Source organism: Syzygium oleosum, unplaced genomic scaffold (genome assembly GCF_021117445.2).
Source record: "Syzygium oleosum isolate NSW1041296 unplaced genomic scaffold, Sole_v2.1 Sole_v2.02, whole genome shotgun sequence".
Taxonomy (NCBI): domain Eukaryota; kingdom Viridiplantae; phylum Streptophyta; class Magnoliopsida; order Myrtales; family Myrtaceae; genus Syzygium; species Syzygium oleosum.
In genome coordinates, this window is record NW_026607486.1 from 6,787,775 (window position 1) to 6,859,863 (window position 72,089).

Consider the following 72,089-nt stretch of genomic DNA (forward strand, 5'->3'; position numbering starts at 1 on the left):
AAGCCTTTTTAGTACATACCACTTTTAGGCATCAAACCTCACATGTACATGCGCATGTCTTTGTGTTTTGCTAGCCTCTGTTGTCACTATAACTGTTATATACTCTTTGTCCCTTTTATTTATTACATCATGTTTCCCAATCATTCCGTCCCGATCGATTATATGCCCTCCATGATCGAGGGGAAAAGTGTTAAAAAAGTCATAAACCTATTGTATTAATGCCAATTTAGTCGTAAACCTTTTTTTAGTGCCAATTTAGTCCTAAGCCTTTTGTCTTTGTGCCAATTCAATCCTTCCAGCTAATTTTGCCCTGATATTGCTGACGTGGATGCCGGCCGGCCTAAGTGGCACTGTCGGCACTGACGTGGACACTTTTTAAATAATATTTTAATATTTTCAATTTTTTAAATAAATTTTTTTGGATTTTTTTTTCTTTTTTTCTTTTTTTTCCCTGTCGCGACCTAAAATTTCTCAGGCTAATGGATTATTAAGATTAAGCCTAACTCGGGCCCTCCCAAGTCCTACCAATTCGCGACTTAGGGTTTAAGTTTTTAACATGCAAAAATATTCATGCTTGGAGTCGCCACTAATCTATTTGTGGTAGGTCGATTAGAAACCTAAATAAAACATAGGGAGATATGTTTTATTTCTACGAACCAGAGATTCTAAGCTCGGGGACTTGATTACGCTGGATCTAGTCTAACGCCCTTTCGGTACCTTTTCTTTTCAAAAAATGTTTATGCATGCAGTCTGGATCCATTTTAACTTAGTCACTAGTATGTGAGGTAATCATGCGGGTGCGCAAACCACCAAAGTAACACCCAATAATCAAAACATTAAATAAATTGCAAGATTGGGAGAATTACTTACCTCGAAGCAACGTAAGCATCTGCATTGTTAGCTAGAAAATCACATCAACAATCCTAATATGATTTCTAATTAACAAGCAGTTCACTCAATATTTTTTAGGATTTTCACTTATTTAAATGAAAACTAACCTATATGTAATGACGTGCAAAAATTAACATGCGATTAATGCAGCCTAACATGCAAACTATATGTCATGCGACGACGTGACCTAATTCTAATGACGGACAAATGATTTATTTTTGGTATTTTCAAATGAAATTCGGAATTAAAAAAATGCCTAAATTAACATGCAACCTATTCTAAAAAAAAAAAAATTTTAATCTATCCTAAAGTGTCTTTTTTTGGTATTAAAATTCGAAATTAAAAATTACTCAAATTAAGAATGCAATCTATCCTAATCTATCCTAAAGCAACTCATTCTTTTTGGGATTTTTTTTTGTTGAGAAAAACAAGATCAATTCAAATCAAACAAAGATAGAAATCGAATCAACACGACACCATCTCACACAAGAAATATTACCCATATCCGTTTAAATTTAGAAACAATAGATTGATGAATCGTATCTCGGGCATGAGGATCGGATTAACCAATTTTTCACACAATCACGAACCATATCTCGGGCGGGAGATCGGATTGACGATTTTTCGTGCGATCGCGAGTCATATTTCGGGCATGAAATCGGACTGTCAATCATATGCACGTTGTGAAATTAGGAAATAATTCTTAATTTAAAGTTTACTCGGGAATTTCATGGATACGGCACTATCGCTAAAAGATTCACAGAAGATTGTAATATTTTAAAAAAAGAAACAACATACTCGAAAACAAATTAGATGAGACTTTTACCTAATTCGAATATTTGCTTTCCAAGTTTGGACCAGCGGACGGTGGCGGCAGTTCGACGGGGAGCGGCTCAGCTCGTGGTGGTGGTGTGTCGGACAAGCACGTCGGGGATGCGCGAACTTCACCACGTTGGTATGGCTTCACGGATCACCAATGTCGCCATCCTCCTCCCGTGAAGAAATGCATGCGATGATGATGCCAGATGTGTCATCCAGAGAGCACAGTTGTGCATGCGATAGCTTTTTGCATGAATCTTGGTGGATGTCAGAAAGAAAAAATGTGAATTGGACCAACACTTGACTTTTCTGGACTTGGTGGTGACTGGGAACCCACTAATGCTTCACTGCAGAGACACCACCGAGAATCAGTTAGAGGGTACAGCAACGTTATCGTCGATGGAAACAAGGACGGCGGTTCACGGCCACAGATCTGGCCGTGAGCAGAGGGCGCGGCAACGGGCAGCAAGAGGAGCTACGGCAAGGGCGACAGCAGCACGGGCGGTGACTCGAGCGTGACGTGGCGGCGCGGCGAGGCATGGGACAGTGGGCGGTCGGCTCGGCACAGGCACAGCGTGGCAGAAACTGGGACTAAGGGAAGCTCGGCCAAGGGGCCGACGGCCAAGGGGCCGACGGCCGCGGGCTCGGACAAGCGTGCGGATGCGGGTGGCCAGGCGTGGGAGGCACCGTCGGGCACACGCGCGAACAACTCTCTTTCTCACTCTCGCTGTTTCTCTTGTGCTCTCAAAAGTGTCTTCTAAAAAAAATCCCCCCTTTTTTGTCTCTGATAAGTCGTCTTTTATAAGCAGGGACGACTTGGGCCTTCAGAATAAGGGAGTCAATATTCTTTCCTCTTAAAAATATATTATAATTTTGCTCTTTCCCATTCTTCTTCCACTTATGGACGCGAAGCTCCTTGACAGTATACTCTTTCTTGTTTTGAGAAAGATATATTGCTCAAATAATATATGCCCGCACGTGAATATTTCTTTCCAAGCTGCTCTTCTTCTTTTCCATCAAACGACTGAAAAGTAATGCCCAAGGAATTATGGGTATCTCCAGCAGATCAAGGAGGATATTTTCGGACACGTGCCTAAACGCCCATCACGGTGAAGAATGAATTGTGGGTACTTTGTTCTTCTATTATTGACCAAGTGCACCGAATTATAAATATAGGCTTTCTTAAAGATCGTTCCTTCGTATCGAGCCTATCACAATTTCCTTTCTGTTTATTCCAAAGATAAAGATCCGCATGTTTTATATTTTGCCCTTGCCAATATCGTGAACTTCTATGTATATATATTTTAAAATTCCCCCACATGCAAAAAATTCAGCCATAATAATGAACGGGCTTGGCCGAGTTCCCAATCCATGCGGGCTCAATTAAGTTCAGAACTATCCGCCACTGGTCCGATGCAAATGCAGCTACCTAATAAACGTTCTTAAAACTAAATGCCATGCAATTTAACTTTAATATTTTTGTCAGGGGCTAGAGTTTAGTCCCTAATTTTGTGTAATTATTTCTAAATAGTGAGCCAAAATTTAAGTGTCAACATTCCCCTTTTTTCTACCTTTGGTCGGTGATTGGCCATCGGCCATAGGCAATGGCTGGCCACTGGCCAGGTGGGTTGGCCTTGCCTGGGCGAGGTAGCCATCACTCGCCACAGGCAAGGCCAGGCGACCCTCACCTGGGTAAGGACGAACTAGTTGAGCATCGCTTGCGCTAAGGTGATGCTCAGCGAGGCTGTCTTAGCCTGGGCAAGGTTGACCCTCCCCAGGCATTGTCTAGGAGAGGGCGAGCCCCGATGAGGGCTCCCCTTGCTAAATCTGGTGAGGCCGGCCCTTGCCAGGACTTGCCCTCGCCCATGCGAGGGTCGGTTGGGCCTCGCTTATGGCAGGCGACGATGATCTCGCTTAGGCGGGGCCAGCCTGCCTGGCCATGGCCGGTGGCCGGCCATCGCATGTAGCACCGGCCACCAGCCAAAGGTAGAAGAAAGAAAAAAGAAACGAAAAGAAAGAAACAAAAGAAAAAAAATCAGAAAAAATGATTTAAAAAATCGAAAAAAATATTAAAATATCATTAAAAATTATCTACGTCAGCGCCGGCGATGCCACGTAGGCCAAGCGACGTCCACGTCAGCAATCTTCGGCCAAAATTAACCGGAATGACTGAATTGGCACAAAGACAAAATGTTTAGGACTAAATTGGCACAAATGCAATAAGTTTATGACTTTTTTGATACTTTTCCCCATGATCGATTACAAACATTTTCAAATCAATGGGGCATATGTTTGATTGGCACATAATACCCTTCAGTGATACTTTCTCTTGCAATGAAATCCTAACACAAGACCTCATCCTCGTTTGATTCGAAGATAAGTTGGTTGCTTGTTTTCATTGGCAAAAGTACACTATAAGTGCCATAACTTATGTACGGCGATCACTTTGGTGCCATAACTTTTTTTCGGATCACTTTGGTGCCAAGTCGGAGGAAAATAGATTACTTTAGTGACTTCGGCCAAAATTCCGGCCAAAAAGCTGACCTGGCATTTATATTAAAAAAAAATGGTCTGACTTGTACACGTGGAAATTATGTGGCTTTTTTTCGAATTTTTTAATTTTTAGAAAAATAATAATAATTAAAAAAAAAAAGTTGCAGCAGCGGCGAGGGAGCCCTCGCCGCTACTGCCGCCAACCCACCACTGCCAGGAAGGGCCGGCGGTGGTGGGCGCAGTGGTCGGCGAGGGTTGCCGGCCCCTGGCCGGGGCCCGGTGACCCTCGCCTCCCCCAGCGAGGGCCAGATCCGGCGAGGAGAGAACTCGCTGTCGAGACCCAAGCGACAGTGAGGTTTGGCCTCGCCTTCGCTGGGCGAGGCGAGACCTCGCTGTCGCCTGGGTCGCGACGGCAAGGTCGGCCTCGCCTTCGCTGGGCGAGGCGAGACCTCGTCGTCACGACCCAGGCGACGGCGAGGTCTCACCTCGCCGGATCCGGCCCTTGCTGGGTGAGGCGAGGGTCGCCTGGCCTCGACCAGGGGCCGGCGACCCTCGCCGACCACTGCGCCCACCACCGTCGGCCCTTTCCGGTTGTAGCCTTTTTTTTTTTAATATAACATAATTTTTTTTAAAAAGTACACGTCAGCGGGCTAAACGGCGTCGTTTTGGATTTTTAATGCTGACTAGACCTCTCCGGAGAGCCGTGGACCTCTCCGGCGAGCCGTGTCAGCGCCACATCGGATTTCCGGCGAGCCACGTCAGCATTGGCACTAAAATGATCGTTTTTCAAAAAAGTTGGCACCAAAGTGATCCGAAAAAAAGTTATGGCACTAAAGTGATCGCCGTACACAAGTTATGGCACTTATAGTGTACTTTTACCTGTTTTCATTCCTATTGACGGTCTCCCTGAAGTCCTCGATTCCCTTTTCTTTTTATTATGGCACTTATTTTCGTCTTTATGTCCTAGGAAAATGACCCTCAAGGAAGAAATGAGAAAGAAGTTGGCACTCAAAGGAAAGAGTGATGTAATGGCACAGCTCCAACGTCGAGCGGATGAGTTGCACAATTGTGTAAACCCAGCTGTAGGTCATTGCATTGACCTTCAGCCGATATATCTTTTGGACCCCGGACGTTCTCCTCCACAAATAACCCATCCGTAGTTGCTTCTGTTTTTCTTAGGGGGTAGCTGTCTCGTCTAGGGAATTGTCCTGGCGACAACTACCTTCCGGCGTCCCTCTCCCCAATTCCTCCCAATCATCGCGTCGTTGTGTTTCGTTGCCGTGTTCGGCTGGTTGCAAGGGTGGAGCAAGTACGTAAATATTTTTGTCGTGATACTTATTGAGTTACAGGACAATTGCAAGGTGAAGTTCAAATTGTTTTGGGATGATCAAACACGGTTGTTATTGTCATTGTTTTCCATTGTTAAAGCACTCGACTAGACCTTTCTAAGGAGAAAGAAAAATAAACAAAATTGCAAAACGGTCTTAGAGAGCAACGACATTCGGAAGTGGTGCGAGAGTTAAGACTGAAGAATGTGTCAGTTTGTAGAGTTAAAACGGTCTTAGTGACCTTTCCATTGGTCACTGACTGATCGGCGATCAGATCAATGATTGTGGGGTCACTGAACCGTGATACTTATCCTTTTGGAGAAGATTATTTTCTACAATTACTCTTCGTGGAAATTGTAGGGACTTCACTGATGTGAATAGACAATGGGGACTGACATCTGCTTTCCGTTAAATTGGTCAGAACGGCTGAACGGCGAAGAGGACGACACTGTGCACAATCAAGCTGTGAGAGAGAGAGAGAGACAGAGAGAGAGAATGGTGAACACAGTCAAGCTCTACAAGCCCCTGTTGCGAGCGATCATGAAGCTCGCCGGATTGAGACCCCAAAAGATCGAGGTCGAACCAGGGACCGTCATGAACATCTGGGCTCCGATTCGATCCAGGAAGAACGCCAACAGCGGCGAAAAACCCGCCGTCGTCTTCCTCCACGGCTTCGTTGGCGACGGCATCCTGACGTGGCAGTTCCAAGTCCTCGCCCTTGCGAGGGACTACGCAGTCTACGTGCCGGACCTCCTCTTCTTCGGCGGTTCCTCCACCCGCCACGGCCGCCGGACGGTGGGATTCCAGGCGGAGTGCCTGGGGAGGGGGCTGGCGAAGCTCGGGGTGCGGCGGTGCACGGTGGTCGGGTTCAGCTACGGCGCGATGGTGGCGTTCAGGTTGGCCGAGTCGCGGCCTGAGCTGGTTTTGTCGGTGGTGGCGACGTGCTCCGGCCCGGCGCTGACGGAGTCGTTGAGCCGGGAGTGCTTGGAGAGGATGGGGTTTCCGACGTGGTCGGAGTTTCTGTTGCCTGATTCGGCGGATGCACTAAAGAAGTTGCTTGACATTGGCAGCTTCCGCTTCCCTAGACTCCCCAAGTGCGTTTTCAAGCACGCCCTAGAGGTACGTACCAAACCAACTTTTCTATGATCATGCACGCTTTTTTGCTCTATCGAGAAAGGTTCTTAGTCCATAATCTGAATAATTGATCGATTCTCAGTATTGGTTTTTTAAAATTTTCAGTCTCTGAATAGTTTTAAGATTTTTAAAATTCTTACTATCGACCGTTTGCCTCGGCATTGCCTGGCAAACCACCGTTCGTGGTGTCGAATCTCTGGGTCTTGGCATCGTCGGCGAAGTCCTGGCTCCGGCAACGGCGGCGAAGGACGGGGAGGGCGGCCACCAGGAGGACGAGGGCAGAGAGAGTGACGGCGATGGCGACCGAGGAGCAGATGGGTTCGGTTTTGTGGGGGAACTGTAGAGAGAGAGAGAGAGAGAGAGAGAGAGAGAGAGAGAGAGAGAGAGAGAGAGAGAGAGAGAGAGAGAGAGAGAGAGTGGGTGAGGTCACACCAGAGAGGAGGAAGGTGAAGAGAGGGTGGAGGGATGAATAATTGAGGGGTAGCTGGGTCCAGCTAGCAGCTAAGATTCTGCCTAACCAAATAAAAAAGCAAAAAAAAGAATAAAGAGGAAGAAACCAAAAATCGAGACGAACAAAATTGGAACCGAAATTTTGTATTCGATTCAAGCAAGATTCGGTTCGGTTCGGTTCAAGAATGCACTCCCGTCGGTTCGGTTCGGTTCGATTTTTAAAATTGAACCGAACCAAACCGTTGACACCCCTAACTAGGTGTACTCTTAGGGCTCGTTTGGCAAGTTGCCAAACAGTGATAATTTCTGTTTTTTTGTTCCCAAAATCAGTTTTGGAACATAAATCCGTGTGGTAAATTTTTTGTTCCCGGGCATAAATTTTTTAAAAATTTGTTTCCAGAATCAGTTTTGGAACAGAATCAAGAAGCAAAAAAAGTAGCTTCTTGATTCTGGGAACAATTTTTCCATTATAATTCTTTTTGGTTTTCTTCTTTCTTCTTGGTTTGTTCTTCTTCCTTCTTGGTTTGTTCTTTTTCTTCTTCCTGGCCGGCCGCCGGCCACCAGCGACCAGCCACAGGCCAAAGTTGGCGAGGGCGTCGCGGCCCTTGCCCAGCCATGGTGAGGCCGACCTCGCCGTCGCGACCCAGGCGAGGGAGATGGGTCGCGGCGGCGAGGGCTGGCGGCCCTGGCTTGTGGCCAGCGCTGGCGACCTAGCCATGGGCCAAGAAGGGGAAGATGAAGAAAAAAAAGAGAAAAAAAAGGAAAAATGAAAAAAATTGAAAAAAATTATTAATAAAAAGAATTTTTGGACAGTTACCAAATGTATTTCTGTTCTTTTTCTATTCTAAGAATATAAATTTTGGGCAGTTACCAAACGCCTTCAAATGCTTAAAAATTGTTCCCGAGTACGGAATAAAAAAGAATAATTTCTGAGCAAAATCAGTTCCCAGGCACAAAATGGTTGCCAAACGCACCCTTAGCTACCAAATAAAAAAAAAAAAACATTGATTCGCTAATGAGTCTTCGATTTATTATGTATCTAGTCGGAACCTATTGTTTTTGCTTCTTTTGTCCGTTTTTAGCACGAATATCCTATTTTGATCGTTTGAGAATAATTAAACGTGTTTTTTTGTTCTTTACAATGCTTTAATAACCACAACGGCATAATAAAACCTATATTTCTCGAAATGAATTGGCTTGGTAAGGAAAGTTGCAGGCGTGCCTCTTTTGCTAATTTTGATAGATTTTGTATTTTTCTCCCTTTACTCTTTCACAAGCTATAGTACAAGGAATGGTGGTTGAGGATTTCAACACACACGGGGTTCGACAAAAAAAGTACTAGAGTTGAAAAAATATCGTAAGAAAGTGGATTTCAACATAGTATGTTCCACCGATCATCAACTTACCGTGGATAATGCGATGTAGTTTAGTTGATTTATGCTTTAAATTCTAATCACCAATATATCTATCGTTGATCATTTAATCACATTTGCTTTCCATTTTTATAGCAGAACTGTAGTGTTGTCTCTTTCTATTTCTTTCCCACGAAAAGCGTTTTCAACTATAGTTGAGCTCTAGGTTTAAGATTGGTGAAATGTTTCATTGTTTGTAACTTGTGTACAAGTATGTTTTAGATAGTTTAATGCATTTTAGTGTAAGTATATGATGTTTCTAATTTTGGTGCTAATGACTAATTGCTTGGTTGTGCTTTTATTATTTTAAGTAAATTATTTTTTTCCTAACTTTTTCAATAAGATGGTGCTTTTATTTCTTATTTTACATGGTCCGTTGCTTGATCCTACTTTTGTTTTCTAATATTAACTGTCCCATCTCTTTTAAATTTTTATTATCTTGATTAATTTTGTGCTTTTCTATTTTCATTTCCCTGTTTTATTATATTCTGATGATTATCTTATTTGCCTGATCCATGTGTTCGGGAAGAAACTTTCAACCAAAAGAAGACATTATGTGTTTTAACATCATTTAGTGAATTTATCCTAATAAATGCGTACCCAGGAAGATTATGTTTTCCAGTGGGCCAGGTGGTGTCTGGGATGGTTTTCACGCACCTCAATTGGTCCACGCTCTCGGACGAAATCCTGCTTTTAATCTTCTAATTTGTGTCCTAATGCAATCGAGTCATTTAATCTGTAGTTTGTGTGGTTAACATGATTCCAATCGAGTCCTTTCGTCATTAACCCCCCTTAATCATATTGAATTATGTTGTTGGCTTCATAAATTCTAATTTATGAGCATAACAAGAATTTTAAAATTCTGCAAATTCAGCTTTATATTGTTTGGCCAATCTAAAAATTAGTGTAATAAAGAAGAAAATCAATAAGAAATGAGAAACATTGAAAGGTGAGAGAAACTGTCTGGCGTCACTCTCTATGTCTACCCTAGAGAAAATATTCAGTGGTTCGTAATCACCACGTCACCGGCCTATATGGTGTGACTGAGCCTGCGTGGCTCACTAACCTACCCTAGCCTTAGTCATTGGCACCCTAACCTGTCCCAGCATCACCATTCACCATCACAGATGTTCCTTCTTAATATGTGAGTCGATCAATTATTATTAACATCATCATCATCATTATTATTTCTTTTTGCCTAAGAGCTTATCAAAGTTATGAAGAAATACTCATTCAAATGTTTGGTTGTTTTCTCTGTAATATTAAAATCTTTAAATATCCACGGCGACAACATTACAACCAAGTGTGTTCATGACAAAAGGATTTGATCGCACAAACCATTGAAATTAGAGTATTTCATCTGTTGAATCGAATGTTTCAGAACGTCATATACGAAGTACACAAATTAGAGGATCAAAGATAGCATTAATTTAGAAACTTTGTATTTGAAAAATTCTTTGAAGGAAAGTTTTTATATAGGTTGTCCAGTGCTGCTTTTGGACCGTAATCTGAAAAATGCTATACTTTTTTCCATTCACAGAGGATATGTACATGAAGGACTATATTTGGATTGGACTATGATCCTTTTTTTGAGGTGAATTTATATGTATTTTTCAACACGTACCATTCCCATTTTGGAATGTTATGGTGCGCATGCTTTTCAAATAAATTTTCGATTGACGATTTTCTTTTACAAATGAAGTTGATAGCACAAATTTTAAATTCTGTTCATCTCAAACGATGTATTCGGTGAGTTTTTCATATACATTGAAGTAAAATTTGAAAATCGTTCAATTTGACAAGCCTCGTGGGGTTCTCACGAGGTATCAAATTTGACGATCCACATACATTTCAGTATATATAGGTCTTGGAGCATCTTTCTATTTCAACGCGAGGACTTGATTCTTTGCTTCAAAATGATGATGACATTTAGTATTCGTAATGTCGGTAAAAAGAAGAATTTTCACGAGTCTTAAACATGTTGATGGCATATTGGACTAAGTACTCTTCATAGGTGCACTTTGTATCGATCCATTACGTGAAAACAAGTTTTTTGCTGAAGTTTTTTTTAGCAAAATGTTAAAGAATCCCACATTGTGTATCAACGAGGTTTATATGCTCTTTATATATATACAACGGTCTACTTCCACCTATTTATTTACGCCTTTGGGTTGGCAATTTTAACAAAGAATCATAGCTAGGTTCTGCCTCTGTTTATTTTTAGCGCGCGGCCCCTCATTTGTCAAATTCCACGCATCATCCGTAATCCTGCTTGCAGGTAAGAGTTGGACTTGCTAATACAGAATGCTAAAATATTTCTTGGGATAGACTAACAATGAAGACGACAGGTAGTTACCAACTCTCTCTAATGTACATCCATCATGAACATACTAACATTACAAGATCTGTGATTCAATAACTTGTGGTCTCTATCACTTGCTTCTGTCTATCGAGCAGTCGGTCGCTGTCACTTGCCTCTATCAATCGAGCAGCCACACAGTTTGTTGTCGTCCTACTATCTTACCTTCTATTGTCTATGTTCCCTTCACTTGGGGAGATCGCATAGAGAAAGCCAAGTCTGAGTCTGTTAGCATATTTAGTTGGGCCCACATTTACTCAAAAATCTAAGCAAATGAGTAATGGGGCCAATTAAGATATATTAATTATATATCTAAACTAAGATATATTAACTATTCTATACCACATCAATTATCCAATATGAGACTTTTCTAACATAACTCATATATTCATCTCAATAATCTCCTTTTCACATTGAGCACAATGTTAAGTCTGCTTCCCATTTATTCAAGTATCTTTCTGTATCAAAATGTCTCAACTTGAATCTTCAACACCCAGTTTCATCTTTTTCTTCGGACCGAACCATGAAGGTTGCTAGCGGGACTGCCTTCCTTTATTCAAGTGTCATTTTGCATCAACATGTCTGAACTTGAATCTTCACCGCCCACTTTCATCTTTTTCTTTGGATCGAACCATAAATGTGACATTCTGAAATCCGGCCCACTTGGGATTTATTAAATAAATGGTTTATGGACGTGCTTGTAGTTAGATCTCGCCCGGAACTGATCATTCCTGGGATACTAACCGTTAGGGAAAGGCTAATTAGGGATTTAAATTCGCGCGACTAAAGAAACTCGATCATGAATCGACTTTCGACCATAGAATTGTCGAGGTGACATTTTGAGTCAATGTAGGTCGATCCGAGGATAGTTAGGGATCGATTCACCACTGTCATATTAGTGTATCGCGAGTGATTCCGCTTGATCATGAGATGAACTGACGAATGACCCTAAACCTATACCAAACGATCGCGCCCGTCGGAACTAGCGATCGATCATCGCGATTAAGTGACAACTGAGGTCGTCACGACCCGAGTGAACTTGAACGTGGCTTGATTCAGTATCGGCCACGGGTCAAATGTGAGAATTTCCCCAAAAGCCACCCGTTAGTCTGAGATATGCTCAAGTTACATTATTTAAAATTTAGTTATTGATTAGAGACCAAGTTGGGCATTGGAAATTGGGAAAGTCACGACAGAACATTTGGACGACGTTGTTATTGGCATGATCAACCTTGGAATTGTCCGAATCCTTCAGAAAAATCGAATTCCGGCGAGAAGTGGCAAATGACCGTTTTACCCCTAGAACTTTGTTAAGGCCAAGTGTAAATGGGGAAGGGCATTTTGGTCATTTCACCCTCCCTTTAGAAATAGAGATTTTTGGACAATATTGCCCTTGGACTTTTTATGAAATTCCCATTTTGCTCTTGGATATTTTGGAAAAGGATTTGATCTCGGCCGTTGATCTCAAGATAAGATCGAATCTTGGCCGTTGATTGGAAATGTGAGAGAGGGGCATGATGGTCATTTAGGCATGGGATTAGACACCAATTATTGGGTTCACCATATTTAATCTCTATTTTCCTCTCTCTCTCCTCACTCTCTCACCTCTCTCGGCCTCACTCTCTCTCTCTCTCTCTCTCTCCTTCCCGACCAAGCCAGCCCCTCCCCACCGTGACCGTGGCCGTCCGGCCTAGCCAGCAGCCGCCGCCGTCCTCCCGCCTAGCCGGATCAGCTGCACCCGGAGCAGCTTGCCGCCGCCGTGGCTGCCCACCTCACCGTTTCTCCCTCCCCTGTTTTCCCTGCACCGAATCACCTCCCCCACCAGCCCCTTCGGTCATGTTCAGCCGTGGAAGCCCAGCCACCGTCCAGCCAGCCGCCGCCGTCCGCTGAGCCGCTTGCCATCGCCGTTCGCCGCCGTGTGGCCACCGGTCAGCCACCCTTTTCCCCTTCAGCCGAGCTAGCCTAGAGTCCAAGTAAGTTGCCCTTAAACCATAATTAGGATATCGGGTATCGATGGACATGATTAGGGGCTGAACGGACTTAATTAGGGGCTGATTTGGTTAAATTAGTGGCTGTTTAGGGTGAAATTTGTGACTGTTTGAGGACTGACTTGAATTGGCTGAATTGAGGGTGAAATGGTGATGTTTCGGGATTGATTTGAGGCTGAATTGGGTGCTGGAAATTGTGGATTGAAATGACGAGCATATGGCTCGATTTAGGGACAAATGGTGTCGGTTTGGTGTGTGGTGAGGTGGCTGGTTTGTAGTGCTTGTTATGACTTGAAATGAGCTTGGAAATGTTGAAATTGTACTCATGATTGTGGCTGTGATTTTGGGCCCGATGGTGGCCTTGTATGTTTGTTGAGTGGTAAATTGATTGATTTAAATGTGGGCCGTTATGTGCACGCATGGGCTGATTTGAATTGACTGGCAATTGGCCGTGATTGGGTGTTTAGTGAGCATGTGAAATGCGTGAAGTTTGATGTGTGCATGAGCCGAATTTGATCGGCTAGTAAATTGGCAATATTGGCGTGTAAATCGAGTGAGTGAATAAATGAGAAATTGTATGTGGTGTGGTATGTGTGGTCACGAAAATCCCTGAGGCGGTATCATTACGTGGGGAATTGAGCTGTCCTGAGGCGGTACTACTACGCGGGATGATACCCGGTATTACCGGAAGACGGTCAACCTGAGGCGGTACCATAACACGGGTTGTACCGTAGGTGGTGGATGTTGAGCCTAAGGCGGTACCATTACGGGGGCAAGATACATAGCCTGAGGCGGTACCATTACGCGGGCTAAGAAGTGTTGTGAATATGAGTTGGTCGCAGTGAACCTGAGGCGGTACTATTACGCTGGTCACTGGCGAGTCGAGTGGAAAATATGAGATGGTCGCAGTGAACCCGAGGCGGTACTATTACGCGGGTCACTGGCGAGTCGAGTGGAAAATATGAGATGGTCGAAGTGAACCTGAGGCGGTACCATTACGCGGGTCACTGGTGAGTCGAGTGATGATAGTGCGTGAAATGTATTTGGAATGTGCATGTGATTGGAAATTGTGTTATTATGGCTAATGTGCAGGTTGCACGCACGAAAAGCCCAGGTAAGTGTAAATTGTGTGCCTGTTATGTGGTGGTTGAGTTTGTTTGTGATTGATGTTGTCTGGAGGTATGTGATAGCCTAGGTAGGGTTTAGGGTGCGTACTTATTGAGACGTGCTCTCATGGTTGTTTCAACCAAACAATTTCAGAACCCCGCCCTGAGCCATGAATCTACCGCCGCCGCCGCAGCGTTTTGGTATCCCGATGCACACCGACCATAATGTTGTAGAGTACCCGGTAGACGATGATAGGACCTAGATCAAACATACTACCGTAGTCTGGGTAGACGTAGGACTACCTCTCTGGCAGGCCCACACCTACACTGCCCGGATGTTTAGGGACGGGATAGATGAGTTTGGCCTCGTCCGAGGCTTCGATGTTCCTTTTGAAGGAGTAGGGGATTGGGATCCGACAGCCGTACCCCCTCCTGACGGTGAGATGACTAGTCTGGAGACTAGCCTAGCACAGTCCGGACATCAAGCCGCACCCGCAGCACCTGAGCCCTCAGGGGCCGAGCATGATCCGGAATCGGAGGAGTCACAGGCAGGGTATGATCCTATGGATGTGGATCTCGATGTGATACCAGAGGAGGAACCAGAAGAAGAAGTCCACGAGGAAGAACCTGAAGAGGCACCGGAAGAAGAAACCAAAGATGAGCCCGAAGAAGACCCAGAGATGGAACCAGAGGACGCACCCGAGGATGAGCCAGAGGATGAGCTGGAAGAGGAGTCTGATGAGGAGGAGCGGGCCGAGGTTCCAATGGAGTCGGGTGATATAGACAACCCGATCGAGATTGACGCTAATTCTGAGTCCTCAGACGATCAGGCAGCTCAGGGAGATTCGGACTCGGGTCCTGAGGAGTCGGACTCGGAGTGGACACCATCCAAGGGGTATATGGGCTAGTGTAGGGGTTGAGTGCAGGTCTTTTGAGGTGCTCCATTTTTGACAGATAGGATACCCAGGCTACTGATCTTTTGATATCGGTGGTATGTAGTTTTGATAGATTGGTGTGCATGTATATGATATGGGTTGTATACGGTGGATATTGTATAAAGTTGGATAAGTAATGGATGTCTATTCTCCCTTGTACCCCTAGCCAATTATTGTCCGGGTATTTGTGGCTTTCGCTGATTGATTTAAATCTCTGATAAGTTGAATTGGGTTGGCGATTTTCTGGGACGTCGCGATATTTGACCAAAGAAGTGTGTCGCGTGCTCGATGGGGTTCGGGGCGTAACATCACGGTTTGATTTGGTATCAGAGCGAGGACAGCTCGATCTAAGTTGATCGAAGTCTGGAGTGATAAGAAGCAGAAACCCTGGGGTAGTAATCTAGGGAGACCTTAACGAGTCATAGGGTGGAATGAGTTACATGTGCCTCCAGATTGTTTGTTGTGATTGCTAAGTGAGTTGATTGTTATAACAATCGAAATGTAGGTGCGTCTGGACCTGAGGTAAGTGCACTGACCTTATTGATTGTGGTCTTGTGCTGTTATGATTGATTACCTGCTGAGTGAATTATTGCGTTAATTCATTACCTAGGATTAGACTAGTATAGTTGGCCTAGGTTTCTAATTCCTGAGTGGAATTATAGCAGGTAGGCGAGTGGTAGAAATCGTGAGGATGAGTTCGCGAGGTAGAGGAACTGGGGGCCTATCCAGCTCACGAGCTCGACCTGCAGGAGATCCGAGAATGGATGCGGTCATGAGAACCCTAGAAGAGATTGGTAATCTGATAGGACGGCAGACTCAGAAAAGAGCTGCCACTATTGCCCAAGCTGCCGAGGCCGCTGTGGCCGCTGCTGCCAATAATAATAATGGGAATCAAGGACAGGGGCAGGTGAATGGGAATAGGCAGATGCACCAATTAGTGGAGCAATTTTTGAAATTAAAGCCCCCTAAGTTTGATGGTAGAGGCGATCTTGAGCTTGCATCGCTTTGGGTAGAGGAGTTGGAAAATGCCTTTGAGGTATTAGGATGCACTGAGGAAGAGAAAGTGACTTTGACGGTGTACCAACTCCAGGGAAATGCGAGTGATTGGTGGAAAGCCACCAGAGGAAGGGTGTTCCCGGCTGGTACCGCCCAGACTTGGGCGATGTTTGTGGAAACCTTTAATGGTAAATATTTTTCTGAGAGTGCCCGGGAACAGAAATTATCTGAGTTTATGAGACTTCGTCAGGGGCAGAGGACAGTGGATCAGTACGAGGCTGAATTTGCTCGGTTATCTAAGTTTGCCCCAAAGATGGTCGAGGACCCGTTGGATAGGGCTCGTAGGTTCCGAGACGGCTTGAAGCCGGACCTTCGCAGTCAAATGATTTCGTTGAATTTAAGAGAGTATAATGAGATCTATGATAGGGCTCAAGCGATTGAGCGGGACTTGGCGGATAGAGCTGCCGCTTCTGGGTCAAGATTTGCCCAGGGTAGGGACAACCGTCACTTAGGGAAGATGCCAAAGATGGGTAATCGACGTTTCGTCCCTCCTGCTAGAAGGAATATAGGGAAACTGACCCGTTTTTAGAATGGTCCATGTCGGGTGTGTGGGGAAAGATATGGAAATGGACCTTGCCTAACCAGGGGCGGAGCATGTTTCGGATGTGGCGGATTTGGTCATCATATAAGGTTTTGCCCCAACCTTAGGCAGAATAGATCGCCTGCGTTGCCGCCACCCCGGAACGGGAACCAAATTGGAGCTGCCCAGACAGCTAATCAGAATAGGCCACAGGCCCAAGGACGGGTGTATGCCATGGCCAGAAGAGAGATTGAGAATGCGCCAGGGGTAGTCACAGGTACGGTTTATCTGTGCGATCATGCTGCATATGCTTTATTTGACCCTGGGGCGTCACATTCATTTATATCTAAGCAATTTGTTGAGTTGACTGGTATAGAACTGCAGTTGCTTGATGTTGTGTTGTGTGTTACAACTCCCTTGAATGATAAGGTGCTAATCTCGTTGGGGTGCCCGAATTGTAAGATTGTGATTGGTGATAGGGAGGAAAGGATAGACTTAGCGGTTCTAGCCATGTATGACTTTGATGTGATAGTAGGTATGGATTGGTTGACTAAGTAGAGGGCCATAATGGATTGTAGTAGCAGGATGATCTAATTTAATCCTGTTGGACATCCGGAATTCAAATTTGTAGGAAATCGAGGGGGGACATCGATCCCATGGATTTCGTCGTTAGAAATGACTAAGTTGTTAAGCGAAGGGTGTCAAGGATTTCTAGCTGCTGTGGTTGATTCGACGGCTGAAGAGCCGAGGCTAGAGGACATAGCCGTGGTGTGCGATTATCCCGATGTCTTTTCTCAGGAATTGCCAGGATTGTCACCAGAAAGAGAAGTAGAGTTTGTAATTGAGTTGGCTCTTGGGACTGAGCCAATCTCGAAGGCACCTTATAGGATGTCGTTGTCAGGATTAAAAGAGTTAAAGGTGCAAATGCAAGAGTTATTGGACAAAGGATTTATTCGTCTAAGTGCGTCTCCATGGGGAGCGCCAGTTTTATTTGTGAGAAAGAAAGATGGATTGTTGAGGTCATGTATCGATTACATGCAGCTAAATCAGGTGACGATCAAAAATAAATATCCCTTGCCGAGGATAGATGATTTATTTGATCAGTTACAAGGGGCTTCGGTATTTTCTAAAATTGATTTGAGAACGGGATATCATCAATTGACGATTAGGAAGGAGGATACACCGAAGATGGCATTTAGGATGAGATATGGACATTATGAATTTACGGTAATGCCGTTCGGATTGACGAACGCCCCTACTGCCTTTATGGACTTAATGAATCGAGTGTTTAAGGAGTTCTTAGATCAATTTGTGATCTGTCACGCCCCGTACCCCACGAAGCATGAGCATCCCGCTTTTAGGTCGAAATAGTAGCGCGACGCTCCCAGGTTACGTCACCGACCCGAAACCCAAATCAGAGAAAACACGCCACATGCGGAAACGACGTATATATAATAAATATATATATACACCCAATTAATTTAAAAGCAACCATGAGTAGCAAGAGATACCAATTACGATCGATTAAACCCCTATATACATTATCCATCTATAAACAAAAAGGTACATCAAAAGGCCACGAACAAAAAGGGATCGGTGACCTAGGGGTGTCAAACTAACTACCGGAGGGGTACGGTCAAAAAGTGTCGGCCCTCACTCCTATACTGATATCTAACCTACGGTACCCAGTCAGGATCAGAACCCGACGACTCCGAAGAACTCTCGAATCGCTCTTGATCCTCCTCAGAACTCATGGCCTCCAACTCTATCTCTGGCTCAGGGTCTTGTTCTTCGTACTCGTCTATGTCCATAGGCTCAGGGGCTTCTGCGTCCACCTGCTCTGGAGCTGGATCGACTATCTCCGGCTCGAAGGCTAATCCACCAAGCTCCTCGTGCTCTTCCTCTTCTTCCACAATCTCGTACTCAACCTCAGAATCAGGATTGCCCTCCATATCAACATCTACTACATCATCGTCTGGACACTGAATATCTAGCTGACCCTCTCCCACAAACGGGACGTCGGCGGACCTGATGGGACCAAATTCTACTCCAAAACGATCCCGGAAACACCAGGCTAGGTACTCGTGAGTCTCAAGGTGAGCTAAGCCTACGTCTACCCATACTAAAGCATAGTGTCTATAGTACTTCTCCCCGTTCCCCACGGGGTGCACGGTCAGCGTACGCTCTATATGGTGGGGAATCCCAAAGCGTAACGGTGCATCGTCGAAGTTCATGGCTGGAGATCTGAAAAGTCGGTTTTACCACAACCGTGAGAAAAACTCAGCAAGTAAAAATCACTAATCCTAAACTAGGCTAATGTGCACCTCCAGAGGGTAAATAAAACACATATATAGATAAACCAGTATAACAATCAATATAAGTTCACTCGGGCCCACAGCCCAATTCACTACTCTGCCCTGCAGGTTAGACTTTTAATATCCTTATAAAACATATTCAATTTCTCCCGACCCGAAGGCCCGACCCAAAGGCCACAATTTCTCCCGACCCGAAGGCCACAATTCCTCCCGACCCGAAGGCCCGACCCGAAGCCCACAATTCCTCCCGACCCGAAGGCCCGACCCGAAGGCCACAATTTAATATAACTCAAGCATGTACATCGTTTCACTCAATTTCAACCAATCACAACTTGATATACAAAACATATGTTCGGGAATTCAAGCCAAATCCTGATATCAAATTTACCAAGCATAATTATGATCAAATTAGACTTATGCCACTCATTCCCGGCATTCCCAAACAATTTCATTCTAGTTCAAGAACTCCACATTTTATCCGCGCAATCCTTTCCAAGGTAATTCAATGCGCCTAAGGCCCGCCTTGGGCACTTTCGTCTCAATAACCATTCTCACCAATTCGGGTCGTTCAATAGGATTATACAAGTCCTAATCAACCCCTAAAATGCCTAAGTTCTTGTCATCAAATAATCATCCATTAAATACTCAACTTGGACAATTTGCACAAATTCGGTACTGAATGAACAGTACCAGGGGAGGACACATTTTGTCCACTAAACCACAATTAAACACCCTCATTAGGCTCTAGTCTCAAATCCTAATCACCAAACAATCAAATATACTTAATTAAGCCTCAATTAAGCCTAATTAGTCCCCAAAATGTCCAATTCAAAGTCCTTAGCAATTGAACCCAATTAGTGAAACACTTAGGCAAATTACACAATTTCGGTACTTGTATGAAAAGTACAGGCGAACACCAATTAGGCCTATAATCCACCTCTAACTCACTTCATTAGGCACTAATTAGGTCCCCTAATCAGCCCACACACATATACACCTAATTAGGCCAAAATTTAGCTTAATTAACCCTAAATTTACCCCTAAATCGCATAAATAGACTAGTTCGGGGTTTAGGGATTTTTACTCGCCTAAAATTGACTCGAGGCGACGGGAGCGGGCAGCCGATTACCGACACGCGGTGAGAATCGACGGCGGCGCTCCGGGGGCAAGCCGGCGGTCACGGCGGCGCCGGCGGTCACGGCGGCGCCGGCGTGGCTCACGGCCACACACACAACCGAAACAGGGGAGCTGCTGGGCGTACGGGCTGAGGATGGTGGAGAGAGAGGCAGTGAGGCGAGGTGGTCGACGAGGGCGGCGCACGGCGGTGGGGACGGCGCGGTGCCGCGAGGTGAGGCCGGCGGTGTTTCTCTCTCTCACTGGAGCAGTGCGTAGGGCGGACAATGCGGAAGGGTGGGGCTAGTCGACGGAGGCTGGGGCGGTGCCAGGGGGTGCTGTGCGGCGGCCTGAGGTCAGCAGCTCCGGCGGCGTGGCTGTTCCGGCGTGAACAGTGGCCGGCGGAGCATACGGGCAGAGAACGGCGTGAACAGGACGATCGTGAGGCTGCTCGGGAGAGAGAACGTGAGCTGAGAGAGACTGAGGAGAGAGAAGAAGCAGGTCAAATGTGGTCAAACTTGGGTGAGTGGAGTCCATGTGTCAACAATCCAAGGGTTTGGACAATTTGCCCTTTAATCCAATGGTCTAGGCTCATTCTCCTCCAATAATGCAAGGGTGAGATGGTCAAATGCCCCTAACCAAGGCTGACCAGGTCTGGTTTGGTCTACTTAACCTTAGTTAGTCCCCAAAATTTATCCAAATTTCGGAATAAATTAAAATGGCCTAGGGGCATTTTCGTAATTTTCCGATCCCGGACCGAAATTTCAATTTTTGTCCATACCGGTCCTATATGTTCATGGGAGACATAATACGGTGTCGGATTCGCGAAATCCACTTTCTAAGCCTTCGAAAATCGCCTGCGAAGTCCCGGGAATAAAATAATATTATTTTTCCAATTTTTGCCGAAATTCCCGTTTTTGTCCAAAACCACTCTAAATGTACGTGGCCACTCCAAAATGACCTTGGCCATGAAAAATAACCTCAAACGGCCTCCGAATCCAGTCCCGGTGCCAACGGGGGCAAAACCGTAATTTTCCCCAATTTTTGTCGAAATTCCTATTTTCAGCTGTTCTTGTCCCAAACTTACTTGGCCACTATAAACTGACGTCCGTCCTACAAAATAGTCGTAATTACCCTTGAAATTTTGATATCGAAGTTCGGCTCAATATCGCGATCAAAATAGCTCGTTTTGAAATCTTAGGATCTCTCACTAACGGGTGGCTATTTAGGTGTTACGCGTATCGACCTAAAACTGTCCGAGTCTCGATAGTCTCAAATCTCGAGAGAAGGTAAGAGATTATCACTAGTACCGGGGGTCGCGATCGTTCGGATAAAATTTGGGATTTGTTTGTCAGGCGTACTTTCGGTCGTGCGGAATCACCCGCGATCCAATCGTACGTTACTAACTATATCAAATCCGTTATCTTCCTAAGATCGGCCCATATTGGATCAAGATATTCTCTCGACGTTTCTCGAAATCAGTGTCCAATCGCGATCGGTTTCTCGATCCACGTACCTGTTCCTATTTAGCCTTTCCCATTTGGTTAGTATCCCGTGATTGATCAAGTCCGGACGAGACTCACTAAAATCACACGAGAATTAATATACGCTTTATTGGTCCCGATAACGGGTCAAAATTCAGGATGTTACAACTCTTCCCTCCTTATAAAAATTTCGTCCCCGAAATTTGTACTCGAAACTTGTTCCTCGAACAACTGGGGGTGTTTACGTCGCATGGCCTCCTCGCTTTCCCATGTAGCGCCTTCCATCCCATGGTGTTCCCAGACTACCTTGACCATCGAAATCGTCTTATTCCGTAGTACTCGATCTTTTCGATCTTCAATTCGTCGGTCTCTCCACGTACGACACCCTGTCGTCCACGTCTATTTCTTCATATCTTAGAACGTGTGTCGGGTCTGGTTCATACTTTCTCAACATCGACACGTGGAAGACATTGTGTACCTGGGACAAGTTAGGTGGCAGGGCAAGCCTGTACGCCATATCGCCAATCTTTTCTAAGATCTCGAACGGTCCGACAAACCTCGGACTCAGCTTCCCTTTCTTGCCAAATCGGGATAACCCTTTCATAGGCGACACCTTGAGGAATACATGGTCTCCAACTTGGAATTCCAAAGGTCGTCGTCTCCGATCGGCATAGCTCTTCGGCGACTTTGAGGTCTTGTCTTGACCTTTCTCGGATAATCTTGACAACTTCCCTTGTCTGTTGGATCAACTCGGGCCGTGTATACTCCGTTCACCTACTTCATCCCAGCACACAGGAGTCCTACATGCTCTGCCGTATAAGGCTTCAAATGGGGCCACTTGGATACTCTGTTGATAGCTGTTATTATATGCAAACTCCACTAAATGCAGCTGTTCTTCCCATTTACCCTGGAAATCCAGTACACAAGCTCTCAACATATCCTCGAGGGTCTGAATCGTCCTTTCTGATTGATCGTCAGTCTGTGGATGGTAAGCAGTACTGAACTGCACTTTTGTTCCCAAGGCCGTCTGCAGACTTTTCCAAAAATTCGCCATAAACCTCGGGTCACGATCTGATGTAATTGTTACCGGCACTCCATGCAGTCTAACGATCTGTCTCACATACAGTTCTGCATACCTTTCCAGCTCGAAATCCTTTCGTACAGCTAAGAAATGTGCCGACTTCGTAAGTCGATCCACAATCACCCAAATGGAATCATGCCCTCTTTGGCTTCTCGGCAATCCGGTTACAAAGTCCATGGTGATGTGTTCCCATTTCCACTCGGGAATTTCCAACGGTCGCAGCAGTCCTCCAGGTTTACAGTGTTGCGCCTTTACCTGCTGACATGTCAAACACTTAGCCACATACCTGGCCACATCCGTCTTCATTCCATTCCACCAATAATATTGTCGTAGATTCTGGTACATTTTCGTACTGCCAGGGTGGATACTGTAATTGCTGCGATGAGCTTCTCTTAGTATCTCTTCCTTAAGCTCAGTATCATCAGGTACACACCATCGTCCTCTAAATTTCAGGATTCCATCCTCTGATACTTGGAAATCTGGCTTCCTTGTAGCGGCATCCATTTCCACGATTTTCGAATTTCACGATCCGTGGGATCAGCGCCTTAATCTTGGTCTCGAATCTCGGCTCGATTCTCAAAGTAGCGCAGATTTGACACATGGCCTAATTCAAATTTAAATTCTGAGTCTCGAAGCTTTTCTAATAACGTCCACTCCTTGATCATCATATGCGCCATACTTGATTTGCGACTTAGCGCATCCGCCACTCGATTCGCCTTTCCAGGGTGGTACATGATGTCGCAATCATAATCTTTCAGAAGTTCCATCCATCTACGCTGCCTCATATTTAGCTCTTTTTGCGAAAACAGATATTTGAGGCTCTGATGATCCGTATAAATCTGGAACTTTTCCCCACATAAATAATGTCTCTAGATTTTAAGTGCAAAAACAATGGCAGCCAACTCTAGGTCATGCGTCGGATAGTTCAACTCGTGTGGTCTCAACTGACGTGACGCATATGCAACTACTTTTCCATGTTGCATTAGTACACAACCGAGTCCTCTGAGCGAAGCATCACTGTAGACCTCAAATCCACCAGGTCCAGATGGAATAGTTAAGACTGGAGCTGTTGTCAGTCTGTGCTTAAGTTCCTGAAAGCTTCGTTCGCACTTGTCATCCCATTCAAACTTAACCTCTTTTTTCAGTAATCGCGTTAATGGCATGGCTATCGATGAGAATCCTTCCACGAAACGTCGATAATAACCGGCCAATCCCAAGAAACTCCTGATTTCCGTCACTGATGTCGGTCTGGGCCACTTGAGCACTGCCTCAATCTTAGTTGGATCCACAGATATTCCTTCTCCCGATACAATATGTCCAAGGAATGCTACCTTGCTAAGCCAGAACTCGCATTTGCTGAACTTCGCATAAAGTGCGTGCTCCCTCAACGTCCGTAATACTTCAGTCAAATGCACTTCATGTTCTTCTGGACTCTTCGAGTATACTAGAATATCGTCGATGAACACAATGACGAACTGGTCCAGGAATTCCTTAAAAACTCTGTTCATCAGATCCATGAAAGCTGCAGGGGCATTCGTCAAACCGAATGGCATGACTGTAAACTCGTAATGCCCATACCTCGTCCTAAATGCAGTCTTGGGTATATCCTCCTTCCGAATTCTTAACTGATGATACCCGGTCCGTAGATCAATCTTGGAGAACACTGACGCTCCTTGCAATTGATCGAATAGGTCGTCAATTCTGGGCAGTGGATACTTATTCTTTATAGTCACCTGATTCAACTGCCGATAGTCTATACATAATCTCAACGTCCCGTCCTTTTTCCTCACAAATAGGACTGGCGCTCTCCATGGAGACGCGCTAGGACGAATGAACCCTTTATCCAGCAGTTCCTGCATTTGGACTTTCAACTCCTTTAACTCCGATAGGGACATCCGATATGGGGCCTTAGAAATCGGTTCAGTACCTGGGGCTAATTCTATTACGAACTCCACTTCCTGTTCTGGCGGTAGGCCTAGCAATTCCTGAGGGAAAATCTCGGGGAAATTGCACACAATAGGGATTTCTTCCAACTTGGGTTCCGCTAAGGTCGGATCCTTAACATTAACCAAATATCCCTCACAACCTTCTTCGAGCATCTCAGTTGCCTCTACTGAGGAGATCCAAGGGATTGAGGTTCCTCATCGGTTTCCCTGAAATTCAAACCTAGGATGTCCAATCGGATTAAATTGGACTGTCCTATTGCCGCAATCCATAACGGCTTTCTGCTTCGTCAGCCAATCCATACCAATGATCACATCGAAATCATACATGGCTAACACAGCCAAATCAATCCTTTCCTCTACATTCCCAATCACGATTTTACAGCCCAAGCACCCCAATGATACTAACACCCTATCATGCAATGGGGTCGTCACACATAACATGCTTGCAAGTAATATAGGCTCCAGACCAACCAATCTAACAAACTGTTCTGAAATAAACGAATGGGTTGCCCCGGGATCAAATAACGCATAGGCAGCATGATCACAGAGAGAGATGGTACCTGTGACCACGCCTGGCGCGTCCTCCGCATCCTTACGCGCCATTGCGTATACCCGTCCTTGTGCAGGTGGTCTGCCTTGAATAGCCGGTGGGGATTTACGGCATGATTTCCTACTCGGGTTCTTGATGTTGTCCGGGGTCCTAAAGGTCGTTCTTGGGGACAATACTTTATCGGTGTCCCAAACTCCCGCAACGAAAACAAGCCCCGAATTTATTTGGCGTCTGGCCGGGTTTCCCTATATTCCTTCTCGGAAGTGGAACAAACCGTCTATTGCTAGCCATCGGCTTCTTGCCGAAGCGACGATTGTCCCGATTCTGATTAAACCTTGAACCCGATGCTGCTGTCCTTTCCATCTGATCTCGCTCCATCGTTTGGGCTCGCTCATACAATTCTCTGTAATCTTTGATATTCAGTAAAAGCATCTGGGTACGAAAATCCGACTTCAGTCCATCCCGGAATCTTCGAGCTTTATCCAGCGGATTCTCAACCATCCTTGGGGCGAATATGGACAGTCTTGTGAACTTTGCTTCGTACTGAACTACTGTCATCGACCCCTGACGAAGTCTCATGAACTCTGCCATCTTCTTCTCCTGGGCACTCTCTGAGAAAAACTGCCCATAGAAATGCTCAACAAAAATTGCCCAGGTCTGTTCCATATTTTCTGGAAATACTCTATCCTTAACTGCCTTCCACCAGTCGTGCGCATTATCTTGTAGCTGGTAAGTCGCCAACGAAATCTTTTCTGCCTCAGTACACCCTAGCAAGTCGAATGCTTTCTCCAACTCCTCCACCCAACGTGGGGCGGTTTCTGGGTCACCTCTGCCCGTGAACTTGGGCGATTTCAGCTTAAGAAACTGCTCCACCAACTGATGTATTGGTCTAGCTGTTACCATTGGTTGAGCTTGAGCTTGCCGGGCTTGGGCTTGATTCCCATTGATGGCAGCGGCTGCTGCAGCCCCAGCAGCCTCAGCAATGACTGTTGCTCTATCTTGGGCCTGTCTGCCCATGACATTCCCTATTTCTCTTAGGGTTTCGATCACTTGTTCCATTCTGGGGTCTACTGCAGCTCCAGCATTGACTTCGGGGTTTCCTACCGCTCTAACACCCGTCTCGAGGTCTTCCACAGCTCTCGCTCGAGCACGACCTCCACCTCTAGTTCCTCTTCCTGTGCCCCTCCTTAGGACTCTTCTCACACGTCCTCCTTCGCTGCTCATCCTTCCAAATCTGAGTGCTCAACTACCTAATATAATTCCGTCCAGGAATTAGAGACCTAAACCAAACAATCCGGTTTAAGCCCTAGACAGGTATCAATACAAAAGCAATGAAACACTCAGCATGCAGCTAGTATAACGGCACATAATTTTCACCCAAGAACTCGCACATTTACCTTGGATCCTGCCGCACCTGCATAATACTGGTTCAAATAATCACCACAACATTCAAACACAAGCAATCTGGAGGTACACTTAGCACACTAGGTCACCCTATGGCTACCCATGGTCACTCCTCCTTATCACTCCAGGGCTCGACCAGAATGGACCGAGCTGTCCATGCTCTGATACCACTTCGCACGGTGATGTCACGCCCCGTACCCCACGAAGCATGAGCATCCCGCTTTTAGGTCGAAATAGTAGCGCGACGCTCCCAGGTTACGTCACCGACCCGAAACCCAAATCAGAGAAAACACGCCACATGCGGAAACGACGTATATATAATAAATATATATATACACCCAATTAATTTAAAAGCAACCATGAGTAGCAAGAGATACCAATTACGATCGATTAAACCCCTATATACATTATCCATCTATAAACAAAAAGGTACATCAAAAGGCCACGAACAAAAAGGGATCGGTGACCTAGGGGTGTCAAACTAAATACCGGAGGGGTACGGTCAAAAAGTGTCGGCCCTCACTCCTATACTGATATCTAACCTACGGTACCCAGTCAGGATCAGAACCCGACGACTCCGAAGAACTCTCGAATCGCTCTTGATCCTCCTCAGAACTCATGGCCTCCAACTCTATCTCTGGCTCAGGGTCTTGTTCTTCGTACTCGTCTATGTCCATAGGCTCAGGGGCTTCTGCGTCCACCTGCTCTGGAGCTGGATCGACTATCTCCAGCTCGAAGGCTAATCCACCAAGCTCCTCGTGCTCTTCCTCTTCTTCCACAATCTCGTACTCAACCTCAGAATCAGGATTGCCCTCCATATCAACATCTACTACATCACCGTCTGGACACTGAATATCTAGCTGACCCTCTCCCACAAACGGGACGTCGGCGGACCTGATGGGACCGAATTCTACTCCAAAACGATCCCGGAAACACCAGGCTAGGTACTCGTGAGTCTCAAGGTGAGCTAAGCCTACGTCTACCCATACTAAAGCATAGTGTCTATAGTACTTCTCCCCGTTCCCCACGGGGTGCACGGTTAGCGTACGCTCTATACGGTGGGGAATCCCAAAGCGTAACGGTGCATCGTCGAAGTTCATGGCTAGAGATCTGAAAAGTCGGTTTTACCACAACCGTGAGAAAAACTCAGCAAGTAAAAATCACTAATCCTAAACTAGGCTAATGTGCACCTCCAGAGGGTAAATAAAACACATAAATAGATAAACCAGTATAACAATCAATATAAGTTCACTCGGGCCCACAGCCCAATTCACTACTCTGCCCTGCAGGTTAGACTTTTAATATCCTTATAAAACATATTCAATTTCTCCCGACCCGAAGGCCCGACCCGAAGGCCACAATTCCTCCCGACCCGAAGGCCACAATTTCTCCCGACCCGAAGGCCCGACCCGAAGGCCACAATTCCTCCCGACCCGAAGGCCCGACCCGAAGGCCACAATTTCTCCCGACCCGAAGGCCACAATTTCTCCCGACCCGAAGGCCACAATTCCTCCCGACCCGAAGGCCCGACCCGAAGCCCACAATTCCTCCCGACCCGAAGGCCCGACCCGAAGGCCACAATTTAATATAACTCAAGCATGTACATCGTTTCACTCAATTTCAACCAATCACAACTTGATATACAAAACATATGTTCGGGAATTCAAGCCAAATCCTGATATCAAATTTACCAAGCATAATTATGATCAAATTAGACTTATGCCACTCATTCCCGGCATTCCCAAACAATTTCATTCTAGTTCAAGAACTCCACATTTTATCCGCGCAATCCTTTCCAAGGTAATTCAATGCGCCTAAGGCCCGCCTTGGGCACTTTCGTCTCAATAACCATTCTCACCAATTCGGGTCGTTCAATAGGATTATACAAGTCCTAATCAACCCCTAAAATGCCTAAGTTCTTGTCATCAAATAATCATCCATTAAATACTCAACTTGGACAATTTGCACAAATTCGGTACTGAATGAACAGTACCAGGGGAGGACACATTTTGTCCACTAAACCACAATTAAACACCCTCATTAGGCTCTAGTCTCAAATCCTAATCACCAAACAATCAAATATACTTAATTAAGCCTCAATTAAGCCTAATTAGTCCCCAAAATGTCCAATTCAAAGTCCTTAGCAATTGAACCCAATTAGTGAAACACTTAGGCAAATTACACAATTTCGGTACTGTATGAACAGTACCAGGGCAGAACACCAATTAGGCCATAATCCACCTCTAACTCACTTCATTAGGCACTAATTAGGTCCCCTAATCAGCCCACACACATATACACCTAATTAGGCCAAAATTTAGCTTAATTAACCCTAAATTTACCCCTAAATCGCATAAATAGACTAGTTCGGGGTTTAGGGATTTTTACTCGCCTAAAATTGACTCGAGGCGACGGGAGCGGGCAGCCGATTACCGACACGCGGTGAGAATCGACGGCGGCGCTCCGGGGGCAAGCCGGCGGTCACGGCGGCGCCGGCGTGGCTCACGGCCACACATACAACCGAAACAGGGGAGCTGCTGGGCGTACGGGCTGAGGATGGTGGAGAGAGACGGTGAGGGCGAGGTGGTCGACGAGGGCGGAGCACGGCGATGGACGGCGGCGCGGTGCCGGCGAGGTGAAGACCGGCGGTGTTTCTCTCTCTCTCGCCTGGAACAGCTACTGTGGGGCGGACAATGCAGAGGGTGGGGCTAGTCGACGGAGGCTGGGGCGGTGCCAGGGGGTGCTGTGCGGCAGCCTGAGGTCAGCAGCTCCGGCGGCGCGGCTGTTCCGGCGTGAACAGTGGCCGGCGGAGCATACGGGCAGAGAACGTCATGAACAGTGGCCGGCGGAGCATACGGGCAGAGAACGGCGTGAAGAGGACGATCGTGAGGCTGCTCGGGAGAGAGAACGTGAGCTGAGAGAGACTGAGGAGAGAGAAGAAGCAGGTCAAATGTGGTCAAACTTGGGTGAGTGGAGTCCATGTGTCAACAATCCAATGGTTTGGACAATTTGCCCTTTAATCCAATGGTCTAGGCTCATTCTCCTCCAATAATGCAAGGGTGAGATGGTCAAATGCCCCTAACCAAGGCTGACCAGGTCTGGTTTGGTCTACTTAACCTTAGTTAGTCCCCAAAATTTATCCAAATTTCGGAATAAATTAAAATGGCCTAGGGGCATTTTCGTAATTTTCCGATCCCGGACCGAAATTTCAATTTTTGTCCATACCGGTCCTATATGTTCATGGGAGACATAATACGGTGTCGGATTCGCGAAATCCACTTTCTAAGCCTTCGAAAATCGCCTGCGAAGTCCCGAGAATAAAATAATATTATTTTTCCAATTTTTGCCGAAATTCCCGTTTTTGTCCAAAACCACTCTAAATGTATGTGGCCACTCCAAAATGACCTTGGCCGTGAAAAATAACCTCAAACGGCCTCCGAATCCAGTCCCGGTGCCCACAGGGGCAAAACCGTAATTTTCCCCAATTTTTGTCGAAATTCCTATTTTCAGCCGTTCTTGTCCCAAACTTACTTGGCCACTATAAACTGACGTCCGTCCTACAAAATAGTCGTAATTACCATTGAAATTTTGATATCGAAGTTCGACTCAATATCGCGATCAAAGTAGCTCGTTTTGAAATCTTAGGATCTCTCACTAACGGGTGGCTATTTAGGTGTTACGCGTATCGACCTAAAACTGTCCGAGTCTCGATAGTCTCAAATCTCGAGAGAAGGTAAGAGATTATCACTAGTACCGGGGGTCGCGATCGTTCGGATAAAATTTGGGATTTGTTTGTCAGGCGTACTTTCGGTCGTGCGGAATCACCCGCGATCCAATCGTACGTTACTAACTATATCAAATCCGTTATCTTCCTAAGATCGGCCCATATTGGATCAAGATATTCTCTCGACGTTTCTCGAAATCAGTGTCCAATCGCGATCGATTTCTCGGTCCACGTACCTGTTCCTATTTAGCCTTTCCCATTTGGTTAGTATTCCGTGATTGATCAAGTCCGGGCGAGACTCACTAAAATCACACGAGAATTAATATACGCTTTATTGGTCCCGATAACGGGTCAAAATTCAGGATGTTACATGATCGCTTTCGTAGACGACATATTGGTGTACTCGAAGAGCTCAGAGGAGCATGAGTTTCATTTGAGTAAAGTTTTGTAGACTTTAAGAAAGAACGCACTGTATGCTAAGTTTAGTAAGTGCGAGTTCTGGCTCAATAGAGTAGCATTTCTTGGACACGTGATCTCTGAGGATGGAATCTCAGTAGATCCAACAAAGATTGATGCGGTAATGAAGTGGCCGAGACCGACGACTGTAACAGAGGTTCGAAGCTTTCTGGGTTTGGCAGGATATTACCGACGCTTTGTGGAAGGGTTTTCGGCAATAGCGACACCGTTGACACATTTGTTGAAAAAGGAAACAAGGTTTGAATGGACCGACAAATGTGAAAGGAGTTTTCAGAAATTAAAGCATAGATTGACAACGGCACAGGTGTTGACTATTCCATCAGGACCCGGAGGATACGAAATTTATAGTGATGCGTCATTAAAAGGACTGGGGTGTGTACTCATGTAAAATGGACGAGTAGTGGCCTACACATCAAGGCAGTTAAGACCACATGAGCTGAACTACCCGACGCATGATTTGGAATTAGCCGCTATAGTATTCACCCTTAAGATTTGGCGACATTATCTATGCGGAGAGAAATTTCAGATATATACCGATCATCAGAGTCTCAAATATCTGTTTTCTCAAAAGGAGTTAAATATGAGACAGCGTCGGTGGAAGGAATTACTTAAGGATTATGATTGTGATATTTTATATCACCTCGGGAAGGCCAACCGGGTAGCCGATGTATTGAGTCGGAAGTCAAGCATCGCACACTTGATGGTCAAAGAATGGACTTTATTGGAAAAAGTGCGAGACTCGGAATTTAGATTTGAAGTAAGTCAAGTCCCGAGTTTGCTAGCCACGCTAAAGATTGAACCAGAGATCCAGGCTAAGATTAGGACTTTATAGTCTACCGATCAAGAAATTCAAAAGATTCTGGAAATGGATGCTACCAAGAGAAAGTCGGACTTCCAGATATCCGAAGACGGGATATTGAAGTTCCGTGGATGATTGTGCGTGCCTGATGATGCGGAACTTAAGAAAGAAATTTTATCGGAAGCGCATCGTAGTAGTTATAGCATCCATCCTGGTAGTACCAAAATGTATCAGAATCTGAGATAGTACTATTGGTGTAATGGCATGAAGGTAGATATAGCTAAGCACGTAGCTAAGTGCCTGACGTGCCAGCAAGTGAAGACGCAACATTGTAAGCCCGGAGGATTGTTGCGACCTTTGGAAATCCCAGAGTGGAAATGGGAACATATCACTATGGATTTTGTGACGGGATTACCAAGGAGCCAAAGAGGCCATGATTCCATTTGGGTGATTGTCGATAGATTGACAAAGTCAGCACATTTTTTAGCCGTGCGAAAGGATTTTGCATTAGATCGGTATGCTGAGTTGTACATACAACAAATAGTTCGTTTGCATGGGGTACCAGTGACGATTACCTCAGATTGTGATCCTAGGTTTACCGCCAATTTTTGGAAAAGTCTGCAGACGGCATTAGGATCAAAGCTACAGTTTAGTACAGCTTACCATCCACAAACGGATGGCCAGTCTGAGAGGATGATTCAGACTTTAGAGGATATGCTTCGGGCATGTGTATTGGATTTTCAGGGTAAGTGGGAAGAGCAATTATCCTTAGCAGAGTTTGCGTATAACAATAATTTTCAGCAGAGCATCGGATAGGCGCCCTTTGAAGCGCTATATGACAGAGCATGTGGGACACCCGTATGTTGGGACGAAGTAGGAGAAAGGAGTATAACCGGGCCAGAATTAGTTCAATAGTCAATTGAAGCAGTTAAAATCATACGCGAAAGGCTGAAACAGCTCAAAACCGTCAAAAGAGTTATGCAGACAGAATGTGGAGACCTTTGGAGTTTCAAGTAGTGGATCACGTATTCTTTAAGGTATCGCCCATGAGAGGATTATCCCGATTTGGTAAGAGAGGGAAGTTGAGTCCGAGGTACGTGGGACCCTTTGAGGTTTTAGAAAGGATTGGAGACTTAGCTAATCGCCTTGCACTTCCGCCAAATTTATCGCAAGTGCATAATGTGTTTCACGTATCGATGTTGAGAAAATATGAACCGGACCCAACTCATGTGTTGAATTACGAAGAGATAGAAGTTGACGACAGGGTGTCGTATGTCGAAAGACCAATAAGGATCGAAGATCGGAAAGAACGAGTTTTAAGGAACAAGACGATCCCGATGGTCAAGATTGTTTGGGAACATCACGGGACAGAAGTCGCAACTTGGGAAAGTGCGGAGCAAATGCAGCGTCAATACCCCCACTTATTTGAGTAGCTAGTTTGATTTGTAAATTTCGAGGATGAAATTTTTATAAGGGGGGAAGAGTTGTGACATTCTGAAATCCGGCCCACTTGGGATTTATTAAATGAATGGTTTATGAACGTGCTTGTAGTTAGATCTCGCCCGGAACTGATCATTCTTGGGATACAAACCGTTAGGGAAAGGCTAATTAGGGATTTAAATTCGCGCGACTAAAGAAACTCGATCGTGAATCGACTTTCGACCATAGAATTGTCGAGGTGACATTTTGAGTCAATGTAGGTCGATCCGAGGATAGTTAGGGATTGATTCACCACTGTCATATTAGTGGATCGCGAGTGATTCCGCTTGACCACGAGATGAACTGACGAATGACCCTAAACCTATACCAAAAGATCGCGCCCGTCGGAACTAGCGATCGATCCTCGCGATTAAGTGACAACCGAGGTCGTCAATTTTGCCAATTTAATCATAAATATTTTAATTGTGACAATTGAGTTCTAAACAGTTTCACGTATTACATATTGAGTCAATTCGGCCAATTTTGGCTGAGAATCGTTGATGTGGACGCTGGCCGTCCTACATGGCGGCGCCGGCCATGATGTGGAAATTTTTTTACAATATTTTAATATTATTTATTTATTTATTCTTTTCTTTTTCTTTTCTTTCTTCTTTTTTCTTACGGTGGTTGGCGCCAGCCACCAAATGAGGGTCATCGGGGCCTTGCCAGCCACAGACAGAGGTCGTGTAGCCCTTGCCCGCGGCTGGCAAAGCTGGTTTTTCCCGGACCATCGCGGCCGTGATATGAATGTTATCAACAAGGACAGGAGGGAGGGAGTGGGAGACTAGGGTCTTTTGGTTGGATAAATATTGGGTATAGAGAATGTGTATTTATTTTTCTATGCATCCCACAATTTATCACCGTTGATGTAAGTTGTGAGTTATTTACTAAGAATATAATTAATCATGACAACGAAGAAAGATGTGAAATATATAGAAATTTTTTTTAATAGTCTGGGGGCATGAGCAGAGACCCATGGAACAACCTACAAACCTTATGAATTGGTTAAGTACATGCCAATTGAAACCCTAAATTGTAACAATTTACGAGTATTGATGGGATTTAAATAAGTGATCTCTAGTTCCCGAGCTTGACATTCCAACCAACTTTACTAATCTAGGGTCTTATAGAAATAAAGTTACGCAGTGTGTAACTAAATTTTCATTGGTTTATGTGAGCTATGATCACACTATAAATCGAAGATCCAATGCAGAAAGTGAAAAGACATACAAGCAGTAAGCTTGAACGAGAAAATGGACACGACAAACATTACCATGCAACTAAAGAGCATGCCCTGACACACACAAAAAGTACTGCCGCTTCGTACGAACATTATGTCTAATCCAAGATCGTACACTTGTGAGCTAATTTCGAAACTGCTGGCAACGACGGGACAACATTCACGAATGTACTGTGAACGTATCTGCTCGTGTGACCCCGATTGCATGATCAAATGCTAATTGTTCAAGTATGATACGCCATCCCAATGCCGTTAGATGACTGGACGGGATTGTCGTACTCCTACGAAATCAGCTTCACAGCAATCGTCCGAGCCCTCCTCTGTGTCCAGATTTGTTGGCCCACTTCAATATAGCGTAACTACGCAAAGTGGGATAATTATAAAAAAAAATCATAAATTTATTGTACTGATGTTAATTTATTTTTAGACTTTTCAATTTGGTCATTTTAGTTATAAACCTTTTGAAGATTTGCTAGTACAATTCTTCTGGCCAAAATTGGCCAGAAATGCTGACGTGAATATTGCCGTCCTATGTGATATACCTGGCGCTAATGCAGATAGTTTTTATACTTTTTTTCATAATGTTTTTTGAATTTTTTCCTTTTCTTTTCTTTTGTTTTTTTTTTCACTGTGGGCGGCGACTCTCACTAGCAATGTGCGACGGTTTCACGGCCCTTCCCTAGATTTGATGAGGGCCGCGCTGCTCTCGCTTGGGATTGGCGACGATTAAATTGATATTCATATGATAGATTTAGAACTTTTTGTTAATTTTTCCACTCAGAAGTTGGAGTGGCGACGTATGCTTTATCAAGGGGGCAGCCTGACATCCGGTACAAGTTCGCTGGAGCTGTAGCGAAATCCGTCTGATGATAACGTTCAGCATCCTGAGATAGGAATATAAGAAAGTTACCATGGTGACATCTGCTGGAGATGATGTGCACGCGAAGTGGGCCCAAAAGTGCTATTCTTGGTCGGTGGATAATTCTCCTTAAGAGGCTATTGAGAATAGGAGGAAGCTAAAAAGTGGCGTTCTATTCTTCCAAAAACAAAAAAAGTGAAAAAAATAAAGTTAAAAATTACACTTAACAGCTACATTGGTAAAAATTAAACAAACGGGCCTTTAAAATTGTTGGATAAAGGTCAGGGAAAAAATCGATTAACCTTTCTATGCACAACAAAAGAATTACCCATGAATATAGATTGAGTCATCAGTGAATAATGGACGAATCTATAACTTCTCAATGGTCCTAATATAATCACAAGAAAAATATTCTTGTTTCACGGCGTTAATGCCGATCGTCTTCTCGAAGTAATAATGAAGACCTTTTTGTGTGTTATTCTGATAGAGAGGAGAACGTACGTTTCACTATACGTTCTTTTCTGTATGTGTATTATCTTCTCTCTCATCAGGAAGTTATTTTAATTTCCCTTAAAAGATGACCACTCACACCTTTTCAAAGGGTGCCTCTCAAACACACCCCATCATGAGCGAACCAGTGCCATATAACATCTCCCACTCGAACATGATGGGCTTGATAATAGTCTATCAATAATATAAGCTTTTAGAACAGTTGGTGGTGGTCCTACAAAATCTAACATAAACATTTCCTCCATGATGAATGATCATCATACAAGATCTTTGTGCGTTGATGATGATGGAGCGAGAGCGAGAGAGATCTATCAAATCAAGTATGATAAAGTGCAGGCGCCCGCGTTGGTGCCGTGATTGGAGGTGGTGGTCTCCGTCGATGATGGTGAGCATCGATGGTGGGCTAGGGCGTTTAGAAGCAGAAGAGAGAGAGAGAGAGAGAGAGAGAGAGAGAGAGAGAGAGAGAGAGAGAGAGAGAGAGAGAGAGTTATTTTTCTAGTGGTATCCATGAATGTGTTAAAATCATCATGGACTCTCCTCGAAACGACAAGTGGTTTACCCCAAATTTATGCCTTTCTTGTCATTGGGTGGTAGGTCATGTTTGGCTGCAGAAAAGAGAGAGCTGAATTGCTGGAGGCTTTGGTCATTCCAGACAAGGATTTCGCTTTCCCACGCTACTCTCAGGTTTGACGAAAGCTTCTTCTTTAGTTGATTGCTTTTTAAACCTTACACAGAATCTTCGTCACCTAAAAAAAGAAAAATAGTTTTACATAAGTATATAAAAAATTGATTATAATTAAAAGAAAAAAGGTTGCAAAAAATAAATGAGCGAATTCGCCCATGAGAAAATTTTATGGAAAATTCTGTTTGTACTCATTTTATGGAGGAAGTGATAAACCAAACAATCACTTACTCGAGAAAATTTTCCTTGTTGGCTGCAATATGAGATGAGATCCATTATTTCTTTCATTCTTTGTTGATTTTTCTAGGTAGAATACTTTGATTGTGTAAATCTGCATGTCACTCTAGTATTCTTTTCGTTTGGTAATGCAAGCCACGGGCATGTAACCTACTCAAGTATACGATAAGAACATTAGAGCAAAAACCAAACGGTCTTATCTACCTTTTGTTCGAGGACTATAACCATCTAATCTCCTCGATCGATAGTATGTAAAGGTGCTCATGTAAAACTTTTTTTACACTGACGGTGTATGCTATAATTATTTTACCAAAAGCTAGTCCTTCGAAGATTTATCCTTGCAACCTATAGAATTACTTGTCGTGGTTCTCACCAAATCCATAGGTAGATAATACATAGTAAATTCATAACATGTCTATGCACGATGTGCATAATTGACTTGATCTCAACCCTTCGATCTTGTCGGACCATATGAGGCTTACGCATCTAACGACTAAGAGTCTATCTACTTAGTCTAGGCTAGAATCTCATATGGAATAATATGTGCAAACATTTAAATACATATGAATCATTGAAATTGATAGTTTTCGTGTTAAATTAGTGTACCCTACCGGAAATGCTAGGTATATTGAGATCGACATATAACGTTGCTATACTTCTTATCCTAAGTTTGAACACTATCTAGTTGTTTAATGCTCCTTTAAATTCTATCACATCACTTATTATACCTAGTACTCTCTTTTTACTTGATGCATAAACTTACATCTTCTATAGTAGGAGCTTGTACAGAGTTTGGGGCCCACTGAAGGGCATAAATGAAAAAAAAACAATGTAAGGGTTAGAAGTGCATGTGAATCCACTCAATTCTATTACTAGCCATTAAATCATGTGGGATCCAAGTGGAATCAATATTTATTGCATGTGAATCCACTCAATTCAATTACTAGCCATTAGATCATGTGGGATCCATATGGAATCAATATTTATGATACACTTTGGTTGTAGTAGCGTAGTTACATTACATGTTGATTGTCTATTACAGTTTTTGCTTGGCTGTAATAGCTATTCCCTGAATATCCATGTCTCTTTTCTCTCAATCACTTTATCTATGTTAGGTTATTATTCATAATTAAATTGATCTAAATTATAACTAAATTTGTTATATTATCTATATTAACATTAATCATAACTATTTTGACATAATCATATGTTATATTGTTAATAAATAAAATATTAAATAGTTTGTAAATAGTTTAATGATGATGTGATCTATAACACAAATATTTATTATATTAAAGTTATTTATAATACGATAAGTAGCTTTATATTAGTTGCTTGCTAATTAAATATTTTATTATTCATAATAATAATGAATATTCTTACTAATTATTTTAATCAATGCTTAACATTTTATATAATTATTTTCGTACTATCAACTATGTAATGAATAATATATTTTTAATAGAATCACATATCATAATATTAAATTGAAATGATAATCATACTTAATTTTTAAATAATTGATAAAAACTTATATTCTGAATTGTGACATCTTGATAATTTGGAGAATTAGACTCATGATTGGCCATTAAAGCGATAATTACTAACCCATACATCTATTTTAATAAAATCTTGTATTCACATATCATGTCCTTAACTTTTAATTACAATCATAAGATTATTGTAATAATAATAATATTTGATGTGATAAATGATATGTCTAATAATATATGTGGAGTATTAAACTAATGACTAGTTATGATTGACTATTAAAGTGACAATTAGTATATTCCCTCTGATTTTAATTTAAGAAATATTTTGGGAATTGTGATGCTATTATCCCCTTTTTATATATGTGATTTATCTAACCAAATAGTGTAATAGGTATTACATTGCTTAAATCAAACAATGTAATATTTAATGTAATAGCCATTATGTTACAACCTTATTCTATTACTACAAACAAACGGGCTGATAATATAATTGAGATGAAACAGACTCACAATATTCGAGTGTATGCAAGACTTTTTCCAAACTGCCCTCCATCTAGCATTTTGGTAGAATGTTGTGGAAACAGGCTGATGATTAATGGGGTCCTTTTGCAGAGGGTGCATCTGGTCTGGGGCGAGAATGACAGTATCTTCCCTGTGGCAGTAGCCCAGTCACTGAAAGAGTATGTTTATATATTTTCATTAAATAGTTCGTCAACCATTTCTATTTATTTATTTATTCATACAAAAGTTTTAAAGCCAAAACCATCTTGGCATATCAGCACGTCTTTGCTAATTATTATTATTTTTGCTTGATTATCTTCCATCTTGAAAAATAGAACCATGTTTTGACCAAAACTTTGTTTGCTCCACTGGGTATTCGTTCAATTATTTTCAGCAGAAATTTGACTCATTAGGTTATGTTTTTTTTTTTGGACAGAAATTTGGGAAATAATGCAACACTAGTAAGCATTGAGAAAGCAGGCCATCTTGTTGCATTGGAGCGACCCTTCGTCTACAATAAATGTCTGAAGAGAATTCTGTCCTCTATCTACAAAGCTGGTCACACAAAATAGTTAGGTCACAGAATAGTTTTCAAATGACTTATACAATAATTAGTACAATAATTTGTTTAAAAGATTAGAAATATCGTTTGAGTTATTGGAGATTATACTGTTAGAGATGAAATCTCGTTTGAGTTATTGAAAATCACCCTATTGGAGATTTTCGGACAAGTGTTTGATGTTGAAATCCTGTTGTGAATTTGCTTGACTATATAAAAGGAATAGAGAGAGCAAATGGCCTGGATAAGGAAATCAGAGTATCTTATTGTAGATGCCGACGTAATATAAATACATCACAGGTATATGTTTGCTTGTATTTTTTAATTGAACTTGAAATTTTTTAGTAGTATTCTGATATTTCTTCTATTAAACGTGAAATTTTGTTAGGCTGCTAAAAGAATTTTTCTTAAGGTTCCGTTCGTTTCGCGGAAAATATGACATTTCTGAAAAATGTTTTCCAGAAAGTCATTTTTCAGGAAAATGACAATATTTTCCAGTATCTGGCTAAAATGTGAAAAAGACCATGAAAATATTTTCCGTTGTTCGGCAAGGAAAATATTTTCCAGACTTCACCACCTGGGTGTGCACTTGCCTTTAAGGCCACAAGGCAAACTTGCTTGGCATCTTTGTTCCCTCACCGTTTCCAAACACCCATCCTTTCCTCTATGGATTTTAAACTTCTCTTGCAAAGCTACAATCTTGAACAAATGATTTTGATAGTATAAGATTTCGACAATTATGCATACATAGGAAAGATATCATAACACTACCAATCTTACCAAAATGAGGTATTGGACATTCTTCAGAAGCCTAAATTTGATTTGCTAGACATGAGGAAGGGAGAAAGTTCACAACTTCAGATCCAATAAACAACATAGAATCACTTCAGAACAAAGGGAAAATATTCTTTAAGTTGAAATGCAGAGTCCACACTGAGATCACTAGTCATAGAAAGGCCAATACATACCAACCTTACATCAAACTTCATCTCTCGGAGTATTAACACTAACAATATAAAAAGAAAGAACACATGAGACTTTTGACAACAAAGCTCTACAAAATATATCACTATTCTCCTTTGGCTAGAAATTTATCAATCCACACTTTCTTGAGATTCAAACTCTTCACCATGAATGCTTTTCCAATTTTTTCATTCTCAACTAGGTAGTCAAAAACCGATCCAAGGGAAACTTCATCATATCCATCCACCTTCATCACCTCGTTGTAGAATACAAGAAGTTACTTGCACCGAGTACCTTACAAAGCTCTAAAAAAGTATTTGGTGTCATCTGTATTTGATTTATACAATGAGTATCGGCACTGTATAACACACGATTCATATATAACTCACTCTCGTAATCTCGATTCACATGAGGCTTTCTCGCTGTGCGGTGCTCAGAATGATTATAATCATCCATAACTAGTGTGATAACTGTCATAACCGCTGCACCCGCACCCGTTAACACCACTTGGATTTTGTTATCATCCATCTCTATTGGAGCACACTAATCATTAAACACAAAATGTAGGTGAAATACTGGAAGGGTAATACTAGAAGAGTTAGAAACGCGTGGAACAGCACAAGCTGCTTTTCAATGTATGTATACATTGGGTATGGAAATGCTCATGCATCAATTTCAGTCATATTTCTATGTGAACAAAATAACTAGGTATCTTCTTGATTCAAATCCGGCCATTGTAGACAACACACTCCTAATAACCCAAACTTCATCCTAAGCTAGAATAATGTTATCCTAAAACCAAATCCCCAAAGCAGTAAATATTACGAAGCTCATTGATAATCACTAACAAAAGCAGCTCTGTTTATACAAGTAAAATGAAACTGAGGCATCTTTTATATGCCCTGAACCCTTTGGCCCAAAACACCCATGAGTTTATTTACGAGTGATCCACCACCTACGCTGGTTACGACCATCAGACCAAAAAGACTCCGTTTCAGATTAATAGCATGGGACAGCACAAGCTACTCCAGAAATGCAAAATAAACGAAAAGACCACATTTAGAAAACAAAAGAATTGCACAATGTTCGTCAAGACGAAGACCAACAACCCAAACAGACAAATAGAAGAAGACCCAACTGCTAATAGCGCCAAATGGAAAGACATTGCTATCATACTAAACGCGAATAGTTAGTTTCCGCTTTCCCTTGAATTGGCTGCTGAGCAAAGAGATCGATTTACAGAAATAAGAGCTAATAATAGTGATTACCTCGAAATCGCGTCTCTGTGGGACAAGAAGAGGGACCAGACGAAGCGCAAGCCAGCAATGGAGGAGCGGCTCTGGAGATGAGGGATGAGACGAAGAAGGTTTGAGAAAGATGGGGAAACAGAGATCTCATTGGAGAGATAAGATGATGCATGAGAAGAGGGGAAAATGAAGAGAGGAGGTGAGGGCAAGAGGGCGATGCGAGATGCGAGGGCGATAGGGCGACGCGAGGGCAACTGGGCGAGAGAGCGACGCAAGGAGATGAGGGCCACGCGAGGGCAATAGGGCAACAACGAGAAAGATTGGAAAATGATTTCCTCTCTTGAAAGAAAGGAAAACATTTTCTCTAGTTTTAGAAGGATATTTTTCATTCACTAGAAAATATTTTCCTTGATCACTTATTTTCCGCCCCCGAATACTAGAAATTACGGAAAATATTTTCCGCCAAACGAACGGAGCCTAAATTTTGAGAAAATTATATTCTGGATTCACTAGGAATACAGTCTTGAAATTTCTTTGATGTTGTACAATTTATTCTTTGACTGCTACGTCCATATGCAAAGTTCCAACCACACCAACCCAAGTAAGCGAACATGGTATCCTAAGTTAATTAAATTTCCGTGTTTACACTATTTTTTTACATTGCGATATCTTGTCAACACCATTCTTGATATTAAAATGTTCATGCAAGTTGTTAACACCTCACTATTTCCCTGAGATTCGAAAACTCCAACGTTTGTTCAAGAATTTGACCAAAAGTTTGATCAGGGGAAAACTTGGGGAAAAAAATATTAATAGTATGATAATTTTCGTACGGCGCTTTTTTTAACACCATAACTTTTTAATCGATTACTTAAGTGTCATTAACTTTTACAAAATATTCATTTGAGTGACGTTGGCGATTTCCCTTGCCAAAAAACATGACGTGGCATTAACTTTCATATAAAATTGTCCGACATGGTTTGCCAGGGAAATGATATCATCACAATCATGTAAAAACCGTAAGCCACGAAAATAGCACCCCAGGATCCATTGTCAGAAAGCTAGAACACAGTAATCAAGAAAAGGGATTTGCGCACCTGATTTGAAATCCATCATTTTTTATGCAGAATAGTAACGATTTTGGGCTCAAGTGCTTCTTCTCTATTACCCTCCACTAGCTCAATAAGACTGTCCCTCACGATTAGCGTTCAGTAATTACTCCTTATGTGAGATAATTTGTGCATCAAAGTTGGGGGAAAGACTTGAGTACTATTTATAGAGTTTTTAGCCTCAGACCCTCTCATCGCAAGCCGAACTCTACTCAGCTCACACAAGCGAGCCCCATATTAGACTAATTATGAATATTTATATCTCACCTTATTAGACCAACAACAAAAAAACGGTAAATTTCAATCTCAATTAATTTAACCCAAGTTAAAAAAACTCTTACATTCTCCCACTTGGGCTATATTAATTGAAATTGTATTGTATATGCGCACCTTTATGTTGGTCTAAAGATTATTCTCAACAATTAATCCGATTCCATAAAGTCTCAAACACCGAATCATGGCGGTAACTAAATCAATACACACGGAGCCCTTCATGATTACGAGTGTTTTTAACTTTACTGATATAGATTCAATATGATAGTATGGCAAATTGATAACACATCATAGAGAGTGATATCTTATGTGTCCTCTTTGTCAGTCTAAATTCTCTCTCCTTAAGTGTCACAAACCTAATTTATCACTAGAGAATATTCTTATGGTTCCAATGAACCTATATATGTCTTATTCTTATAGCTAACTTTACTTTGTGTGTAACAAGACATATTCTTATGGCGCAAAAAGTGTCAGAAAAGTCCTAAACCTTTTGCATTGGTGCCAATTTAGTCTTAAATAATTTTTTGGTGCCAATTGAGTCTTCAACCTTTTTGTTTTTGTGTCAATTCAGTCCTTCCGACTAAATTTGGCCAGATATTACTGACATGGATGTCGACCGAACTACATGACACCGTCGGCGTTGACGTAAACAATTTTTAATAATATTTTTTCTAATTTTTTCCTTCTTTTCTTTTTTTTTTCCTCATTTCTTCTACCTTTGACCGATGACTGGACACCGACTGCCGGCCATGGCCATTCGCTTGGGCGAGGACGTACCCTGACGAGGGCTCCCCTCATTAGATTTGGCGAGATTGTTGTGGCTTGGGCAAGGGCTGGCCTCGCTAGATCTGGTGATGGGAGCCCTCGCCGGGTTTCGCCCTTGCCCAAACAAAGGTCGGCCTCGCCCAGGCCAAATCTGGCAAGGCTAGCCCTTGCCTAGGCCAAGGTGGCCTTGCCAAGAATTGCCTTTCCCCGAGTGACGCTTGGCGAGGCCGCCATGGCCTGGGCGAGCGTTAGCCTCGCCAGATCTGGCCTAGGCGAGGCCGACCCTCATCTAGCCTTACCTGCCCTTACCGGGGCTCGCCCTCGCCTAGGCAAGGGTCGACTGGGCCTTGCCTGTGGCGGTCGATGGTGGCCAATGTCGAGTCACCGACCAAAGGTAGAAGAAAGGAGGAAAAAAAGAAAAGAAGGAAAAAAAGAAAAATAAAAAAATTTAAAAATCGGAAAAAAAATGAAAATATTATGAAAAATTATCTACGTTAGCGCCGACGGTGATATGTAGATCGGCCGACATCCACGTCAGCAATATCCGGTCAAAATTAGCCTGATGGACTGAATTGGCATAAAGACAAAAGGTTTATGATTCAATTGGTACCAAAAAAAGGTTTAAGACTCAATTGGCATAAAAAAAAAGGTTTAGAACTTTTCTAACACTTTTACCTCCTAAAGGCTAATAGCTGAATGCCCATAGCTGTTACTCAAGGTTTACACAATACCTTGAGAATTTAATTAGATATATATATTCAACATGATAAGAATATATTCATAAAGACTTTATTGAATGCAAAAGAGTTGATACATATCATAATGTTACAAAATGGGGGGAAGAACATTAGAAGCGCCAAAACTTATGTACGGCGCTCACTTTAGTGCCAAAAGTTTTTTTCAAATCACTTAAGTGCCACTTTTTTAAAAAAACGATCACTTAAATGTCAACTTCGATTTGAGTCACCGGAAATTTGACGTGGCCATATTTTATTAATTTCTCAGTCTTACGTGGCACGTCAGTGCTGACGGGGATAATATTTAATAATATTTTAATATTTTTTTTCTATTTTTTAAATATTTTTTCTGATTTTTTTCTTTTTTTCCTTCTTTTCGTTTTTTTTCTTTTCTTTCTTCTTCTTTTACCTTTGGCCGGTGACTGGACACCGGCCACCGGCCATGGCTGGCCGCTTGGCCTTGCCCGGATGAAGCCACTGTCGCCCACCACAGGCGAGGCCCGGCCTAGCGAGGGCGAGCGAGCCCCGGCGAGGGCCGATTTCCCTCGTCAGATCTGGCGAGGCTAGCCTTTGCCCAAGCCACGATGGATCTGGCGAGGGCCGGCCTCGCCGAATCTGGCGAGGGAAGCCCTCGCTGGGGCTCGCCCTTGCCCAGGCGAGGCGAAGCCGACTCTTGCCGGGGCTCGCTCGTCTGCACCCAGGCAAGGGTCGGCCGGGCCTCGCCTGTGGCGGGCAAGGCCATGGCCGGTGGTCGGTGTCCGGTCATCAGCCAAAGGTAGAAGAAGAAGAAGAAAGAAAAGAAAAAAAGAAAAGAAGGAAAAAAGAAAAAAATTCAGAAAAAATATTTAAAAAATCGAAATATACACATGGAAATGCCACGTAGATTGATTTTTTCTAAAAAAAATTAACTCAGATTAAAATTTTAATTATAAAAGTCACGTATTAATTTGATCGGAATTTCTCACCATTGGCACTTAACTTATCGTTTTTCCTCTGATTTGTCACTTAAGTGAGCCGGCGAAAACTTTTGGCGCTAAAGTGAGCGTCGTACACAAGTTTTGACACTTCTAGTACTCTTCTCCCTTACAAAATGTAACAAATACAGATGTAAACTTTATTACAGCAAAAACAAAATAGCTCCCACTAAACACATGATGCTCTGAGGCCCATACTAATGACATATCATTTAAATACACAAGAGCAAAGACCGTTAGTTAGTGAATCTGTAACCATATCATTTGTGAAAATATGCTCTCCTACAATTGTGATATCCTGAAATTCAACTCTTTTCGAGATATATGAAATAATTATTTCATCGATGTACTGTTAGTTAAATCTCGCTATGAATTGATCACTCATAAGAGGACTAATCAATAGGGAAATACTACTAAAGAATAAGTACGCATGACCCGAGAACTCAATCACGGATTGACAATTCGACCAGAAAGATTGACAAGGGACAATTTTGAGCCATTATAGACCGATCAAGAAACGGTTGTAGAATGATTCGCCAATAGTATATAATCAAATCGTGGGTGATTCTGCCTGACCATTGTATGGATTGCGAATGATCCTAAACCAATTCCTAACGATCGTGTACTTTGGAACTAGCGATTGACTCATCGCAATTACATGACAACCGAGGTCACCCATGACTCGAGAAAGCTTAAACATGGTTTAATATCAAAGCAACCACGAGTCGAATACGCGTAACTCCTCAAAGCCACCCGTTAGTTTGAGATATACTAAAGTTGCAATTGATCGATTTTGATCATGAATTAGAATCCGAATTTGAGTATCGAACTTTCAAGGATTTCAAGACTAACCTATTGGACGTCGCCTCATAAATCCTTAGACTTATCGATTTGCTCGAAATTGTTAGAAAAGGAAATTTTGGGCTGAGAATTGGAGCCCACGAGGAAGTGGGCCAAGCGAAAGCCCATTGGGTTTCACGTCCAATGGGTGCTTCGGCCATTGGGCCCAAAAAAAAATCCAAGTGGGCCCAATGAGGCCCATTAAGCTCGCTTTCCCATTTTCAAGCCCAATTTGAGCCCATGAACTTTTCAAGCCCATTCTTTACCCTTTTAAGCCCAAATTCAATTTATACAAGCCCGTACAAAATTCTAGCCCATATACACGTATAGTATTTTATACTATACTTTGTGAAATGACCATTTTGCCCTTCTAGCATTAAATGAGAAGCGATAAAGAGGAGTGAAAGTCTTGGTTATTTATGAAAGGAAATTATGAATTTTGGGACTTGAACTTGGCTTGAAGAGGAAGCCTGTCTAGAGAGAGATATCTCTCATTGCCTCACTCTCTCTCTCATTTCGCCCCCTCTCTCCCTCCTCTTTCCCTCCTTCGGTCGAGTACAGCAGCACCGCCCCTGGCTACTGTTCTGCTGCCATGGAACCACCCGCCACTACTAGCCGCACGCCGTGATTGCCCGTCGCCGTGTGCCATCCGTTCGAGGCGTTTCCTCGCCAGTTTGCCTCCACTGCGAGCCAAACCAGCCCCCACAGAAGCTGCTGAGCTGTTGTCCATGCCATCGTCGCCACCTCGTGTCATTTCCGGACCAAGCCACGCATAGCCCTCGCAGCCGCCATCGTGCCCGTGTCGTCGGAATCGTTAACGAGCAAGTTAACGCTCTAATCCTTTGATTAGTACGTTAAACTTGATTAAGATTAGTTTATATTAAGTTAATTAGGTGATTAGTGATTAATGGTGATTAATTAGTTGATACGTTATCAACTAGTGATAGGTTATCGGAAAGTTAGACAATAAGCTATTGCTAATTAGGCGATAAGTTATCGAAGTTTTAGTGATAAGTTATCGCCAAATATGCGACAGGCTATCGAGGAAATGATGATAAACGATCGTAAAAGGAAGATAAGCTATCGTCAAAAGGACGATAAGCTATCGGTAAAAGGGTGATAAACTATCGTCAAAGGGACGACAAGCTATCGTTATTTGAGTGATAAGCTATCGATTAATTTGAGTGATAAGCTATCACCAAGGGGCGATAAGCTATCACTAATTGGATGATAAGTTATCGCAATTAGGGCGATAAGTGGATTTTATATGGGTGTTTTATGCTTGAGTTAAGTGTTGAATTATACTCGTTTTATGCTATTTAATGCCTGCTTTGCCTTGAAAAATAATTGCTCTATGTGAAACCTTGTTATTTAATTTTTAAAAGGAATTTTTGTGGAAATATAAATAGTAAACCCGAGGTATCGGATTTATACGTCAGATTTTATAAGTTAAATAGGACAAAGATGTTTAAAAATGGAAGCATGCAAAATTTGACGGTTCAATTGTGTGTATGTGATCACGTGTGAATTTATTACTGCATTTTTAGGCATGAAAGTTGCAATATTTTGATGTGTGAGCACAACCACATCTGTATTGGTTAAATGAGGAGAAATGTAATTGGCTTGAGTGGTTTAGGTGCTTATGTGATCACATAATAAGAACTCGTTACCCTCGAATGAGTGTGGGCATGCCTTGAATGGCCGTGATGAGACCCCTGATGGATTTCGGACGTGCCCTGAGTGGCCGTGAACAATACTCGGTGTTGACATCTAAATTTTGGCGTATCATTTAGTCGTAATTTGTATAGAAAATTAGGGATTAAATTTTTAACCCCTAAACAAAAATATTTAGGTTGCATAACATATAGTTTAAATTCATTTTAAATTAATTGCATTTTGCATCGGACCGGCGGTGACGAACGAGCTTAAATTTCATCGAATGGGACTCGGCTCGCTTGGAATGCAAGGGCCGGGAATTACAAGTCAAACGGGCTCGGTTGTTTTAATTTGAGCTTAGTTCAGCCCATTATCCTTAATTAATTCAGCCCATTTAAATTAAATTAAAATCTAAGCCCAAGCCTAAGCCCATTAGGACTAGAGAGCCTATCTAATTGACCTAGATTAGTGTTATATATACATCATTAGGTCAGGATTTTATGGGAGGACACACAAAAAAAAAGTTTGACACACACGATAGAAAAGAGAGAGAGAAACATGGCAGTGGCCTTGAAGAGTAAAGATGGTGATCCAACATTGATGTGTGTGGTCTTTCTTGTGAGTGCAGTTTGACTTGGTCAAGTCTCCACTTGCGGTCAAATTCAAGACACCCACCTAGAGGATTGTCGTGTCCCTCGCACGACACGTGTGAAGAACGGACACTCCCCGCGGGCTTGCCGCTGCCATCTCGCCATTGGACCTTGCATTCACGCTACTGCTGCGTCAGTCTCGACGACGCAACTTCAACAACACCGACGCTTGCTGCCTTCATACGATTTATCATCACGAGCCCCTCGGTTTGTCCGACAAACGCCGGAGTTGCTGTCCATATCACGAGGCTTCCTGCACCGCGACACTCGCCTGTACCAAGACGACGCCCGCTGCCAAGCTGAGTCCCACCGCGAGCTGCTCCTCGTCGAGCCAATCCGTGGCTTGGAATTTCTCTATTTTGCAGGTTTTCCAGTGACCGAAAAGCTATTTTCCCCGGTGCCCGCTCGACATCGCTCCTTGGCCAGTTACGAGTCCTGTGACCCTTTCACCATCGAACTCTCCTCGGCCGAGTGACGCAAGCCACCGAACACCCCCACCGAACTGAAAGTCCACACGATCCAGCAAGTTCGTGAACTGTACCACCGTGAGCTGCCGCGCCGACGCCGCGTCGCCCGTCGTCCGAGTCCGATCTCGATCCACAATTCAAATTTGGAAGTTATCTGTAAATTAGGTAATTCAACATTATCCGATATTTTCAGAATATTTAATTTCCTAATATGGGTGTTTGAATATTTCGTGAATATCATGTGGATATTTAGAAATCTTAGGATAATGTTCGATATATCCGCAATATTTTTAAATATTCAAAATTAGGAAAACTTCCTAATTTAGCAACGTATCTGGACGACTATCGACCTTATCCCTAAGGTTCGATACGCGGCGATACGGAAAATTATTGTCCTATCCATAACCACTTGGGTACGATAATGATTTTTATCCGCTTTCCAAATTTGAATAATCGGCTTTCCGTCGATATCTATAACCCTATAGATATGACCGATAGTTTGATTTTTGTGCCTAATCCGAGTTTGAAACAAATATGGCGGATCCCGTGGACGTTTTGAATGTGGTTGCTATCCTTGTTTATTTAATTGCTTTCCTTTTTCAAATAAACAGAAAATTCAAAAAAAATATTAATTAGATTTGAATTAGAGTTTTCACATGTCTAGGAATCCTAAATATATCTAGAAGATAGAGTAGTTGTTTAATTTAAATTAGGACTTGAGATGATCTATTTCCTAGTTTAAATTAAGTAATATTCTAATCTTAATAGATTATTTAGGTTATTTCATTATTTCGAATTTTAACAAAAATCCTAAAAAAGAAATCATGCTAGGGTAGATTAAGTCATCATAGTTTGCATGTTAATTTAGGCATTTTTATTATTCCGAATTTAAATTGAGAAAATACCAAAAATAATCATTCGTCCTGTCATTAGAAATAGGTCACGTCGTCGCACGACATATAGTTTGCATGCTAGGTTGCATTAATCGCATGTCATTTTCGCATGTCATTGCATATAGGCTAGATTTCATTTAAATAAGTGAAAATCCAAAAAAGAAATTGAGTGAATTGCTTGTTAATTAGAAATCATATTATGGTGTCAATGTGATTTTCTAGCTAACAATGCAGATGCTTACGTTGCTTCCAGGTAAGTAATTCTTCCAAACTTGCAATTTATTTAATGCTTTCTGGGTGTTGGTTTGCGCACTCGCATGAACACCTCACATGTTAGTAACTAAGTTGAAATGGATCCAAACTGCCTGCCAAAACATTTTTGAAAAGAAAAGGTACCGAAAGGGCGTTAGACCAGATCTAGCGTAATCAAGTCCCCGGGCTTAGAATCTCTGGTTCGTAGGAATAAAACATATCTCCCTATGTTTTATTTAGGTTTCTAATCAACCTACCATAAATTGATTAGTGGCGACTCCGAGCATAAAAACTTTTGCATGTTAAAAACTTAAACTCTAAGTTGCGAATTGGTAGGGCTTGGGAGGGCCCGAGTTAAGATTAGTCTTAATAATCCATTAGCCCCAAAAATGAGGAATTTTTTTTAGGTCGCGACAGCTTGGCGACTCCGCTGGGGAATTGAGTTAAAACTCTTAGTGGACTTAGGCCAGTTTTTCTTTTCAAAAAACATTTTTTGTTTGGCAGCGAGGATCCCAAGTATGTCCCTAACATTTTAGGTGTTAAATGTTTTTGCAGAATGGGAGGTATAAGGGGAGGCGTGATTGTTAACCCTTGTTTTGCAGGGAGGTGTTTGGATGTATGGTTTATTTTATGCACGAAGCGCTGTTTGATATAACATGTTGTGCATGCCTTGCATTTACACTACACAAGCACACACTACCCGCTGCCGGACCTGGGCGGCACAGGTTTAGGATGGTACTGAGACAGCGGACACCCCGACCACACCCGCGTGGTACGGGTCGCCCTCCTTGGTCCCGAAAGTTCTTTCACAGTGTCATTGAGTTCTCACCACGGTTGCACCCTTTGCAACCCGGGTCGGCTCCTTGACTAAGCCGGAGTAAGGGGAACCCCGGCCTAACCACAACCATGACTGGTTTAGCCCGGTAATCCTCGCGTCTCCATTTTGCAAGCCAGAGTCTAGATAGAAATCGAACCTCACATTTCATGCGCATGTCTATGTGATTGCCATGGTCCTATCGGGTAAAGTAAGTTTTCTGAACCTTTATTTCGCAATTTATTTATGTTCCGTATTTTCTTTGGTCGGTCCATGACATTAGGTCGGTCGTGAGTCTTGGTCTATACACTATGGGAGGGGCAGACATCCGGATTCTTGATGCTCCTAAGGACGAGCTCCGTGCCTGGTGGAATCTACTCAGTCCGACCAACCGCAAGCTAGTTGAGGGCCACATCGAGAGGCTGCTCCCCCTACTGGAGGTCAAAGTCCGTACCGGCCTCGTTCGAGCATTAGCGCACTTCTGGTGTCCTGAAACCTCTACCTTTATATTCGGTAAGCACGAGCTCACCCCGACATTGGAAGAATATAGTGTGCTCATTGGAAAACCATTGGAGTCGGAGTTAGTCATACCACCTTTGGGAATTGATTCTACTTTAATGTTGGCTGAATTTTTGAATGTTGGAAAAGATGAATTGGGAAAAGTTTTAAAAGCAAATCGCGGCACATGTCCTTTTTCATTCCTGAGTCAGTGTTTTGAAAAAGCCACATCTTTTCAAAAGGGCAAAATCTTTTTGTTAGCATTTTTCGGGTTCGTGATTTTTCCTCACTGTAAGAATGCATGTAGTCCGTCAATCGCATGGTTGGTCCAACAAGTCTATCTTGAAAAGAATTTTGGCAACACCATTTTAGCCGAGACTTTCATTTCTCTCACTAAATTTAAGCAACATGTTGACAAAATGTTTCATGCCCCCCTCGAACTTTTGCAAATTTGGTTTTTGTCTCACATAAAAGGGTGTGGCGATTTACTCACAATATTCGAGCTTAGTGATTCTAGCCATCCCATTTTAAGCTATAAAGAAAAACAAGGAAATGCACCTGATTATCATTATTCCGAATGGATCATTTTCATGAAAAATGCTAGACCCCAAGGTTTCCATTGGCATGCTAATTGGTTCAAGGTCGTTGGACCGGTGCCACTTTTGGGCTTCACTGGCGCAATCGAGTACTACCCTGCCAGAGTGTCCCGATAGTACCAAATTCTCCAGGGACTCCCTCCGGCGTTACAACCGGAACTCCTTCGGGTCGACTTCGCCGATGATGATAAAGACCACGAAGGGACCGTAGCTCAGCTCAATAAGATGTGGAAGAAGTGCCGTGTGTTAAAGATAGCTCGGCCCGAAGGAGAACTAAAGGGAGAGCATAAGTCCTATTTCGCGACGACCCAGTACATTCGACGGCACAGAATCCCGCAGGATTTGCTCCCGAAGATACCCAAGGTGCCTCTCAAGTCCGCCAATCGCTCAGAGAACAATTGCCTCAAAAGGAAGGCCGAAGAAGCTGAAGAAAAGGCAGCCAAGATAGCTCGAGCTTATGAGCAATTGAAGAAGGAAGTCGCCTTCCATATGTCTATAGATCAAGCTAAATAATAAGCTCGAAGTTCTTTTCTCATTTCAGTTTCAGTTTTTAAATTTGTTTAGGAATTGAGTCATTTGTCTTTATATTCAGTTCAATTTCAAGTCATTAATTGGTGTAAAAATTTTCACCATTTCAATAAAAGGGTCTTTTCAATTCAAAGCGTTTAGACCAATGTCATGGATCGGCGTATGATTTTGCTTGGCACTTATGTATGCCTGTTTCGTTCCGAAATTAGGTAACTACGGACCGATCACGATCGCCCATTCGTACACGGTCGAGAGCCAGAATGGCCGATCAAACCGACTTGCAAGAGCGTGTTGTTGGTATGGAAGACCAGATGAAGCAACTTGTCATCGCGATGCAACAAATGTCCGCCGAGATCAAAGCTCTTCGGTCGATCCTCGTTAGGCATCCCTCGAAACATCGGTCCCAAAGCAGAAAGTTAGAAAAAGTGTCGATGTTGACGGAGATGACGATATTCCTGATTTAGAAGATGACCCCGTCCAGATTATCGACAACAAAGACAAACCTGACCAACGAGTCAACAAGCTTGAAGAAAGAGTGAAGCAGCTGGAAGGTTCGCAGGATTCACCTTCGATCGATCTGTCCCTGTACTCACAGATCAAAATCCCAAAGAAGTTCAAAATGCCAGATTTTGACAAGTACAATGCACCACATGTCCAAAAGCCCACCTGCAGCTCTATCACGTACAGATGACTTCGTATGTTGACAACGAACTCCTGATGATCCATGCCTTTCAAGCAAGTTTGACGGGTCCCGCTTTGAACCGGTATCTCATGAAGAAGATAAATGGCCTCAAAACTTGGAAAGAAGCCGGTGAAGCATTCTTAAAGCAAGATGCATTCATAACGGACATCATTCCTACCCGTGATGATCTCGAACGTGCTCAAATGAAAAAGACTGAGTCCTTCAAAGACTATGCTATCAGATGGAGGAATTTAGCTGCTCAGGTTGTCCCAGAACCCATAGACAGTGAGTTGAAGAGGATGTTCGTAAAAACTCTCCCGTTCGAATACCGTAATCGGATGGTTGCCATTCCGGCTGACAACTTCAACCAACTCATCCCCATAGGCGAACAGATTGAGATAGGGCTGAAAGATGGATGGTTTGCCGAGCCGTCCTCCTCGACCAGAAGATTTGGTTCGAGAAAAGAGAAAGAACCGGCAGCTGAAGTGAATGTGGCTTATAACCAACCGAGCCGGCGGAATACTAACTCCGCCCCAGCAATCCAAGTAGCGGAAGCTCAGCAACAAAACTCGGGTCATCAACCTTTTCAAAGGAGGAACAACAAGAGGCAATTCACCTCCCTCCCCGGATCGTTGTCTCGAGTATTGGCAGTACTTCAGAAGAAAGGCTTGCTTACTACTGAGCCAAAGCGGCCCAATCCTGAGCGGTTCTATAACTTCGACCCATCAAAGAAATGTGATTATCACATGGGTGAGCTGGGACACTCAACCGTTGATTGCTATGTCCTCAAGCACCGAATCCAGAACCTCCTGGACACGAGGGCTTTCTCATTCCAACCCGCTAAGCCGAATGTTCAGAATAACCCACTCCCCGATCACGCGGGCAATGTGAATGCCATTTTTAGCTTCGATGCTGGTCGAATTAAGAACGTCAAGGTGTATACTACGGACGTCTATGGCGAGTTGGTGAAAGCCGGTTATTACCCGAGTAACGAGACCCTTCCCCGGGTCGTCATGAGAGAAAGAATCTCAAGGATGGTAGAATGGGATGATTGTTTATGCCGACCACACCGGCATTGTTTCCACTATTTCTGAAGTGGTTATTAATTGGGAAGAAGAGTTTGCTACATTGAACACCGGGAAGGACAAGTTCGACCCTTTGCTTGAAGACATGCCTCCGCTTGAAGACGCGTCCGATGATGAAGAGATCGTAGTAAGCACGCCTACAGCTGATGGAGGGATAGTGATCCAGATACCTCAACCACATGAGTACAGTGATAATAAGGCGGTCCCTTGGTCTTACAGCCTCGATGTCGACTTGGTTACCAGATCTGGGCGTACCTATAGCCAAGCTAATGCCCAACCTGCAAAACCTGTTACTGATGAAGAAGCCAAAGAGTTTCTAGCTGTGATTAAGGCTAGCGAATACAACATAGTTGAACAATTGCGCAAGATGCCCGCGCAAATCTCTCTCCTTGAACTACTCCAGACATCTGTCAAGCATCAGAAGGCCCTAATGAAGGTATTAAGTGAAGTCCACGTGCCAGAAACGATCGATCATGATAAATTGAAGGAATTTGTCGGTTTTATACTCCTCAAGGACCTCATAGCCTTTTCAGATGAAGAGTTTCCTCTGGAAGGGGGGCATACCAAGGCACTTTACATTTCTGTCAAATATAAGGCCTCGCATGTAGCCCGGGTACTCATTGATAACGGATCAGCCTTGAATATCTGTCCTTTGGCGACTTTACACCGCCTCAAGATAGACCCTTCTAGGATAAATTCTGCAAAGACCTCTGTGCGAGCCTTTGATGGAACGAAGAAAGAAGTAATGGGAGAAATCCACCTTGACATACAGATAGGACCAACGATGTTCAACATCCTATTTCAAGTTATGGACATTCCCACTGCATTTAATTTTCTGTTGGGTCGTCCATGGATTCATACTGCGGGAGCTATGCCATCCAGTCTACATCAGAGGGTGAAGTTCGTTGTGGAGAGAAAATTAGTCACAGTCCACGGTGAAGAGGAGCACCCAATCTACCACGCAACGGCTATCCCCTATGTTGAGCCGGATTGCAAAATAGAATCAAGCTATTAGTCGCTCGAGCTCGTATCAACCATATATGCATCGAGAGGATCATCACCGCCCATTCCTGAGGTGTCAAATGCTGCAGTCATGGTTGGAAGAGTAATGGTGTCCCATGGCTTTATTCCGGGTGAAGGTCTTGGTAGGAATGGTCAAGGTATCCGCCAACCGGTGGAAGTCTCTCGAAGGCCCCACACTACTGGGTTGAGATACCAGGGGTCAAGCGGGCCAAATAATGGGGGACGTGGACATGAACGTGGACGCGGCCGAGGTCGAGGTTGAAGAGATGGATATAATAGACAGCGATCCGAAGAAGAGCCGAATAGAATTACCCACAACAATGGAGAGCTTGGGCATGGTAGGTTGCTTCCACATATCCGCACCACATTTCCGGGCCCTGCAAGAATGATGCATGAAGAGAAAGAGGTGATCGACACTTTGGGGCAACCGAGCGGCAAGTTCGATTTTTATGTGAAATACTCGGCGCCTCCGAGCTTCTATGTTAACCCCTGTGACATTGTCCCGGATGGATGGGGAGGTATGGATGATCCAACACCTCTAATGACAGAAGATTCTGATGATGCAATGGATGGAATCACTGCCCTGTTTGATGATTTCTTCGTTGGAGCTATCGAGGAAGGACTGTTAGAGGGAATGGGCACAGGCCCACAAGAGTACAACTTTTACTTTTTTGCACACTCCCCTGCGTGGGAATTTTTACTGCTTTTTTAGGACTTGCCCCGTTTCGGGCGCTGCTTTCCATTTTCATTTCTAGGATTTGATTGTTGCAATTTCCATTCAATAAATGTAATTCATTTTGAAATAATCAATGAAATTATAAGTTATTTTCGTTTTGAGGACATGTTGAGGTACATTAAACCAGCCCGGTGATGATATCCAACCGATAAAAGAAAATATAGTACAAGGAGAATTCTGAGGCCTGGGCTTCTTCATGTTCCTTCGTGTTAAAATATTTTTGAAAAGAATTTCAAAAAAAAAAATTAGAAAAAATGCAAGGTTTACCCCTGTTTGTCCTTCTGAATCCCTTACTTTATGTTTCAGGGGCAATCTTATGACGCGTGAAGGTATGGGAACGGTCCAATCTGATGAATTATGTGCCACTGAATCTGATCTCGATGATACTGATGAACTCGAAGATTCCTCGGACCTTCGGCGCGATCTAAAGCGTCATGAAAGGTCTAAAGTCATGACGGTAGACCATACTATCACCATCAACCTGAGTGATTCCGGAGAACCCAAAGAGGTGAAGATAGGGGCAACCCTTCCCGAAGGTGAAGCAAAACGCCTGGTCCAACTGCTGAAGGATTACCAGGATATCTTTGCATGGTCGTATGTCGATATGCCGGGTTTAGACCCTTCTATCGTGGAGCATAGTCTACCTACTAATCCGGACATACTACCCAAGAAACAGAGGTTGCGGAGAACCAAGCCTGAACTTTCAAAGAAGATAGATGAGGAGGTCATGAAGCTCTTGAAAGTGGGATTCATCGAAGTCACTCAATACCCCAGCTGGGTGGCCAACATCGTGCCAGTCATGAAAAAGGATGGCCGAGTTTGGGTTTGCATCGATTACCGTGACCTAAACAAGGCCAGCCCTAAAGACGATTTCCCTTTGCCACACATAGACGTTTTGGTGGACAGTACTGCTGGGTTCGAGCTGTGTTCCTTCATGGATGGTTTCTCGGGTTATAATCAGATAAAAATGAAGGACGATGATAAGGAGAAAACAGCATTCATCACTCCATGGGGGACATTCCACTATAAGGTCACGCCCTTCGGCCTTAAAAATGCCGGGGCAACATATCAACGGGCAATGGTAACGCTTTTCCATGATATGATGCATAAGGAAATCGAGGTCTATGTCGATGACATGATCGCCAAGTCTCAATCTGGGAAGAGTCACGTCGATACCTTGAAGAAATTATTCGAGAGACTTCGTGAGTTTAAGCTTCGTCTCAACCCAACGAAGTGCATGTTTGGAGCAACCTCGGGCAAATTACTCGGGTTCATAGTAAGCAGCAAGGGCATTGAAGTTGACCCCTCCAAAGTGAAGGCTATATGTGAGTTACAACCTCCATCAACCGTGAAAGAAGTGCGAAGCCTCCTGGGTAGATTGAACTACATAGCCCGTTTTATTTCTCAGCTCTCCGAAATTGCTAAGCCATTCTTCAAACTTCTAAGGAAGAATGCTCAAGTGGAATGGGACGATGATTGTCGGGAAGCGTATAACAAACTAAAGCAGTACCTGATGAAACCACCAGTGCTAGTCCCACCAATGTCGGGCCAGCCTTTGATCCTTTACCTCACGATTCATAGCGAGTCTCTAGGTGCGATGCTAGCCCAGAAAAATCCTGAAGATGGAAAAGAGCGAGCCATTTATTACCTAAGTAAGAAGTTCACCGTTTCGGAGTTGAATTATCCTGAAGCCGAGAAGACTTGCATTGCACTAGTATGGATGCTCCATAGGCAGCGACAATATACACTGCATCATCATACTTTGCTTGTGACTGAGAACGATCCCATCAAGTATTTACTTGATCAACCGGCTTTGGTAGGGAAGTTAGCCAAATGGCAGATTTTAATTTCCGAATTTGATGTCCAGACGATGTCGCAGAAGTCAGTTAAAGGCCGAGTAATTGCTGATGTGTTAGCCAAAAATCCTGGAATCCCTGATGATGATAGATATTCTCCAGAAGATCGCATTTTGGTAATAAAGGAAGACACATGGACCATGTTTTTCGATGGAGCTGTAAACCTGGCTGGTTCCGGCACTGGGGCAGTTTTAATATCCCCAGATGGGCAACATTATCCAGTAGCAGCAAAGTTGGTGTTCCCATGTACCAACAACATAGCCGAGTACGAAGCCTGCATCCTCGGACTCCAAGCCGCAGTAGAAATGGGGATAACCAAGTTGAAAGTGTTTGGTGATTCCGCTCTGATTATTCTCCAAACTGTAGGAGAGTGGAAGATGAGAGACACCAAACTAGTGCCGTACCATGAATACCTCGAAGAAATCATGGAGGAATTCGAGGATATCTCCTTTGAGTACTTATCAAGATCCCATAATCAGTTTGCTGATGCGCTAGCTACATTATCATCCATGCTGCAAGTGACTGGTGGAATAGAGGTAGAACCCCTGAAAATTGAAGTCCTGACAAAACCGGCCTACTGTATGGTTGTAATTGGAGAACCTGACGAGAAGCCATGGTATTATGATATCATGAGTTACATCCAGAAACAAGAATTTCTTGAGGGAAGCACCCCGGCTGACAGGAAGTACATAATGAAAATGGCTTCAAAATTCTTTGTCAGTGGTGAAAAGCTGTACAAAAGATCCTATGATTAGATCCTACTGAGGTGTGTAGATGCGGCTGAAGCTACCAGAATCATGCAAGAAGTACACGAGGGAATATGTGGTCTACACATGAATGGTCACATGTTAGCAAAGAAGATCATGAGGTTGGGTTATTATTGGCTTAGCCTTGAAAGTGATTGCATCCAGCATGTTCGAAGATGTCATCGCTGTCAGGTTCACGGGGATAAAATAAATGTTCCTCCGACGGAATTACATCAGTTGTCTGAGCCATGGCCTTTTTCAATGTGGGGTATTGATGTAATTGGCCCAATTAATCCCAAGGCATCGAACGGACACCGGTTTATCTTGGTCGCGATTAATTATTTCTCCAAGTGGATTGAGGCGGCATCTTATGCGAATGACACTGCAAAGAATGTTATAAGATTCATTAGGCGAGACATAGTCGCTCGTTATGGTGTCCCTGAAGATATTGTCACCGATAATGGGACAAATTTAAACAACAAGTTCATAGATCAGTTGTTCAATGAGTTCAAGATCCAGCACTTGAACTCATCTCCCTATCGTCCACAGATGAATGGAGCAGTTGAAGCTGCTAACAAGAACATCAAGAAGATCCTGGCCAAAACGGCTGAAAACTATTGTGACTGGCATGAAAGGTTGCCATTTACACTAATGGCGTATCGGACTTCCATCCGAACCTCTATTAGGGCGACACCTTTTTCCTTAGTGTATGGCATGGAAGCAGTCCTGCCCGTCGAAGTAGAGATCCCTTCCCTGCGAGTCTTGTCTCAGGTGGAGTTATCCGAGGCAGAATGGATGCAACAAAGGCATGAGCAGTTGAACCTAATAGATGAGAAGCGATTGAAAGCCATTTGCCACGGTCAAACCTATCAGTAGAGGCTAGCTATATCCTTCAACCAAAAGGTGCGTCCAAGACACTTCGAGGTAAATGACCTAGTCCGAAGGAAGGTACTGCCAGTCTTTCCTGTTCCTGGAGGTAAATTTGCCCCAAACTACATTGGTCCATATGTGGTTAAAAAGGTGCTTCCCGGAGGTGCCCTGATTTTTGCAGAAATGGATGGTCGTGAGTTCTCCAATCCTGTTAATTCTGATGCTGTAAAGATGTATTATCCTTGATAAAACCTGACATTCTGCAGCAAAAGTTTCCAGTGTTTGGCTTTATACCTTTGAATTGCAAACATTTCACTGATGAATAAATGGTTTCAACCAATTTCAAGTTAAGATGTTTGCATTGGCTTTAATTTCTGCATGGTTATTTTGTCCATCAGTATCATTGACTTCAAAGGAGAAGTCTATTTAGACAATCTGATAACTCATGTGGAATGACTTGAATGTGTTGAATGAGGTACATCGGGATGATGGAAGGCAAGCCCTATCCTATACATAGTCCCATGCACTAATCCCCAGTGAGTTGAGCGGAAAAATTTCATGTCTGTAAGGTAAAGGGTTATATCGCAAAAGGTACGGCAACCGAAATGACGAGAGGCGGTTCATTTCTCTATCCCAAACACTACAGGTTATCCGTTGTTTTGCCACTTTGAGCCTAAACACTTGGAGAAATTCTTTCAAATTACCCCTGTCAAGAATTACCCCACATTGGGGCAAACTGGAGGTAAGTCAGCATTTTAAGGTGAAAAATGAGTAGAAATTTTCTTGCTCTCACTTGCATCAATCTTCGAGTGTTGCTTTTTTCAGATGAATTCACACGAAATTCAAGTGCCTTAGGATGACGAAGAGCATTTCTTTCTCTATCCTATACACACTTTATCCTTTGCTAAGCCCAATTGAGCCTGCAAATTTGTTTCTTAAAATCAGTTGGTGATCATCCCCCACATTGGGGCAAGGTAAAAGTTGTCACCACCGAGCAGCATATTCAGAATGTCAATCGAAGGCAATTACCCCTGGAGGTCTAATGTTGAATCATTCAGTCAGAGTATAGTTGGCCAACATATGCATTGTAAACAGCGTATGTCAAGGGTAAAAAAAAAAGAGTTCAGTGGGCAAGAAAGAGCAGTGTGCCTGGTAAAAGCAAGGCCAATGCCCAAGGATGAAAGATAAGTGTATCCAAATCATCCCCAGTGGGATAGTCATAGTCCTACAAATTTAAAGAAGTGGTGAATTCAAGCCCAATGAAGCATTCGCTGAAAAGACAACGCCCAAGACTGAACAAGAAGACCGGTGACAATGCCAAGATGATCACCAACTTATTCACCCCAATTGTACACATTTTGAGCCTAATGATCTATTCATTTCTCAACCCATGAGCCTAGCCTACGTTACGTCCCTTGTAAAGTTTCTTCAGATTAGGGCACTTGAACTAATGAAGGATTCAGATGTTTATAAACTTAGCTCGAAGAAGTGCGAGCAAGTCCATTTCTATCTCGTTTTGCAGGGTTCTTGACTTGTAAACCCGGAGACGATTGCGGAGTATTGTTCTTTCAATAGCCTTGACTCAAAGAGTCCCCTTTTGCTAAGCCATTGACCAAGCCCATGTTACGGTCCTGACAAAGACCTCTCAGATTGGTAAGGTCGTACCGCTTGCGAGAATACTCGGACCCTTGTCCACATGATGAAGGTGAGATGGAGTGATTCTCATAAATCAGCCTTTTTCAATGAGAATGAGAGAAAGCCCTTTTAGATCGGAAGTCCCTCATTCGGCATTTTCAAGACACCTACTTGTAAGTTCGGATTGTCTTGTCATGATTGTTCCCCAGCGGAGTTTGTAATACCAATTTGACAAAACCATCGTGCATGAAAATCAGTTGAAAATCATAGTGCATGTGTATATGTGTTCTTGACAGTGTGCGAATGCATATTACATGTTACTTAAATCCGTGTCTAACAGGAGACACACCTTCAGAGTTGGAGATATCGCCAGGTACGTATATCTCTATCCCTAGGATGTCTATGACTATCTAGGTGTCCCTAACCTGTTCGAGCAATCGTCAGGACCCACGTTTGATCATTTTTGCGATCTCTAGATGCCTTTGATGATGTTTAGGTGTCTATTGATCAAACCTTTTCAGGTACCTCTGATGATATCCAGGTACTTTGTCAAGGAACCCTTGAACACTTGGGCTAGCCCCTTTGTTCACAAAATCACAGATTTTCATACAATCTCGAGAAGATTCCCCCGTTACTCACCTATGAGCAGGTATAGGTGAGGCGGCCAAATCTTTGCATATGAGCAGGTATATGTAAAGGTCGGAATTTTCCCCAAATCTCAGGTATTCCCCCGCTACTCGCCTATGAGCAGGTATAGGTAAAGTGGCCAAATCCTTGCATATGAGCAGGTATATGTAAAGGTCGGAATATTCTTTCAACCCCAGGTGTTCCCCCGCTACTCGCTTATGAGCAGGTATATAAGTGAGGCGACCAAATCTTTGCATATGAGCAGGTATATGTAAAGGTCGGAATATCCTCTTGACTTCAAAAGTTCTCCCCGCAATTCACTTATGAGCAGGTATAAGTGAAGCGGCCAAATCTTTGCAAACACCTATGGAGATGTATAGGTAGTTGGTAAAGATCGGAACTGTTCTCACGAATCCCGATGATGATTGGATACGTCGAGCTTTCTTCATGTGTTTTGACTTAACTGCAGATCACCGAAGTTCATCAATGTATATCAGGCAATACCTATGGAAATGAGCCCAGACATTTGCCAAACAACATACAAAGTCCGAGTCGTGCCTCGAATTGCGCTATCTCACTCCTGTCAGGTAAGTAATTCCAGGTATGTTTTCCACTCATGTTAGCATACATCATTTCTTAATGCATTTTAAAATGGGACTCATAATCCCGACAAAAACAACATTCATTGCATTTGCATGGTTGAAATTTAGGTATCATTTAGTCTTTGAATGCAACCTCTACGAGCTCACCTTCAAAGAGGGGCAGCTGTTGACACCTAAATTTTGGCGTATCATTTAGTCGTAATTTGTATAGAAAATTAGGGATTAAATTTTTAACCCCTAAACAAAAATATTTAGGTTGCATAACATATAGTTTAAATTCATTTTAAATTAATTGCATTTTGCATCGGACCGGCGGTGACGAACGAGCTTAAATTTCATCGAATGGGACTCGGCTCGCTTGGAATGCAAGGGCCGGGAATTACAAGTCAAACGGGCTCGGTTGTTTTAATTTGAGCTTAATTCAGCCCATTATCCTTAATTAATTCAGCCCATTTAAATTAAATTAAAATCTAAGCCCAAGCCTAAGCCCATTAGGACTAGAGAGCCCATCTAATTGACCTAGATTAGTGTTATATATACATCATTAGGTCAGGATTTTATGGGAGGACACACAAAAAAAAAGTTTGACACACACGATAGAAAAGAGAGAGAGAAACATGGCAGTGGCCTTGAAGAGTAAAGATGGTGATCCAACATTGATGTGTGTGGTCTTTCTTGTGAGTGCAGTTTGACTTGGTCAAGTCTCCACTTGCGGTCAAATTCAAGACACCCACCTAGAGGATTGTCATGTCCCTCGCACGACACGCGTGAAGAACGGACACTCCTCGCGGGCTTGCCGCTGCCATCTCGCCATTGGACCTTGCATTCACGCTACTGCTGCGTCAGTCTCGACGACGCAACTTCAACAACACCGACGCTTGCTGCCTTCATACGATTTATCATCACGAGCCCCTCGGTTTGTCCGACAAACGCCGGAGTTGCCGTCCACATCACGAGGCTTCCTGCACCGCGACACTCGCCTGTACCAAGACGACGCCCGCTGCCAAGCTGAGTCCCACCGCGAGCTGCTCCTCGTCGAGCCAATCCGTGGCTTGGAATTTCTCTATTTTGCAGGTTTTCCAGTGACCGAAAAGCTATTTTCCCCGGTGCCCGCTCGACATCGCTCCTTGGCCAGTTACGAGTCCTGTGACCCTCTCACCATCGAACTCTCCTCGGCCGAATGACGCAAGCCACCGAACACCCCCACCGAACTGAAAGTCCACACGATCCAGCAAGTTCGTGAACTGTACCACCGTGCCGGACGCCACCGTGAGCTGCCGCGCCGACGCTGCGTCGCCCGTCGTCCGAGTCCGATCCCGATCCACAATTTGAATTTGGAAGTTATCTGCAAATTAGGTAATTCAACATTATCCGATATTTTCAGAATATTTAATTTCCTAATATGGGTGTTTGAATATTTCGTGAATATCATGTGGATATTTAGAAATCTTAGGATAATGTTCGATATATCCGCAATATTTTTAAATATTCAAAATTAGGAAAACTTCCTAATTTAGCAACGTATCTGGACGACTATCTGACCTTATCCCTAAGGTTCGATACGCGGCGATACGGAAAATTATTATCCTATCCATAACCACTTGGGTACGATAATGATTTTTATCCGCTTTCCAAATTTGAATAATCGGCTTTCCGTCGATATCTATAACCCTATAGATATGACCGATAGTTTGATTTTTGTGCCTAATCCGAGTTTGAAACAAATATGGCGGATCCCGTGGACGTTTTGAATGTGGTTGCTATCCTTGTTTATTTAATTGCTTTCCTTTTTCAAATAAACAGAAAATTCAAAAAAAATATTAATTAGATTTGAATTAGAGTTTTCACATGTCTAGGAATCCTAAATATATCTAGAAGATAGAGTAGTTGTTTAATTTAAATTAGGACTTGAGATGATCTATTTCCTAGTTTAAATTAAGTAATATTCTAATCTTAATAGATTATTTAGGTTATTTCATTATTTCGAATTTTAACAAAAATCCTAAAAAAGAAATCATGCTAAGGTAGATTAAGTCATCATAGTTTGCATGTTAATTTAGGCATTTTTATTATTCCGAATTTAAATTGAGAAAATACCAAAAATAATCATTCGTCTTGTCATTAGAAATAGGTCACGTCGTCGCACGACATATAGTTTGCATGCTAGGTTGCATTAATCGCATGTCATTTTCGTATGTCATTGCATATAGGCTAGATTTCATTTAAATAAGTGAAAATCCAAAAAAGAAATTGAGTGAATTGCTTGTTAATTAGAAATCATATTAGGGTGTCAATGTGATTTTCTAGCTAACAATGCAGATGCTTACGTTGCTTCCAGGTAAGTAATTCTTCCAAACTTGCAATTTATTTAATACTTTCTGGGTGTTGGTTTGCGCACTCGCATGAACACCTCACATGTTAGTAACTAAGTTGAAATGGATCCAAACTGCCTGCCAAAACATTTTTGAAAAGAAAAGGTACCGAAAGGGCGTTAGACCAGATCTAGCGTAATCAAGTCCCCGGGCTTAGAATCTCTGGTTCGTAGGAATAAAACATATCTCCCTATGTTTTATTTAGGTTTCTAATCAACCTACCATAAATTGATTAGTGGCGACTCCGAGCATAAAAACTTTTGCATGTTAAAAACTTAAACTCTAAGTTGCGAATTGGTAGGGCTTGGGAGGGCCCGAGTTAAGATTAGTCTTAATAATCCATTAGCCCCAAAAATGAGGAATTTTTTTTAGGTCGCGACACTCGGTTAAACCAGAAGACCCCTATGCGAGGACGGGCGTGCCCTGAGTGGCCGCGATAGATGTTGGTCATGTTGGAAGATCGCCAAACCATAGGATTGTGCTGTGGCCCTGAATAGTCTTAATAATCGGAACATGTATGGGTTCATCGTACATGAGAAAGTTGTTATGAGTTCTGATTATGTTATATGCTTATTGCATTATTATGGCACATGATGATTTATAATGTGCAGGACATGTGCCAAGACAAAGTAAGGATGCCTACGATTGTGTGATGGCGTGTTTGTATGTGCTATGCTGAGTTGCCTGACACTGTTTATAACTAAGGCAAAGCAAGGGGTTGCATTGCTATTGATCTGCCACCATTATATCGCTATATGTTTTAAGTGCATCCGAGAAGAGTTGACTTCCTAAACGAGGCTTAGATCGTTAACTTGCTGAGATTTATGTCTCACTTGTTGTTGTTAACTATTTTTCAGGGTCTTAGCATGGCGAACCACCCGATGTGATTTGGGGTGCCGCAGGTTATGGATAGTATTATTACTACCCATCATTTTCTCGGCAAGCTGCATTTTTTTGAGTGCTACCTGTCTTCTGTATGGGTGGATGAGGGCCTAACTTTGTGGGTCCCTCATCGGTTGTAGGCATGGTTCATCCGTGAGGGCAAGGGCCTGTACGGTCCTCTGAGGGGCTTCGATGGTCCTCCAGATGGGGGCCACAAGCAGAAGATCTGGGATCCTATGGACATTGACCCACTTGACGGGTCAGTGGAGAATCTCGAGACCAAACCTGATCCTGTGTACCTGTCGTATTACGAACCGTCGGAGCATGATCCTAACTCACCCTATTTTGACTCACCGAACCACTATGTTAGACATGCCTACGATCGGTTCTTTTTGGATGACCCACTTTTGGATGGAGTAGATCGACCCCTGCCCAGTATCTTTTTGATAGGCTTGTAAGGAAAGGTGCCCTTGAAGGGCTTGTAAATGTGTTTCCGTGGGGTTAATCTAGTAATTAAATAAAATGGCGTTTTGGCATGACTGTTGTTGATTGTTATTATTATTCTTGCTATTTACTGTTATGATTGGGTGATTATTGTCGCTTTCACATGCGTAATTGAAAGATAAAATGAAAGGTCGACGACAAGTCTTGGGACGTCGCATTCAAATGACCGAAGTGAATAGGGGTCGTCGCATACTCAAGGGTCGGGGCGTGACAACAATGTCACCATTCTGAACTATTTCCTTTATGATAAAAAAACTTGACCACCATATACTTAGAGCCCTTGAGATCTCTGTTGGTGTTGATAAACAATACTGCAGAGTTATCGTCACAATAAAAGTGTATGGGCCTATCCACAAAGTTAAATATGGTCAACTCCTTAATGAGGTTGCAAAGCCAAATAGCTTGAGTAGTGATCCAAAAGCATGCTACAAACTTCGCTTGCATGGTAGTGGATGATATAGATTTCTGTTTCTCTCTTTTCCAAGATACTGTAACTCCTGCTAATATAAAGATGTATTATGTTGTCGACTTCATGTCATCCCGATAGCCAGCAAAGTCTACATCCGAATATCCTATTAACTGCGGGTTTTGAACATGTTTGTAAATTAGCATATAGTCTCTCGTCCTCTTTAAGTACCTCAAAACCTTCTTGGTAACAACACAGTGATCGTGTCCTGGATTTTGTTGATATCTTCCTAGAAGTCCTATTGTAAAAGTAATGTCTGATCTGGTGTAAACTTGAGCATACATGTTACTTCCAAGCATACTAGCATAAGGTACATCCTTTATTTGGGCTTTCTCAATATTTGAATAAGGTCACTGTGACAGACTCAATTTATCACCCTTAATGAAATGAGCAATTCCTGGCTTGCAATGCTGCATACTAAATCTCATCAAAATACGATCAACATATGCCTTTTGAGACAAATCTAACGGAGAGAACAATCCCTATGGATCTCAATGCCAATGACAAAATACGCCTCACCAAAGTCCTTCATGTCAAAATTCTTCAACAACATCTGCTTTGTTGCATGTAGTAATCCAAGATCACACCTTGCAAGCAAGATATCGTTTACATAGAGTAAGAGAAATATAAAATTCCTCCCACCGACCTTGCAATATATATAATATACTGATCCACTTTGTTCTCAACAAAGCCGAATGAAGGGACAACTGTTAGGAAAACTTCCAGAAAGATTTTGAAGTTATCAAAAGTGTCCATATATGTTTTGTAAGTTTGACAAATGTTTTTCAGTATTTTGATTTAGGAAGTTATACTTTGAATATGGCAAATATTTCACTTTGTGAAGCTCAGACTTTATACCAAAGTTTAGACTTTATACGATTTTTGTGGAACTTCAGCATTTATACTGGAAGCAAAAGGTTTAGACTTTAAGGAATAATCCATTCTAACATACGTTCTGATTGCAAGACCAGATTATATAGAGTCAGATCATATTCAGACTTTGACGACAATTTAGAATGTGACATTCCGAATTTCGGCCCATTTTTTGAAATTATAAAATGTGTAATTCGTCAGTGCGCTTATAATAAAATCTCGCCCGGAACTGATCACTCTTGGGTTATTTTCTTTAAACTAGAGATTTCGCTAGAATCGCACTTGATCGAATTTGACCGTTATTTAGAGCCCAAACTTTGGTGTCGAATTTCTAGGAGTTTCGTGATGAATTTAATTGGACGGTGTCGATATTATTATGGCCAGCGTCGGTATTGCCCAGAATTGGTGAAAAGTGAAATTTGGATTGGGTGCGAATTTTGACCAATAGACCTCCCTCTTAGTGTATTTTATTTAGTATCTTTTGGCCTTTTCTTAATTTATAATTAGGATTTTTGGTGGCCGTTAGATCAGTCGTCGAGTTTGAACGTGGACCGTTAGATCGCACTCGATGAGTTTGACTTTCTCCTCCCTCTCTCTCTCTCCTCTCCTCCTTTCCCGCCGAATACTCCATGCTTGCTGATTTTCCTCTGCTCCCCCACATCCTTCACGTGTTGCTACCCCGCTGCTTCTGTTTCTGACTTCTGCCTTGCTGCTGCTGACTTCTGCCCTCTGCTGACCCACGTCCCTGCTGCTGCTGCTTCTGCTTCATTGCTGACATCCCCCATGCTGCGGCCCATGATGGACTTCCCCGCTGCTGACCCTCTTCTCTTCTTTTCTTCTTCTTTCTTTTCTTTTCTTTTCTTTTCCGCCGCTGCTTCTGCTTTGTTGCTTTTGTTTCTTGCTTTTGCTGCTTCTTGCTCTCCATTCCAGCCAACCAACCAGCAGCTTCACTCGCCTCCCTTAGCCACCGTCCGACCACCTGAGCTACCATCCGCCGTCCGCCCTCGCCATTGCTTTGCCGGAGTAGCCGTTGCCGTGCCGAGGCTCTCTAGTGCTCCCGTTGCTCGGTTTTCTTGCTTAGGCTAAGAGTAAGTGGCTCCCTAATCCCTACTTAGGATAATGGGTATTTAAAGACTTGTTTGGGCTTGTTTGGTGATGGATTAGGGGCTAGTTAAGGCTGATTTATGAGCTGGGTTAGAGCTAGAACATGAATTTTGGAAGTTGGTGTGAATCTCGGATTCGCGGTTTCTGCGCGTCTTCGATTTACTATTTTTGTGGAGACTTGTGTGGGCCGAATTTGAGGAAGTGTTCTCATGGAAATTGTTCCCAACATGTTGAAGTTTAACATAATTTAATTTGGGAATTTTTGGAAGTCATTTAAGGCCATTCGGAAGTCCATCTTTGGACCGAAATAAGTCTGCCGGAAACACTGTTCCTCCGACCTCCGGGTCTGTTCGAATTTTTATAAATTTTTCCAGACCCATTTTCAAAATACTTCCTTCACAAAACTTGTTGAGGACATTTGTTGCTATGACATATAAAAATTTCAAAGCTTTCTAAGGAGATTTGGTTACTGCTTGAAAATGTGTTTTGAAAGCCGGATAGCCCGTCCGAACGAAATATTTTATGTCCGACTTTGGGTGACCAAAAGGGATAGCTCTAGATAGAATTGGGTTTTGTGTTCTTCATGAAAAATGTTTATCAAGATGTCTTCTATGACATATCCGAAATTCATAATTTTTGGAGTTGAATTACTGTTTATTTTAAAAGAGATTCCAGAACTGTGCACTGGCCCAGAATTGCTCCGAATCTGTGTATTCGGTTTTTCCTTGTTCTTAGTGGCTGATCATTGTGGTCTTGATTTGGGCTATTATGTGGATTGATATGGGTGCAAGGTGTGGGCCGTGTAGTGGCTGATCATGTGGTGAATTTTGGGAGCCTAATGTGCTAATTTGGAGGTGGATTAGTGGCCTAGGGTGGACTGAGTAAGTGACTGTCCATTGAGGATTTAATTGGGCCTTGATCGGCTAATATGTGGTTTATTCGTGAATTGCCATGTGTGATTGGTTGGGCCATGTGGTGGCTGATTTGGGTACTAAATTATGCTTGATTATGCAATGCCATGTTGAGTGCTAGTGTGACCGAGAATTGAGGGGCATGGCGGGCCATGAGTGTGCTCAATTATATTGATTAATCGCATGAATTCAGGTGTCAAGTATGTGTGATGGCTGTTTTGAATTCATTGATTCATTGGACGTGCTAAGAGGTGAATTAAGCATGTCGTGACATAAATTGGGCTTGTGGCTAATTTAAATTGAGTACCCGAGTGTGATTGTTATGGCCATGAGTGTGCATATTGAGCATTGGCATAACATGTGCATTATATGAGTATGCACAATTGGCATGAGCATGTGATCGCCTAAATCGCCCTGAGGCGTCGTTTACGCGGGGTTCAGATAATAATTGGTGGATTGCGCTCGTGTGATCACATAAACCCTGAGGCGTCGTTTACGTGGGGTAATGAACCCGTCTTGAGGCGTTTAACGCGGGACGATGCCCGGATTACCGGAAGATGGCCAACCTGAGGCGTCCCACACGCGGGTTGTGTCATGAGCCTGATGCGTTTAACGCGGGCCGGAGATCGATCGAAATGTGATAGACCTGATGCGTTTAACGCGGGTCGGTGAATAAATGGAAAGTTGGCATGTGTGCATGTGTGCAGAAAGGAACATGAGCATACGCATAGTGATGGCACGTGTGCAAGAGTGCATTAACGAGTGCAAGCATGTGCATGGCATGTGTTCGTGGCCAATTGATATGTGTGTATGTACCATTGTTGGGCTCAGTGCAAGTATTGTTATGTGCCTAACCTGCAGGGTCAACATATGTTTGATTTGGGCCCGAGGGCCTAAGTCGTGTGGTTGCTCTATTATGTGTTTGGGTAAGACTTGTCTAGGTACTCATTAGCCTATGTAAGGTTTAGGGTGTTGCTTATTGAGACTCGTTCTTATGGTTATTATATAACCATTTCAGACCCTCAACCCCGATCATGAATAATCCGTCACAGCGTTTTGGGATCCCGAGGAAGGGTAGATGGAGCAAGTCTCGAAGAGAAGCCCATGGAGTTGGTGGACCATTTTGTATAGCTAGGCTAGTCTACCTGCCACCTGTTCCTTTTTTATGATGATGGTGGATTCTAACCTTAGTGACCTTTGTATGTAAGGTTGGATTTTGTAAGTACGTGACGTTGAATGAAGTATGTGGTTGATTTGTTCAAGTGTTCTCCTACTACCCTTGGTCTTTAATCTTGTCCGGGTGCTTTTAATCGTTTCCGCTTGCGCTTTATGTTTTGATGTTCGTGTGGGTCGGCGACGAGTCATGGGACGTCGCATTTGAAATACGACCACGGAGGGATGTCGCGAGCTCGGTGGGGTCCGGAGCGTGACATAGAATATACACAATGGCTAGTAAGCTAGCTTGGATTTCACAAATAGAAAATCTTGATTGACTCGATCTTAAAGGCTATTTTGCAAGAGATATTTATATCGCAAAAATATCTTAAATTGATTGACAATCAACCCCAAGACAAGTTTCTTTCTAAATGGAGAGGCTCTTCTTATGGAAACCAAAGTTTTGGTTGTATGGACAACCAGATTTAGTGGGATTCAGACTTTATCACTCAATGGCTACTCAATCATTTTTATACAAATCTGTCCAAGAAGAAGATCGGAAGATGATCCTTCGAAGATTGTCCAACGGCTAGTTTGGAAGTAGAGGAATATAAAAGGAGACATTTCCAGGAGTAGAAAGAGAGACGAGATCCAGAATCATCTATTCAATAGTCTGAGCATATTCCGACCAGTGTTACTTGTCTTTCTAGAGGTAAAACCTCTGATCTTGAGAGACTTATTATAAGAGTGATTAAGTGAGATAGAGTGACTTATCTTATACAGAGAGTTATCACTCAAAATCTTTAATCTCTTGATTGATCATCTAGTGAAATTCAGCCGGTAGGCTGTCAGCGTGGGAGAGTGGACGTAGGCTTGATCTAAGCCGAACCACTATATATCTTGTGTGCAATTTTTCTCATCCCTAAAGCTCCTTTCATTTATTTCATTGCACATTTACATAATTACTATTCAAAGGTTGTTGAAAATCTGAAGGTTATTCAGACCTTGTTCTTGATCTCCTATTTTCGCTTTAAATTAGTAATTTTTATATCACCTATTCACCTCCCTCTAGGTGATTCTTGCTAGTCTCCTCAACAACACTATGAAATTTCAAGTACCATTGTCTATAAACTTGCTTGAGGCCATAAATTGATTTTTTCAGTCTACACACAAGCTTACCTGAATCATTTGCTGCAAAGCTTTTGGGTTGCACCAAATAGACCTCCTCATCAAGGTCTTTGTTGATAGCTAAATTTTGGCGACCTAGTTAGTAATTTATTGCATAAAATATTAGGGATCGACTCCGGTCCCTAAACAAAAAAAAATTAATTTGGATATAGTTATTAAGAGCGTTAAGCCCAAATACTTACATATTTGTTGGATCGATCGCGAAAGGACAGGACTTAAGTGAATAATCCTGAGTTTAATTGATTGGACTAAGCGCATGAAGTGGAAAGTTAGGACGAGTCCATAACTCTTCTACGGTGGCCGAAATTATCATATAGATGGGAGCGTCGAAAGATTGATTTCTCAAAGAGCAATTAAGCTGTACGGGATTGATTGGCGGACAAGATAATGAAGCCGCTATCAATATCTTTATAGAATCAAGCCATTAGTGTGACCAAATTGGGACGGTGATTCTCGGCCAATGGATGAGAAGGAAAGACAATCGATATCTGCACAATAAAGAAAGGGAAAAAATAACAAAAATAAGGAAGAGATAAAGATCTGCTCTCTTTCCTTGAAATCTAGTC

At 43.0% G+C, this 72,089-nt stretch overlaps 1 protein-coding gene across 2 annotated transcripts; it reads left to right on the forward strand.

Moving 5' to 3' along the window:
• The first annotated feature begins 5,973 nt into the window (after positions 1–5,973).
• Positions 5,974–39,215, forward strand: LOC115688578 (uncharacterized). 2 transcript variants are annotated; one of them, XM_030614428.1, is made up of 4 exons: positions 5,974–6,650; positions 36,067–36,156; positions 38,497–38,564; positions 38,822–39,215. In XM_030614428.1, exons 1-4 carry the CDS (start codon positions 6,027–6,029, stop codon positions 38,955–38,957), a joined length of 918 nt encoding a protein of 305 aa, XP_030470288.1. In that variant the 5' UTR covers positions 5,974–6,026; the 3' UTR covers positions 38,958–39,215. The 2 variants fall into 2 exon arrangements, with proteins under 2 accessions (XP_030470288.1, XP_056165020.1); XM_056309045.1 differs by lacking the exons at positions 36,067–36,156; positions 38,497–38,564; positions 38,822–39,215 and adding exons at positions 6,887–7,004; positions 7,049–7,282.
• Positions 39,216–72,089: the final 32,874 nt, after the last annotated feature.

Coding starts and splice junctions, on each gene's coding strand:
- LOC115688578 (XM_030614428.1), top strand. CDS start 6,027: ATGGTGAACACAGTCAAGCTCTACAAGCCCCTGTTGCGAGCGATCATG. Junction 6,651..36,066: donor TTTTCAAGCACGCCCTAGAG/GTACGTACCAAA, acceptor ATTGGGTGGTAG/GTCATGTTTGGCTGCAGAAA. Junction 38,565..38,821: donor GTAGCCCAGTCACTGAAAGA/GTATGTTTATAT, acceptor TTTTTTGGACAG/AAATTTGGGAAATAATGCAA.